Source organism: Lacerta agilis, chromosome 16, assembly GCF_009819535.1.
Source record: "Lacerta agilis isolate rLacAgi1 chromosome 16, rLacAgi1.pri, whole genome shotgun sequence".
Lineage (NCBI taxonomy): Eukaryota > Metazoa > Chordata > Lepidosauria > Squamata > Lacertidae > Lacerta > Lacerta agilis.
This window is the reverse complement of record NC_046327.1, coordinates 34665386-34733955: the sequence shown is the minus strand read 5'-3', so window position 1 is coordinate 34733955 and position 68570 is coordinate 34665386. Positions and strand designations below refer to the sequence as shown.

The 68570-nt window shown below is 45.1% G+C and overlaps 6 protein-coding genes across 14 annotated transcripts in view; 2 read left to right on the top strand and 4 right to left on the bottom strand.

The window, feature by feature from the left end:
* The window catches only part of LOC117061295 (cold-inducible RNA-binding protein-like), a 13705-nt gene extending 6197 nt beyond the window's left edge, over positions 1-7508 (bottom strand). For 2 of the 3 annotated variants that reach the window (XM_033174033.1, XM_033174032.1), the window contains exons 1-6: positions 7364-7508; positions 4487-4601; positions 3980-4086; positions 3218-3311; positions 3047-3125; positions 501-564 (exon numbers count right to left, since the gene is read on the bottom strand). In XM_033174033.1, coding sequence (XP_033029924.1) covers positions 501-564; positions 3047-3125; positions 3218-3311; positions 3980-4086; positions 4487-4589 — 447 coding nt within the window. In that variant the 5' untranslated portion in view covers positions 4590-4601; positions 7364-7508. Of the gene's footprint in view, positions 1-264; positions 286-500; positions 565-3046; positions 3126-3217; positions 3312-3979; positions 4087-4486; positions 4602-7363 lie in introns of those variants that run through there. The other variant, XM_033174034.1, reaches the window with a different exon arrangement.
* A 6651-nt stretch (positions 7509-14159) lies between these two features.
* On the bottom strand, positions 14160-17298 carry LOC117060466 (RNA-binding protein 3-like). 2 transcript variants are annotated; one of them, XM_033172697.1, is made up of 6 exons: positions 17150-17298; positions 16954-17060; positions 15526-15631; positions 15340-15415; positions 15195-15262; positions 14160-14801 (listed from the first exon to the last, which is right to left on the bottom strand). In XM_033172697.1, exons 1-5 carry the CDS (start codon positions 17250-17252, stop codon positions 15196-15198), a joined length of 459 nt encoding a protein of 152 aa, XP_033028588.1. In that variant the 5' UTR covers positions 17253-17298; the 3' UTR covers positions 14160-14801; position 15195. The 2 variants fall into 2 exon arrangements, with proteins under 2 accessions (XP_033028588.1, XP_033028589.1); XM_033172698.1 differs by having other exon boundaries at positions 15195-15259.
* Positions 17299-23765: 6467 nt separating this feature from the next.
* Positions 23766-44662, top strand: LOC117060913 (sperm acrosome membrane-associated protein 3-like). Of its 6 annotated transcripts, none has more exons than XM_033173519.1 (5): positions 23766-24028; positions 35697-35911; positions 38607-38765; positions 42560-42638; positions 44458-44662. In XM_033173519.1, the coding sequence occupies exons 2-5, from the start codon at positions 35773-35775 to the stop codon at positions 44522-44524; spliced, it is 444 nt and encodes a 147-aa protein (XP_033029410.1). In that variant the 5' UTR covers positions 23766-24028; positions 35697-35772; the 3' UTR covers positions 44525-44662. The 6 variants fall into 6 exon arrangements, with proteins under 6 accessions (XP_033029410.1, XP_033029411.1, XP_033029406.1 ...); XM_033173520.1 differs by lacking the exon at positions 23766-24028 and adding an exon at positions 31974-31997; XM_033173515.1 differs by lacking the exon at positions 23766-24028 and adding an exon at positions 33093-33341 and having other exon boundaries at positions 35738-35911.
* On the bottom strand, positions 24658-29323 carry LOC117061186 (homeobox protein prophet of Pit-1-like). Its single transcript, XM_033173872.1, has 3 exons — positions 29245-29323; positions 26247-26566; positions 24658-25035 (listed from the first exon to the last, which is right to left on the bottom strand). The coding sequence occupies exons 1-3, from the start codon at positions 29321-29323 to the stop codon at positions 24682-24684; spliced, it is 753 nt and encodes a 250-aa protein (XP_033029763.1). The 3' UTR covers positions 24658-24681.
* A 2206-nt stretch (positions 44663-46868) lies between the features above and the next one.
* Positions 46869-56187, top strand: LOC117060914 (lysozyme C, milk isozyme-like). The gene is made up of 4 exons (XM_033173521.1): positions 46869-47086; positions 48929-49087; positions 54178-54256; positions 56060-56187. Exons 1-4 carry the CDS (start codon positions 46948-46950, stop codon positions 56124-56126), a joined length of 444 nt encoding a protein of 147 aa, XP_033029412.1. The 5' UTR covers positions 46869-46947; the 3' UTR covers positions 56127-56187.
* A 3547-nt stretch (positions 56188-59734) lies between these two features.
* Positions 59735-68122, bottom strand: LOC117061271 (immunoglobulin alpha-2 heavy chain-like). Its single transcript, XM_033173995.1, has 3 exons — positions 68042-68122; positions 61979-62335; positions 59735-60127 (listed from the first exon to the last, which is right to left on the bottom strand). Exons 1-3 carry the CDS (start codon positions 68088-68090, stop codon positions 59799-59801), a joined length of 735 nt encoding a protein of 244 aa, XP_033029886.1. The 5' UTR covers positions 68091-68122; the 3' UTR covers positions 59735-59798.
* Positions 68123-68570: the final 448 nt, after the last annotated feature.

The following is a 68570-nucleotide window of genomic DNA, read 5'->3' as shown; positions in this document are numbered from 1 at the left end:
ACAAGAAGCAGGTACAAATCATAAAGTACACTGAAGAACATTGGTGCATGATGCTAACCTAGTCTCCCTCCTCCCAGCCCAGGGCAACTGTTCGCAGCCTTGGAGATGATACAGGGTGGAAATTATCTGCCAATAAAGAGTATTTGCACACACCTTTTTTGTTTATAAAAGCAAGACCCTATTAGGAATGTGAAGGTTTAATTCCCATAAACTTACGGTTCGGAGAAAGTTTCCGTGTGTAAAAGGCTGTAGTCATGGTTTTTATAGGCTGGCTCAACAGTGTCCCTTAAAAAAAAAGTGTGTGGATGGGTTTAACTGTCCCATTTTTATTTTTTGCTTTACTCCAGCAACAGGCCAATTCTCCATATGCAATTATGCTAGACTTGCCGATGAGGAAAGGAGTTCTGCTGACAAAGTTAGTCTGTGACGTGAGAGAACTAAGTCCTATGCTTTAGCAGCTATCCTGTTATCAGAAGCAGATGGTGCTTAGACATACTTACCTAGTTATCGTAGTTGTCTCTGTAGGAGCTCCCAGAGTAACGATCTCCATAGCCTCCTTGATTCCTTGAGGGGAAAAGCACAGAAGACTGATATGTCACTGCCGAGCTGCTGCTAGATGCTATACATTGAGTGAGATTCAATGTAGTATGAGCAGGCATCCATCTACTCATGCAGTGGGGGTTCTTCTCTGCCTCTTCCTGCCCACTGGAAAAAAAACTGCTCGAGACCTGGAGGACCACCCAGAACTTATTTTGGGGCTGATGTCCCAATGTAAAAGGTAAAGGTAAATGTACCCCTGACCACTAGGTCCGGTCGTGGACGACTCTGCAGTTGCGTGCTCATCTCGCTCTATAGGCCGAGGGAGCCGGTGTTTGTCCGCAGACAGTTTCTGGGTCATATGGCCAGCATGACTAAGCCGCTTCTGGTGAAACTAGAGCAGCGCATGGAAACGCTGTTTACCTTCCCACCAGAGCGGTACCTATTTATCTACTTGCACTTGACGTGCTTTCGAACTGCTAGGTTGGCAGGGGTAGGGACTGAGCAACGGGAGCTCACCCCGTCGCGGGGATTTGAACCGCCGACTTTCCGATCGGCAAGCCCTAGGCTCTGTGGTTTAACCCACAGCGCCACCCACATCCCTGATGCCCCATTGCACAAGTGGGCATATTACAATATCACTATTATGACAAAATTGAAAAACAAACCTTTACGTGCAATACAGAATTGCTCATTTATAAACCTCATTCTTATTTAAGTGCTGCACTGTATATCAGGCATGTCCAACAGGTAGATCGTGATCTACTGGCAGATCACTGGCTCCCCCCCAAAGCAAGCTCATGATTTTAGTCCTGACTCCCTCCTCCCTAAAAAAAAGCTCAACAACTTTGACCTGAACCCCCCAAAAGGTGATAGATCACTGCCAGTTTTTAACTCTGTGAGTAGATCGCAGTCTCTTGGGAGTTTGCCACCCCTGCTGTATTTAAATTGGTCATGAAGAGAAGGACTGATTTAGTAATAAGGTTATAAAAAGAACTAGGATCCATTTCTAGCTATACTAGTTTTCAAGATGTCTTTCCAATACCATACCCAGTAAGCACCTATAGGAATGCAAAATGGCAACTACTTCTTTGCTTCTTGCTGTTTTTGTAAAGCACCATGTACACCAGGAGTAGGTAACCTAAGGCCCACAGGCCAGAAGTGGCCCACGGAGGTGTTTAACTGGCCCACGAGCCACCCCCGAACCAAGCCACCTGCTTGCAGAGTCCCTGTGCGCTGTGCTAAACCGGTACAGCACGGCGCAAGGACTCGCTTCCGCAGCACTGGAAATCATGTCTGTGCAGACGCCGGAAATCGTGTGTGCACTCCCAAAATCTGGCCCACAGAGGGATCTCCGCTGAAGTGAACCGGCCCAGGCAAGGTAAACCTTGCCGACCCCTGATGTACACAGATGGCATAGGTGATGGGCATAGTTCTGCATCACAAAATGACCAAAATCACTGCACAAACCCAGGATGCGGTGGGAGCTATGGCCCTCTGAATATTGATGTACTACAACTCCCATCTTCCTTGAAAATTGGCTGTGCTGGCTGAGGCTGATGCGAGTCCAGCAGCATAAAAAAGGCACCACTTTGGCTAAGTTGCCTTAAGGGCAAAGAGAAACCAGTTGGAAAGCAGGATTCCACGGGCAATATATCGGTAAGTTGTCTGAAACTGGTATGTTGTTCAGATCGTGATACCAGTTTCAAACATTTTAAGCTGACAATGCATTGCACCAGCTGAAATTGCCTGCAGATGACAAATGCGCAAGCAGACGGGGCCTGAAAAAGTTCTGAGTGACCACCTTCTCAGGCTCCGTCTGCCTGCACCTTTGATTAAGTCCCCCCAGCTTGCACGAGCTGCAGCAGTATGTGGGCTCGCTCAGCTAGGGGGTTGGAGGATTTGCATCCCCCAGCTGAGCTGTTTAAGGAAATTGTGGTGCCCCTCTGGCTTGCACAAGCCAGAGGTATAGGGGCCTGGACTGGGCGATGTTATCTCAGCAATGTTGAAAACCAGGTATCATCCCAGACTAGATTCCAGCCACCATAATGAAATATAAGCCAATCACAATACATGAAGGAACAAGGGCTTACAGCAGCACTGTAATTTGATATTCATTTAAGGTTAACAATTTCAATTACAGTAAGTAAGTCTTACTGGCAGACTCATACCCACCAACTGTGTTGTTATTTAGAAGTCAAACACAGGCATGGCAGGAAGAGTTTTCCTTTCTACATGATAGCCTGTTGTAACTAAAACAGCATGCAATACCTGCAGCTTCCATGCCATAGCAGCACACAGCTGGCTAAGCCTATTTCCTAGTGCTAATATAATCAGGAGCACTTCAACAGCTCTCTTTTCTTACCTGTAAGGAAAAGTTTAATGGTTCAGAATGAAGTCTCAAACTGCTATTCTAATACAGAACACAAAGGATCATGATCTCAACGTATTTGTAGGTAGCACAATCTGCTGCAACCAAGTATCTCTTAGGCGTTCGTGTTGGTCTTACCTGCTGCCATAATAGTCTCTAGATCCACCATAGCCGCCGCTTCTGTTATCGTAACGGCCACCTCCATATCCTCCACCGCCTGCAGCAAAGACACAAATGTTTATCAAGCCTATTTGCTCCCACACCACTAAGCAGTTAGCACTGAAGGGCACACGCCACAGGAAAGCTCACCTCTGGAGAATCCACGTCCACGCCCTCTGCCTCCAGAAGAGCCACGGGAGGATTTTCCAGCCTGGTCCACTCTGATCTGACGCCCATCCACAGACTTGGGGAGAAGCAAGAGAACAAATCAGAGCCAGAGCTTTTAACCAAGATGATGCTACTCTTCCAATCTGCTACCAAGGAGGCAGGAGTACAATATAATCAAAGCCTGGATTAAAATTTTGCTTTGAATGATTTGCATCCTCTGCCACTGGGAAGCAGAACAAATCCGTTTTGCTGAATGCTATGTAATACCCACAGAATATTTAAATATTTTTATTAAAATGTTTTTTAAAGCTCAATTCAGAAACACCAGTTTTGTGTATCTCACTGGTGCACCCCAACCAAACAGGACTGAACTTTCCACACAACTGACATCACTTATGACATCAGTTGAGTGTAACTTGGGAGTGAAATGGCCTCATGGGCCAAATGTGGATTCTGGGCTGACAAGCCAGAGGTTCCCCACCCCAGTTTGGAAGAGCATCATAAAGTCGCTGTAACAAAAGGTGAATTAAGCAACCCTGGAGCTGCAATTCAGGACTAACAATTATTACTCTTCACTGTGCAGCACACCCACCAAGGTATGAGTAGGTAGTTACAACATTTTGCAATACAAGCATGACAGAAGATCACGTCCAATGGCCCTCCATATTCTAGGAAGTTGCAAAGAAAGTGGATGCATAGAGAATGAATAAGAAATTGTGAACAATCTCTGCGGGTGACACTTACCTCTCCATTCATGGCCCTCATGGCATCCTTGGCATCTTCAGGACGGCAATAGGTAATAAAACCAAAACCCCTAGACCGCTGAGTCTCCCTGTCTTTCACCACAACCACTGGAGAGAGAAAAAAAATGTAACAGATTATTTTCCTGGCTCTTTTTCTACATGCAGATGACAGCCAGTGTCCCTTGCCAGGTCTCTTCTTTAGCCCCACTTCAGACCCAAAGACTGCTTGGAAGGATATCATAGCCACACAGGGGCATCTGGGAAGTTCCAATAATTGGATGCTGAAGAATAAGAAAAACCCTGCTGTCTAGCTTATTGGGGAAACAAAGAATGGTGATTCTCTGCCTCATCCAAAGATTTATCATGCCGTAAATGCAAAATGTAACAAGTCTTTTAACTTATAGTATAGTTGCTAGCATTTGTGTGAGTGCATGCACTTGCAAACCCCAAGCCCTACCAATTGGTTTCCTGGTACGGAAACATTAACAGATTCAGAACCCTTCCTCACCTTCTGCAATGTCTCCATAGGGGGAGAACAACTGCTCCAGATTCTGCTCATTGGTGTCAAAACTGAGCCCTCCAATGAAGAGTTTTCCTTCATCTGATGCCATTGTTCAAGTGATCTGTAGGGAAGAAATGTTTAGATGTGGCAAACATAGGTGGGAAGAAGGACAAAAGATGACAGACTACACTAGCAATTTACAAGTAGCTGCTGACTGACAACTAACAGCCCATTTTCATTTTCCAGGAAAACAAACTATCATTATTCTTCATCTGTCAGCAAAACATCCAAGGCCTGCTGCTCTTTTGTAACCCAGTGTCTTTCCTTCTGCTGGACTGGGGCAAATTAATATTCATTACAGCTTAGGCATGCTGGCCACATGACCCGGAAGCTGTACGCTGGCTCCCTCGGCCAGTAACGCGGATGAGTGCAGCAACCCCAGAGTCAGGCACGACTGGACCTAATGGTCAGGGGTCCCTTTACCTTTACCTTACACCAATGAATAATCTGGTACAAAGCCAGGCTTCTTGTTAATCTAATGTATGGTCACCACTGATGTATATGTTGCCCATATTGACCAGGGTCACACCTTCCTGTTGTAGCTTATCTTCATTAGTTGCCTGACTTCCAGCAGCAGTCTCACTTCCAGGCCCGCAGCTTCTTAACTTTGTTTTACTATGTTTCCCACTGAGACCCATAATTATCTATTCCAACTGAGCATTGTAAACTTAACATGTTTATTTCCCCTGCATGCCCTGGAGGCAGAGACAAGGAGAACCTGAAAAATAATTTCTTCTGTTTTTATTTGCAGCTATTTATTTATCTGGAAGCAACAAACTGAAAAATCAATGTTGCCAATTTCCAGGCGACTATGCATGTTTACTCAGAAGTATTATTTCCAGTGGGTCTTACTCCCAAGCAATTGTGCACAGAACTGCATTCTTAACTGTAATCCTGTGCAAACTTATCTGGGAATAAGCATCACTGAAAACAATGCGACTGACTCGCAAATAAACATGCAGTAAGGGAGCATATACTGTGGCCAAAAAGTGGATATATATGTGTGGCCATTTGCAGGAGTAAAGAATTTTCTTTTTAAAAAAAAGTTTACTCAAAGGTAGGATTGCTAATGTTGCCTTCTTGTTCTTTTGGTGCTTCCTATCTTAATACCAGACAAGGTGTTATTGTGCCATTACTTATAAAGTTATGAGTTTTTATATCTTGAGCCTTCTACATAAAGGACAGTCTTAAGAGTGCATAAAAGCACAGTACATTTTACTGGACATAGAATAAGCCTAGCTCATACAGTCACTTCATTATTATAGAGGCAATTGGATACAGGTGACTGGGCTTAGCTATATTAGCTACAAATGAGCAGTTAACTTGTTTTCCCAGTGATATAACTGTGTTAATCACCAAACAGAGATGGAAGATGCTTACTTCCCCCACTCGAAGTGGCTATCTGAATTGCTCTCTCCAGAGCATCTGATAAACTATCAGACGAGATTTTGAGGTTTGGACATGTTAAGGCAAAATGCTGATAAGCAGCTCTTCTCAATTTTCATCAATGCCTGCTTCAGAATAAATTGAAGGTTAATTGAAGGAAGCATGCAGGCAGCCTTTCTCAGATATGAAGAGGAGGTGGCAGCGTTAAGCCACTTGCCTACTAGGGAGCCACCTTTCATACTATTTATTATTAAAGTGCATTAGGGTGAACGCAAACTTTGAACCACTTTTTTGTATTTTTAATATTTTGTTGGAAGCCACCCAGAGTGGCTGGGGAAACCCAGCCAGATGGGCGGGGTATAAATAAAAAAAAATATTATTATGGCAACCTCATTGTAACTAGTATTTTATGAGGGTTAATTGTTGTTATAGCTTGAATTTACCCCGCTTCTGACTTGACATGTTTTACACCCATGTGCAATGATGAACCCCAACAATAGTTCAGCACGTTTTCTATTTTACAGGAAAATGAGTGTTTATCTGCTTGGATTAAGTCCTTAGCCATACAGGTGGATCCTACTTTCAAGCAAAAAATATGTAAGATCTGGCGTTCTCGAACCATCTTATGAAACGTGGTATTGGCTGCACCCTGTGCAGCTACTACTAGAATGTTGTGGTCAATAATTTTGGTAACATGAGGCTGAGGACCTGAAGCAGCTTTCATCTATCAGGTGCGTATGGTAAGATCCTGCAATCTACTCAGTGCATCAATATCTGGAACAAGTAATCGAAGGAAGGAACTAGTTGGGTGAGTGTTGCAGTGGCTCCCGACGGCTTATCAAGGCAGACGTGCAGAGAGAATGGGCTTCCATTCTTTGCCCTAACCAGTCCACCCCTCCCCCCTGGTAAAATGGCCGCGAACACGTGGTCTGAGCAGAATGCGGGAAGGCGAGCACAGCGCGTCTCACGTTCTACGGATTGAGACCCCAGCAGGCATGCGCAAAGACTACCCTGCTGCTGTCCCGCGCTCCGCGAACAGCCTTCGCGCAGGCGCACTAAGCCAAGGGCTCCTCCTTTCCCGCCCCCGCGTTAAACCCGCTGCTACAGCGGACTTGACCACGTCTAATGCTCTCCATCCCCCTGGAACAATTTAATCCCTTCCTAGTGGTCTTCAGCAACGCACTTTACTCCTTACGAAGGAGACAGAGAGCGGCGTTTCAAACACAAGAGTGTGCGCAGAGGGGCCCTCTCGTTCTTTATGGGCAGCCGCCGCCATTTTGTGTAGCGTCTCTCCCTTCAGCCTCTCCCGCCCCACACGGCGAAGAGGAGCCTTTCTTCCCCGTTACCCTCCCTGCTCCCCTTCCATGCTCGGTGCAGCGCCCTTCCTACGGCTTTCCTGCAGCGGCCCGGGCGCTTCCCCGGCGTCAAAGCACTCACCGAAGCCGGTCTCTGAGCAGGATGCGAAGGGAGCCGTTAGCCACTGAGGCAAGAGGGTATCGCGATGGCGCCGAGAGAGAGAGAGAGAGACGCAAGCGAGGAGAATGAAAGCGAGGCTGCGGTTAGGCCACGCCCGACACGCGGCTCCAGAGTCGGGATTGGCTGGGCGCGCGGAGGGCGGGGCAAAATCACAATGTCGACCACGCCCCTACCCCTCCTTCCCGCTACCCCCAATTCATCTCAGCGGCCTCGTCGCCTCACGTGCGCGTGCGCGCCTGCCCCTCCCCCCCATCCCACACCACCTCCCCTCTTTCAAAAGATAACCGACAAAAGCCGCGGCCTACTCGAGCTCGCCTCGCTTTCTCCTGAGGAAATGCGCCTAGCAGGCCCGCCTTCGCCAGCGGGTCTTCATTCGGAAGGCGAGAAAAGGCTGCGGCCCAAATGATGCGGGAAGGAGGAATCCTTCCGGAGAGCCCCGCTCAAGGGCGCGAGACCTTCGCCGCCCCCCTTACCTCAAGAAACAGGAACACGCCGGGAAGCCGCCTTATGCCGAACTGCCTGCCCTGGCTGGCAGCGGCTTTCCAGGGTTTCGGGCTGGGAGTGTCGGATGAAGGGGGTGATGCTAATGGAGCCAAGGTTTTACTCGCCCTACGTGTATGATGGCAGGTGTCTGCCTCGTGAGGCTCCACAGGCCGGAGGTTGCCTGCCTCTGCTCTACACGGACTGGCAGCTGCTCTTTCTCGAGGGTTTCGGGCTGGGTTGCTTTCCCAAGCCCACGTGGAGATGCTGCTGGGGATGGAGCCTGGAGCCTTCTTGCAAGGCATTTGCCGCGACACTGAACCAGGCCCTTCCCATAATGCGAGAGCGCCAAGAAAACAAAGGGAAAATCCGAGCTCGTCTGGTTGCTATTGATGGTGGCCAAGGCTAAATTAATCCATCGCCCAGATTCCTCTCAAGTTTCCTACATTTTGACTTTACAAGAGAGGGTAGTTTGCTTAAGTTACGATTTTATACTAATCTTGATCACTCAGAAATAGAAAAAAGTCAGTTCTCCTGAAAGGCAGCCTCTACTAAGACTCATTGCTCACATATGAGCTCTTTTAAGGAGCAATGCCTTGTTTTGCTTTTTTGAAGTGTAAGCTTTGTGAAAACCACTGTGGTTTCAAAGGCTCTTAAATATAACTTGCAAGTTTATGTACAGAAATGGAAACAGCCCAGATCCCTATTTTATGAGTATCCCTTTGTTATGGATATGTACTAGGAAACTAGGCATGTTACAGCACTCATGTGCAAATGAAATCCAAGACACTAAACCTTCCATGGAAGCATATTACTACACAATATGGAGAAAAGGAGCCCACCTATCACAATAGGCAACATGAGTGACATCTTGCTAGTTGCCTTAAGTTTGCTATGGGTGGTTTATCATCTAGAGGATGAAGCAACATCCAACACTCCCAGTGTTAAGATATATAAGATGGGTGCCAAATGGCTTCTTAAAAAAAGGTTGCAGTTGCCAAAATCAAATGTTCAGTTGGCATTTTTGGACGAGATGTGAGCTAGGTTAAGAGCTCTGAGGACAGTCACTTTATCCAGGAACAATCCACATACATATTGGCCTAGTCCTCTTATCTTTTTCTTAATGGCAACTTCTGCTCAGGATGCACAGAAAAAGCATTATGGTTCCCTAAATTCATTTTGATTGTGCACATAAAATTTAACTGAGAATTCCACAGGAATGGCCTATTAGTATGCAAAGAGTCCATATCGAAGGATTCCCAGACACGCACCTCCAGATGGTGAAAACATCACGTACCACACTTGTGCCCAAAAATCTTCACTTGGTTGCAAGTGGTCAAGACAGGTGCAAAATGTGCCTGGTGCCTAGCTAATTTTCCACACAGAGTACTACCAGTGATTTATAGTTGTATTTTTTTCCATTCAACAATTACCTTCCCATGTCGCAATAGAACTCTAGAGATAAAGCAAATATGAAGGCAGAACTAGTGCAATGCAGCAAAACAATTTACATTCTGGTGCAAGGTAAAAAGTTCCTAATGGAAGGCAATTTTGAACATTAAACATTGCTTCTTCTTGCATTAAGAAATCTCACAGGACTTGCCCATTCCAGACCTTTTATTCCCTTTAAAATGAACACAACCTATGCAAGCCTGCTACACAGCACTTCCTGCAGGTTACTGGGACCAGTAATAATTGAACCTAGCTACCACCCAAAGCAAAAGTACAGTATATAGAAAAAAAGTATAATTCACTAGAAAAGCAGAGGCAACTGTCTTGTATTATCAGAAGCAAAAAACTTAACAGCTATCCCTTTCTTGTATACATTTTTATTTGAATTTCTAATGGACAAATAAGTCTGGGAATAGGATGTATAGTTCAGGGGGTTTGAGTTCTAGCCTTGGTAGCTATATGTAGTAAGTGCTTATTTACCCAAGTGCACTTTGGTTGACAAGTCCCTCAACAGTCCATATACCTGTGGATCTTAACTTAGGAGTGACTATGTATTCTAACCACTAAATAAATTCCCAAATAGAAAATCATGCACATAGCTAGTTAACCCAAGTCATGAGGGTTCCTGTCTTTTCCACTGAGGCATGTTCTGCATTTCTTATAAAACATTTTTGAGCTATGATAGAATACCTATCAAAATACTCATTAAGTCTACACTTGTAATCCTTTGCTCTACTTTCTGATGTGCAAGTAGTTGAAACAGTCAATGCACCCTACTGTTAACCAGCTGTTTACGCAGATCGTGATATAACGGTAAAAGCTCAACAACTTTGGCCTGAACGCCCCAAAAATGGGGTTGATCAATGTCACTTTTAAACTCTTGAGTAGATTGCGGTCTCTTGGGAGTTGGCCACCCCTGCCCTATAAGGTTGTAGATGTGTTAAGACAGTGATGTGCTGAAGAAAGCAAGCTGAACACAACACTAAGTCAGTTTTTTTTATTAGAAGCCAGTTTAACATATTTTGAATTCAAAGCACGTGCAGAATAGTTGTTTTAAGAAATATTTAAATTTTACATCACTTGTTAAGGTTTAAGACATTCTTCCAGTTATAGGTCTCATTAAAAGATTTTGGCTCAAGCGCTGCACAAGCCTACCCCAAAACACATAGATAGCATTCACATTTTACAAATCAGATCACAGGATTGAGCACCCACAGTTCTTTAAATTCAGTTCACTTTTGAGCACTTTCCACTTCTTAGCCAGTCAGCCTCCTGATAAGCACTTATATTCCAACAGTATTCAATGCACGGCCCATAGTAATATACTTGCTCCACTGTGCTGCCAGCTGGTAAGTTCATTCCAGTAATGACACTTAACCTAATACAGAATGCAAGAAAACAAATTAGCACACAGAACTCACCAATTTAATGTGCTAAGTCGGTTACCGTATATACGTGAGTATAAGCCAACGCAAATATAAGCCGAGGCACCTAATTTGACCACAAAAAACTGGGAAAACTTATTGACTTAAGCATAAGCCGAGGGTGGGAAATGCAGCAGCTACTGGTAAATTTCAATACCAATAAAAGGCTTGGAAAGAAAGGGTCTCTTACAGGGAGGGCTCAGGGGGTAAGGGGGCATATTGTGGGTACATTTCAGGGGGCAGGGGGAATATTTTGGGAAGGTTTCGGGGGGAGGGGGCAGATTCTAGGATGGATTAAGGGGTGCGTGAGGCATATTTAGGAAGGGCATCAGGGGCAAGGGGGCATATTCTGGGAAAGTTTCAGGGTGGGCAGAGCTGGGATGGGGGCAAAAGCAACAGGCTCTCTGGGACTGAGCCGGCTTGATGTTCATCCTCCTCCTGCTCCCGCTGCCACAGTCGCTACCTCTGTTCCTCTTCGTGGAGAAGGGACGGGGGGAGGAGGAGGAGATCCTCGCACAGAGCAGTAACTGCTCTGTGCAAGGCATCAGAGAGGAAAAAGCATCCAGCAGCACTTTCTCCGTTTTTCCCTCCCCTGTGCCTTGCGCAGAGCAGGCACAGGATCAGAGAGTCTCAGCGCAGCGGTTCTCCAATCCCCCGGTGCTGTGCGTGCTCTGCGCAAGGCATGGGGAGAGAAAAGCAGCCAGGAGCGCTTTCTCGCCGGTTTTCCCTCCCCGATGCCTTGCGCAGAGCAGGCACAGGACGAGGGATCAGAGAGCAGGCACAGATGGGGGATCGGCAGGGCAGGGGAGACAAGCAGCAAGAAAGGATCCCTTTCTTGCCGCTTGTCCCTCTGCAGCTGCCCGCTTCACCCGAGTATAAGTCGAGGGCGGCTTTTTCAGCCCAAAAAATGGGCTGAAAAAAGTCGGCTTATACTCAGGTATATACGGTAATACTCTTACAAGTGTTTGTGCCAAGGCCTTTTAAAATAGAAATCCAACCTAAACTCAAACCAATTGAGCTTACTGCTCCTGCTCCCTTCAGATATATCTAATTTAATACATTTTAAAAACTAAACAAACAAACCTGTCTGGATGGCTGAACAAGCCTCTGCAAGAGGCATCTTCCTCTTGTCCACTTAATATTCCAGTAGCTATTGGAACCCTGCAAGAAAAGAATTGGTCAGTCTTTATTTATGGGCGCCCTAGATATGAAACAGCCAATGAGCATTGAGGCTGAAGTTTCTTGTTTTGACGAAATAAACTAATTGCTTATTAAAGTTAGAAAATTTAAATGGTTACTTCTGTGGCATCCAAATCAGTAAGTTTGTCACAAGTTTATCATGTGCTGCAAGGAACAAATATCCATAGCTATTCACTACCATCACTTTTTGCACAAGCAGAACACTAAGCAGTATAGTTGTACTGTGTGTGACTAATGAAGTACCAATTCACTAGTAACATGCTTCTGACCCTCTCCAATGGAAGTTTGATCTCCTATTTACTTTTGCATAGCCAAAATCAATTTGTACCATAGCCGCAATTTAATGGCACAACAACACATAGCCATTCTTAAACTACTGAATATGAAAGCAAAGAAAAATATGTAATTTACTTTGATGTGGGAGAAACTGTTTACTTCGTAGCTCAGGTTCAGGATACAAAGAGTTGTCCCTGTTCCATTCAATCACTTCTTGCAAGATAGTGTGGCCAACACTTTTTCAGGATAGAATAGCCACCATCGTCTCTTCTAACCTGTCAAAAACAAGGCAGTGTCACTTAACACAAGTTCATTCAAATTCTCATTGTATTCAATTATACATGTCTCTAACAGTATATTCCAAGCCTAGGTGATGCTGTTCACCTAGCCCTTGGGAGATTCCCCAAGTTATTAAGTTCAGATTTTTCTCCCACTTTTAGATTCTTGTCCAAAAGAATTGGAAAAGTTGTCCAAAAGAATTGGAAAATAGAAGCCTCCCACACCCAAACAATGTTGCAATCGGAAGTCTTCCCAATTAACAGTCCAAGGTCAGCACAAGGCACAATTACAAGATATTGGACAAATCGGCAAATGCAGCTAGATGAACCCAAGTACTGGTTGGCCAACTACCTTCCCTCTAAGTTTTTGAAAGCAAATCTCAAGTCGCAACAGCCAGATAGTCCCTCCCACCCCAGATAAAAAAAGGAGCAGATTCAGTCAAAGTTCTCGTGGGGTCTGAGGAGACCCCAAACTTGCCCAGTATGTTTGTCAAAGAAATAAGAATCAGTGGTTTGCTGTGGCCACAAGAATGGAGCTCTGTGGGAGGGAAGATGCAGACATGAGCAAAAAAGTTACCTCGAAATACAGGACTATTTCCACAAATGAACTAGCCAAGAGCAGCTTTCGTCTCACATGGATCGCACTGAAGGAGGCACAACACACTTCGGGGTCTCCAAGGACACTGGCTTCCACACGCTAGCAGAGAATTCTCACAGTGTAAGAACAGGACAGAGCTAACTACAGGTAGGCCCATCTAGGCCCAATATCAGTTCAGCCTTAACCCTGAACAAAGCCTCAAGGCCCCCCAGTTTCAAAAACGTCCTTCTCCACCAGCTCATCTGACAGCTGAAATTTTCCAATTGTAGTAGGACACATTATCCTACTTTAGCATTTGTATAAGGAGGCAGGTCCTTCCCAAGTCTTCCTCTCTATCAACAGCAATACTGTGTACTACTATTGTAGCAAGGAGAACCAACCCATTCTAGGTTTTCACACTGAACTGGTTTAAGCATAGGGCACAGGATTTTTCATCACACATGTTTTGGCTTGGTACCCCGTATTTTGGTCCCTCTGTAGTAGTGACTTCCAAACCAAAAATGATTTGCCTTCACTAATAAAGGCTCAGCTAAATAATTCAGTTTGAAGACTAAGAAAGAAAGCCCAAGATTTGCAGGTAATACTGTACTGAACTCCACTGGGGTCCTTGTTTGAAACACAAGACCACAGGTATTTCACCGCCACCAGCCACTACCCACTCATTCCCCAGGATAGCACTGGCAAAGCTATAAACATTCTAGGGAACCATGTGTTGGTTGATGCAATTAGGGCAATATCTATCATTTAGATACAAAATTATTCAGATACAACATGACTAACAAGATGCTACAGTTATAGCTTAAAGTCATGCTAAAATAATCCTATAGCCAGTTTAAGGAGCAGGCAGATGTTTCCACTTCCCCATGTTGAAGATTTCCTGTTTCCACCATTTCACACCAACCACTTAAGTATTAGTGTATATCAAATTTATTACTTGGGTACCAACCCCGGGATTTACCTAGGTGAGGCCCAACATGCTTTTGCTTCCTCGTCACTAAGCTATCAAAGTTGTGCGGTGCAATGTGATGTCAAACGTCAAGAGCAGAGAATTGTTTCAGATGGGATTTTAATGGGCTTCGTAAAGCCAAAAACTCAGTACAGGAACTTCCTTATCCACTTCAAATACAATGTCAATTGAATTATGCACGTTTCTTCCAGTAAAAAAAGGACAATATAAACAAACATTTTCAAGAACCTCTCAAAAGCGTTCAGTTTTGATTTCTGGATTTACTTTTTACAGTAAAATAGCTTTTTACTAAACCAGCATGAATCATTTAATTCTTTTACTAATACCAAGGTGGTTTGCATTTGTTGCCCTCCCTTACTATGCTAAGAGTTGAACTCAAGTGCATTGCACTAATTCAAAAAAAAAAAAAGAGGTTTGCTCAGCTTCCAGCTGTTTAAAGTTGTAGGGCCCCATGTGTCACGTTAAAAGAAACCTTGGATAAAGCGAGACAAATAAAACCGATTTCAAAAATGCTTAAAAACCACTCTTGAAAAAACCAACTCTTGAGCAAAGTCTAAACAGGCCATCTTGTAGAGGAAGCTTTCAGGCTGCATGTGACAAAAGCTATTTGGGGGAAGATACAAGTAGGTAACTAAACAAGATTCAGCGAAGCTCCAAAAATCTTTATAAATACGGCCATTGGAAGGACGATCTTGATTCAGGAAGGATTTTTACTCGGTGTGAGCTGAGGACAAGAAGCAGGTACAATCATAAAGGCACAAGCATATGGACATGTTGCAGCAATTCACCACTCCTAGACTTTTTTAGATTAGTGATGCTAGGAATCTCAGGCCCTCCCCCAGTTAGCACTCTGACAACTTTGCAATTTGAATTTAAGAGTTCTTTATGGTCCAACATGCACTTAAAACTTATTTACCAGTAATGTGAACTGAGGGCTGCAATGTTTTAGATTTGAGCAAATGGCAGATAAACAAAAAAGAAAAGAAAAATCTTTGATACTGACAACTCAGTAAGGAGCTGTAGTTACTGCTGTTATTCAGTGTAAAGTCGGAACACTGATAGTTCACAAGCGTTTTGGCAAGACAGCATTTTCACTCCCTTCCCAAAATCCACTTACCTCAGTTGTCATAGTTGTCTCTGTAAGAGCCTCCTGAAGAGTAGCGATCGTTATAACCTCCCTGACTTCTGAAAACAAAGCATTTGTGTTTTATATCTGCTCACCTAAAACTGAACATTATAGGAGAGCACATCACCACAATTACCTGCCGTAGTCCCGGGAACCGCTGTAGCCTCCACTTCTGTTGTCGTATCGCCCACCATAGCTTCTGTCTCCACCACCTCCAAGGAGGGAAAAAAAGCCATTTCAGTGACAGCTAAGCCACCAGCAATCCCACCCACTTCATTACCCCAATGCATGCAAGCGTTTGTTTTAATCTCCTTATACTCACCTCTGGAATACCCACGGCCTCGCCCCCTGCCTCCAAAGTAGCCACCTCTAGATCCACGGGAAGACTTCCCTGCATGATCAACTCTTATCTGGCGCCCATCTACAGACTGATAATGAACAAGTACTTTAATTATGACCATTACTTAACTAATTAGTTGATCAATCAAAGCAACTATTTACATGAATTTTCATATGCACATAACCAAGTGTTAATGAAACATGGCTTTTCACCAATTACTATTGCTCTTATTAAGATACTGTAGAGTTCAGTGGATTTACTTCTAAATTGTGTTCTGAAGTTCCCTACCTGTGTAGGTTTGGGTATCTGCCCCTTGCATTAAAGTGGTATCTCGGGTTAAGAACTTAATCCGTTCTGGAGGTCCGTTCTTAACCTGGAACTATTCTTAACCTGAGGTACCACTTTAGCTAATGGGGCCTCCCATTGCGCCGCCGCCACGCGATTTCTGTTCTCATCCTGAAGCAAAGTTCTTAACCCGAGGTACTATTTCTGGGTTAGCGGAGTCTGTAACCTGAAGCGTCTGTAATCCGAGGTACCACTGTACACAAGATCTACAAGCAAAAGCAACTATTCTGGAACTTGCACTTTGCACAGCAAATTGAACCACTTAAAAATTATTTCCCAAAGATAGCATTCTGAAAAACCTCTGGTAGCCTTAAGAAATGGAATCACAGAAAGCAGTCCCGCTGCTGAGACTCCTGTTGGGTGCAAACCCTGTAAAGGTGGGTGGTAAATAATCAGAGAGTAGCTTGTCTGAGTGGCTGGGGAAGCTCAGCCAGATGGGCGGAGTATAAATAATAAGTTGTTTGAAAGTAAAAAGGGTAGTGGAAATGTGAACTAGCAATGCCACTCAATAAGCTTTCAATACATCTGAAAGAATTCAGGAACCAGCTCCCCAAGAAGAGGCAGATCCCAGGCAGTATGGCCAATTGTCAAATGTTGATACTGTAGAAGCAGCATCTGGAGGGTCACAGGTTCCTTGTCTGTGCCTATTACCAATATAGCAGTCTCACCAGTTTATGACATAAAAAGCTGCTCACTTTGACACTAAATCAGAAGCATAATCACCACATGTGCATTTAGGTAACATGTGCATACACTGCAACAGCTCCCCACTATTAGGTTGACACGTGCAAGCAAGAAAAGGCCATTTTCTAAAATAGTTTGATTAATTAAAGGCATTTCATAAAAACTAAAATCAAAGCAGTATGTTTCCTGGGAAACTTTTTTGTTCGTCTCATGTGTATCTGAAGAAGTGTGCATGCACATGAAAGCTCATACCAAAAACAAACTTAGTTGGTCTGTAAGGTACTACTGGAAGGATTTTTTATTATTATGTTTTTTCATGTAATTAAAGCAGCCAGGACGCAGTAGAACAGACAACAGATCACACCACAACGAAGTACTCACCTCTCCATTCATGGCTCTCATGGCATCTGATGCATGTTCAGGATTGGCAAAAGTGATAAAGCCAAAGCCTCTTGACCTCTGGGTCTCTTTATCCTTTATCACAACAACTAAAAACAGAAAATAAAAGAGGCTGAAGTTATCCAATTTTATGTTGATCCCAGGGGAAAACTCCATCCCTAACATCACACTTGCTTACCTTCAGAAATGGGTCCAAAAGAGCTGAAATGCTGCTCCAGGCCTTGCTCATCGGTGTCAAAATTGAGCCCCCCAACAAATAGCTTTCCTTCTTCAGAAGACATAATGGTGGTAGGGAGGAGTCTAAAAGAGAGGAATGCGCGCAACTGTGGATCAGAGGTCCAAAACTGGAACAATTCCATTACGATAATTTGTGGAACCACCAAAGCTTATTGTAGAGCAAGTTAGCAAAATCCAGGGGCAAACAACCTGTCCCTATCTGTGAGGAATAATTTAAACTCCCAACCCTCCAGAAACACTGTATCAGTCCCAATATTTTCAGTACTCTTGCTATGTTCACTCAGTCATCAAGTGTGGCTTAATTCCCCCCCTTAGAAGTCACCCTGCATGTGGTGCCACAACACTAAGAAAACCTGTTGCAGGTTTTATAACTCATGCTGTCCCCATCTCATCCACCCACCCCAATCCTCGCCTAGTTAAACTCCATGTGGTTGCGCATTACTTCCAATCGGAAAAGGAAAGCTTCTCAGGGCCGTGCAAATACGTCCCCGCCCTTCGCGTCACAGAAGCAGTTGCTAAATCTGACCCACTTCAAGCACCTACAAGCTTCGAGTTCAGGGTTGCTGTTGGGACTTTTTTTTTTAAAAAAAAAAAGACGAAAAAGAGGAGCAAGCCTTAAGCCACGCCTCCGCCTCAGTTTCTATTTCAACTGCCCGTTCCCGAAGGGAAACTCAGCGGAAGGCGATAAGTGGGGGTGGCGCGAGGGAGAAGGAAACGGAGCTTCTCCCTCCCCGCCTCGAGGCCGCCCTCCATTTCCCCGCCTCGAGCGCCATCTTGTTCACCCCCAGCTTAAAGAGGGGCAATCCGGACGAACAAAGATGGCGGCAGGCGACGAAGGCCGCTGCATGGCCTCGCGAGTTAGCCCCCCGCGCCCGCCGGGACCCCCTCCGCCATTTCCTTGCTCTGCTTCTTCTCATGTCCGCCCCGCCCCCCCCCCCTCGTTCCAAAACCAACGCGCGCGCCACGCCAGACCGCAGTTTTCCCCTCTCCCGCGGCGCGAGGGGAACCGGGCTCCTGCGTCGCATGCGCACATCATCAGCATTCGGAACGCTGCTCCAAACGCGCGTGCGCTTTGGTGCCGCGGCCCCCACTGCCACCCCCTCACGTCGTCGCTACCGAGGAACGACCACGGTTACCTCGTTACTGCCGTACTTGTTTGAACGGAAGCGTCGGAAAACCCCACCCCCGCACCGTACATTTCACCAACAACAAAGGAAGCCCGCAAGACCGCCACTCCGCCTTACCGAAGAGAAGCTTCCTGATCTCAAGCAGCTGAAAATGCGGCCGAGCCACCGCCCGCGCTTCGCTTATATACCGTCCCGCCCACCGCGACCAATCACGTGACGGACGCCGCGTCTTCCTAGGGGTAAGTGCGCAAACTACGCATGCGCTTAATACGCACGAGCGTTGCGTCTGTGGCGCGGGAGAGGTCGTCGCTGCGACATCCGGGGATTCGTTCAACTTTTTCCCTCCAAAAAGAGATGTGGTACAGCATCCGGGGCCTTTGTTCACTCGCGCGAGGCTCCCGCCTCCTCCTCCATTCTACATAATAGAGACCTGCACTTCCGGTTCTGACTGGATTGTAGGGCGGGGGAGCTATGGGTTAATTGAGGCGGGCGCCTGTTTTCACGGCTGCGCTTTGCGAAATGGTCATTCTTGTTTCCTCCATTTCTGAAGGAAGACTTTTTTACGGGCATGGAGGAAGAAGGGCAAGAAGGAAGACGAAGAGCGCCGACCGTTAGGGGCGGGACGTTTGACTCGCGCGGTTTTTTTTTTAAGCAAGGCGGGATTTGTGACGCCTTGAAAGAAAAACAGAGAAAATAATGTGGGACCCTAAAGAGGTTTCTTATGGCCGAGGCCTCCGTGGACAATATTATCGGGAAATTTTTAATGTTTGACGTTTTACGATGTTTTTATGTTCTGGAAGCCGCCCAGAGTGGCTGGGGAAACCCAGCCAGATGAGCGGGAAATAAATCATTAATAAAATCATTATTATTATTATACCCAAGTTTGCGGGTGCTGCCAAGCAGAGCTGAGGGGACGCGAAGGGCGAGGCCTCGGTGCGCGCAGGCGGTTCCACCTTCGCAACCCCTTTGCTCCTGCTCCGAGGAGGCTTGAGACGCTTCCCCCGCAGGCTTCTGAATACCTCCGTTTGCTAGGCCAGCAGCGCCCTTCTCCTGCATATGTGGACGTAGGCCAAACGGTCCGGTCTGTACTCAAAATGAAAAGCCACGGATAAAGACCGCGATACCAGAAATTGCAATATTCGGTAGCACCGAAACATCCGCCGTCAACAGCTTGCTCTCTATTCCGTGGACATATTAGCTGTTCATTATAAAGATAATTTCTTAACTATTGCTTTCGGGAGCAAATTCCTACATATTTCTAGGTTTTGCCCACGACCTTAAATTAAATGGACCACCTACAAATGGGACCCAGATAGCTCATTACTACTGAGATTCATTACCTCGTGCATCTTAACCTCAAGAAAGTATTACCAACCTTTTCATTCCTAACGCAGGAAACCTGATACTATGAGATTTATGACATTGCCTTTTAAAAGAGGCTGTTGCCATGGTAGTCTTGCAGGCTTCCTGCCACTGCTCCATTGTCAGTTTGCTTGGAGGACTTCACATTAGACTGCAATTTGCTCCCTTGTGCTCAGACTGCAGTCCAAACCTTAATGTCTGTTTACCCCGAAACAAGTTCCACTGAATTCAGTGTTGCTGTTCCTGAAAAAACTTGCACAAGGAAGAAATACCACTGTACATAGGACTTGCTCCTGAGTAAATTTGCATGGGAAGACTGTTGCAACAGGCACACTAGCTTTCTGGAATTTGTAATAAAATAACTGCCCTGCAACATGTCACAAAAAGAAAATAAGGATGCTTTTGTGTGCTGCAAATGTACCGTATTCTGCTTGAGCCTCTTGGCCCACACTGTTACACATTACTAGAGGGTCTTCTCAAGCTGTAGCATGTTTTATTTATGTGGCAGTAGCCTGTCTTTCCTCGATTTGAAAAATGTTTCCCTTTTAGAAAAAACAATTGCCTTATTATAGCATCTGATTATCAACAGTGGAAAATAAATCTCAATCAACTAAAGTATATGAAGTGGCAGTTTGTACAGTACGCTCATGGATTCACTTGGTTTCCAGAGAGCTCTGGGGAGTTTTCTAGTTGGCATGGCTGTCTCATATTTTGAAGTCCTAGTAAAGCTGTGGAATACAGAGATGGTCTGGCAATTGGCAGGATTTTTACAACACTACGAACAAGACCAGTAGTGAATCCAATGGCAAAGAAGGCAGTTTTTGCACATGCAGAGAAGTGAGGGGCAGATGGGGCTTATCAACTTGGGAAGGTAGTTCATCTGAGGGAAAGAAAACTGATTCTAACCCTCCACTGCTTTGCAGCCTATCTTCAGGGAAAGAAGGCTAAAGAATAAACCCTACACAAATCTGGAGTGGAGACTCTTAAGACATTTGGAAGGTGCCTTGTATGCCTCCTTTCCGCAACTGGTGCAGCCACACTGGTACCAAACATATTTCTCTGCTTTCCTTTGGACTACATCAGTGAGGTCAAGAGGTGGTTCTTGTCGTCTGGGTAGGCAAGGACCTCCATACACACTGCCCAGGCTTGTGCCCTGGGGAGGTCACTTTGGTGCTGCTGCAAATGCAACAGTTTGACTTCTACCCCACAGGCGCACTCCATTGTCTCTCGAGACAAATGCCAACAACATGGTAAATTTAAGATTGGATTATTACAATGGGCTTTATGTGAGGATGCCTTTGAATATAGTGCAGAAGCTTCAATTAGTGCAGAACATGGCTGCCTAACTTCTCATAGGTTTGAAGCAAGCATACCAGTACTGTTCCAATTACACTGGCTGCATATATATTTGCTTGCAAACCCAATGCAAAGTGCTGTTTTTTTACTTTTAAATCTCTTTATGGCTTTTTATGCCTCTCACAGTATAAACCTAGACTGTTATACCTGAGGCCCATCTTCTGGTCTCCTCTGAGGGAAACTTGAAGTGTGATGACAAAGGAGAGGGCCTTTTCAGCTTTGGCTTCCCAACAGTGGAATGCTTTCTCCAGAGGTCTGCCTGGCACTCACTGACATATTTTCAGCACCAGGTAAAAATGTACCTACCTACCCCCCCTCCCGACTTTTGATGGTCAGTGTTATGTTTTATTATTATTGTGATGCAAAAGTTTTCTCTTGCAGCTGTTTCAAATTACTGTAAAAATTTTAAAAGTTTTATAATAATAAAAATAAATGACTTATTTATCTTTTATGGAATAACATGCTCTTGTTTATGCTTTTAAATATGTCTCTTGGAGGCCTTCTTAGATAACAAGTGACTAATAAGTCAAAATAGTAGTAAATAATAATAATAATAATAATAATAATAATAATAATAATAAATAAATAAATAAATAAATAATTTCATGTGTTCCATGTGCAGTTGTTTATATGCATATGCATTTGAGACCAGGTGAGCACATTCCAGCAGTCACTTTGTAAAAGTTACTGGTAGTCCTTATTGTTCTTGTATCATTCTCTTGAATGGTACCATCCTTGTTATGTCTTTGGGGAACGCCTTTGCAAGATTGTATTAATTTGCACACACATGCACTAGAATTCTTCACAGTTCAGCTCCTCTAGATTAATTAAAGCTCCTAATAGGTGGGTAGATGCATCTGGACATGCATCTATTTAAGGCACAAGCATGCAAATTATACAGACATAAAATCCCTTGGTGCCACTTTCCTTCAATCTTTTCCCTCCCCAAACAATGCTGATAACATAGATGTCACTGTGGGGAAAAACATCTGTTTGAGTTGCAACTGTTCTGTAACAAAAACCAGAAGATCCATTTTAGCATTTTATTAAACATTAAAGTGTTTTGTTAAAAAAAAAATGTAAACTGTTAAGTTTACTAATATATCCTGCTTCACTCTTTTAGAAGCCAGTGCTAGACTAGACAGGCTATTTCAGAGCAAATGAATGAAATCTGGAGTAGTAGGCCAAAAAGAGCTTTCAGCGGTACTTAATGTGTGGTGGCGGAGGAGGGACAAAATTCTGAGGCAATGATTTGTGGTGTGCCACTTGAGGCACGTCACACATACACAAGAGCACCCCAATTTTCATCTCTGAAATGTGGGAGGGTGTGAAGTTGCATTGAAATACATCTACCACCATCCATCTCAGATCCTTCAAGGTCTAAAAGATAAATACATAAACACTTTGCAAGGGTGTAATCAGCGTGGATTTGATTTAAATCGTGATTTAAATCACTAGTCAGTAAGACTTGATGTAAATCTTTTTTTTTTACAGAAAGACTCGTTCTTGCTGTTATAATCTTAATATTTACAACCAGATGAAGGTTTCATTTTTGGAATAATAAATTTTCAGAATAGTTTTTATGAAATTATTGTGAAGTTTAATAAGTTAATTTTATATTTGGACAACTTTTCTGCTGTACTTTATTGGAAGGAGAAAAACAACTTTTCTGCTGTACTTTATTGGAAGGAGAAAAACAATCATTTCCTTAACAATTTAAACAATTTATTTAACTAAAACAGTAACATTATAGCATATGTATCCATGTTTGTTACTGATGTGGTTAAACGATTAAAAAAAAAACTTTGTGTTTTAGCACACATGAAAAACTGAAAACAAATCCTTATTTCCTGATGAATAGCCTTTGGACTATAACGTAACTTAAATAGAAAACTATCTTTAGAAAGATTTCCCCTCCAAAATCATTTTATTTTAAAAATCTGATTTTAAAAAAGCTGATTTAAATAAAAAAGTCTGGTTTTTATTTTTATTTTTAAAAATCATTGATTTTTATTCACCCTAGGTGTAATGAAAGAGAGGCGGAAGCAGAAAAATAGCAGGCCTTTTAACTTAAACTGTTTTAAAAGGCATAGCAGGTATATGAAAATATACAGGCATTTTGTGTGATAGCTGAGGTGGACTATCTAAGCTTCATCTGGCAGCTGCTGTGTAAGATCTTCTGGTGTGTGATCTGAAATTTTCAGATGGGATTAATTGTGGCAGTGGTGTATTATTACAATTTTATGTATCTTTTTAAAATGTTTCTTTTCTGGTTTGAATAGCATCCCTGAAATTACACAATAACAGACAATGGTGCAAATATTTGATGAATTTGTGAGGAATCTCTTGGTGTATAGTGGGCTATATCTGTCCTCCAAGAGCATAAAGCCATGGTTTCCAGACTGCATTTTTGGAAACAGGGATTTGCAAGATCTCCAACACTCACCAATTTCCTAATGTCATTCATTTTGTTATTTAAGATCTTATTAATTATTGATGTGTACAAATAACCTTTGTCTGTCTCTTTGTCTGTTGCAGTTACATTTGTTTAGGTATTCACATTTGTCTTCATAGTCCTGCTGTTTGTTTGAACTGATTCTGGAGTCTGTTCCTGGTGTTATATTAATACAAGTTCATATCTATCCATTTATTTCAGAACAAATTAAAATAGAACAGTTCAATTTTTCATTCTGCTCAAATATGCATGTCTCTCTCTCTCTAATGGAAACCTCCAGTGTTCTTCAGCAGTTTATCAGGGCTTTCTCAAAGGCAGTTTGCTCACCATTACTGATCTTCCCCTGCAGTTAGGTAGCCACATGTCCTTTGAAAAGGACAGTCCTTTAATTGAAGCTGTTTGAGGGTTGTCCAATTCAAATCCAGTTTAAAAATCGGGAGCCACAAGGAGAGCTGGAGAGGCCTTGAAGCTGTCCATCAACATTTAGTAGCACCTGCTGCCTGGCATCTTCTCCACTATGGTGAGTTGTTTTATAATTTTATTTAAATTATACTAATCATTTCTAGATTTGTGTCTATACATATAAATTACCATATGCAAATTTTATGCAAACTGGTGCCCTCTTTTTGGTGCTGCAAATTCTCTTTTTTGTCAATATATAACGGGTCACCCTACTTTCAAATTGCAGATCCTGAGAAGTTTGGGGTTCTAGGTTGCTCTCTAAGTTGAGTTCATGTGAAGGTTTGGCCCAACTGGCCTGGGCAGCACCCAACATGGACCAAGTACTCTCTCTCCATTCGAGAAGACTTTGAGAAGCACAGGGGTTTTGTAGCAAAGGGGCAGGGGTTCTTCAGCAGATACGTTGACGTGGCTTAAACAGGGTGTTACACTGAGCTTGTTCTTCAGATACCCTGCATATCACTGTTTGGCAGTGGTGTGTGTGTGTGTGTATATGTATATGTACCTTATGTAGGGGGTGTCATCTTCCCCAGATGCTCTTCCCCCAGAGCAGTTGTTGTTTATCACCGGAACAGTCAAGCCCATGCAGCGCAGTTGCTTAATGGAAGCCACTACCAGCAGAATAAACAAGACAATGGTGTACATCTTTGGGTATCTTTATGATAATTTCCCCTGCCCTGTGTTCCTTGTCAATCTGCTGCAGAGAAAGAGCTCTTAGTTCCAGTGGGTGCTGGGGTCAAGACTCAGAGAGAGCACAGGAGGTGGCGGAGCAGCTGTGGGGGAGCCAATGGAGCGCAGAGGGCTGTACCAGTCTTCGTGAGCATGGGAGGGTTGAGGGTGGTGGGCGGCAGGACAGGAAAACTGAGCAGAAGTAGCAGGGGGAGGTGGGGGTGGCAGAGTGTAGGTGGAGGGAAAGCGAGGCAGGTGATGATGTGACCCAAGAGTGGGGGGATATTGGTACTGTCGAGGTGGGGGTGTAGGCAGGGGACAGAGGATACCAGGGGTGCCTGGTTTGGGAAGCGCTCGTTCCTGCTTTCGCTGCTTGGCTCGCCGGTTCTGGAACCAAACCTGTCAGCACAAGGAGAGAGAAAATGCATATTGTGAATCATATTCCCTGGACATGGCATCTCGACAATGATGTTTAGAATAGAATTATTCCTGAAAATTCATAACTTGTCAGTGCCAGCCTTTTAGGGGAACCAATAACGTTCTGGGACATCGGCAGAAGGTAAACATCTGCCAGAAGCAGGAAATTATGAGATAAGCTTGTGCAGTGTGTTTGGGACGGACTAATTATACTTACAGAACAATAGGCAAAAGGGGAATGATGCACATTTATACATAGGTATGTGTAGGTAGACAGATTGGAAATGTGGGCACAAGCAGAGATTCTTAGCAGCTTTCTGGACTTTACACACTCAGCTGGTTCTCTGGTTAATATTTTTGTTGTTGTTAAAATAAAAAAGTAGTAGATATTGGGAGGGGGATGCCTCAGTTTCTCATATTGAATCTATGTTACAACAACATGTAACCAGTAACATTGGTCCTGTGCCTTCTGTTTCAACTTCTAAATGCCTGCTGAAAACTTTCCCATTCCTTCAGGCAATTAAGAATGCACAATAGTTCCCTGGTTTCTGATCTTAACTATTTTCTATGGGTTTTGTTGTACAGTATGTATTTTTATGTACAATTGTGAAACATTCTGATTTTTTTAATATGAATTAGTGGTCTATAAATATTTTTATAAAGAAATACATGTAACACTACTGTTTAAGTTTACATAAACGCAGAGCTTCAATTCCATACACCCATTAATGCAGTTAGTAAAATACAGTGGTGCCTCGGGTTACAAACGCTTTGGGTTACAGACTTCACTAACCTGGAAGTAGTACCTCGGGTTAATAACTTTACCTCAGGATGAGAACAGAAATCATGCAGCGGGAGGCCCCATTAGCTAAAGTGCTACCTCAGGTTAAGAACAGTTTCAGGTTAAGAACGGACTTCTGGAATGAATTACCAGGTAAGTTCTTAACCAGAGGTACCACTGTACTGCCTCACTATTAGGAAAACAGTTAACTTAGAATGAAAAACACCAAAGGTTTTTAGTTCTAAATGTGACTTTAAAAAGCACACTTTCTTTGTCCCATGGTAGTAGAAAGGCACAGCACGTAAGTGCCTTGGAGACCCAGTTTCGTAAAGGCCTTTTGCAGGCTGCTTTTAACACATCCAATATAGCAGTGTCCCTATGTTCTTTGGGCCATTAAGTACTGAGCAGGTACCTGGATGCGAGCCTCATTGAGTTTGATAGCCCTGGCCAGCTCCTCTCGGCAGTAAATATCAGGGTAATGGTTTTTTGCAAATGTTGCCTCCAGGTGATCTAGCTGGTCCTGGCTGAAGGTAGTCCGGTGACGTCTCCTGGTAGGGGTGGCAGCTGTGTGAAGGGAGGAAGGTGCAGCCGGAGAGACCCTAGCCTGTTCTGGTACATTGGAGAACTTCTTGTAGAGGGGATCTTCCACATCTGGAAGGCAAGAAGAGGATCCACTGGCATCTCTCTGTCTTGACCTACAAGTCACCTTTATCCAAAACTTTGCCAGCACCCCTCAGGACTGAGCACATTCCAACCCCTCACCCTCACCTTCCCCTCTGCCTACTACATCTCAGAGCACTCCTCTGAGTGACATTGCTACAACAAGAACTCTGCAGCTGTGAGGTCTGTTTGCTCAAAGCTGCTTTTCCTTTTGGGAAGGCTCTTGGGAGTTCCATTTATGCATGTTTGCCTGCCCCGTGTAGTTTGGACCATACATACTTCTACCCAGCTGGTTAGAGTGTGGTGCTGATAACATCAAGGTCACGGGTTTGATCCCCATATGGGCCACCTGCATATTCCTGCATTGCAGGGCATTGGACTAGATGACCCTCAGGATCCCTTCCAACTCTACAATTCTATGATTCTATGAAAGGAGCTGCAAATGGGACGAGCCCTCCTCCTCCTGCATATTGTGTGGGCTCCCCACACTTCTCACCCTGTAGAATGATTTTTTAAATTGTTATTTTTGGCTCAGGACAGCAGAATACTGTAGCTTGAGCCAACCCTGGTATGTGATCCTGGTGGGTGCCAGCAAGCAGACCTTATATTTCTTAGAACCACTTGGATATTGCTTCAGCTAGCTGCAAAAAGCTGCATCGCAACTGTCTCTTCTTCAGAAAGGGTCTCCTGCTTTGTAAGTTCTGTGAGCGTTTCAAATACCGTAATTTTTCAGAAGCCGCACCTGGCAGCATCAGGTGTTGTGAACCTTTACCTCTTGTACTGATAATGAAGTGCCGGAATGGTAACAATATTTCTCCACACCCTTTCCCCAATTCCTTCCTGCAATCCCTAGGATTAACCGTGGGGAATATGATTCTCCAGCCCCCACTCCCTGGGAGAACCTGAGATCGTGAGAGTGAGGGGAGCACAATAGGCTCACCTGAAAAGCTAATTAATTTGGGACCCCAGAATAGAGGAACTTGAGCCCCCAGGGATCTGAGCCCAAACAGCTTTCTCATTAATGTCTTTGCATCCGAGTGTTTGGGGAGAGGCTGCCCCCAAGGGATTACAAGCCCCCCTCGAGCCTATTTCAGTCTCCTGCTACTCAGCAATCTCCTCCAGCTCCTTAGAGGCTGTCATGTGGAAAATGAGTTTGCTCCTTCCTTGGGACAAGTTTCCTGCTTTTGTGGAGACTGTGGCAAATCTTCCTCTCCTAAAAGACCTCCTGGCTAAAATCACACTGAACAAGATCTGGAACTAGGACCGATGGTTCCTTGACTATGCATGGAAGGGTTGTCCCTTCCAGGAAACCAAGGGACCGAAACTGCACATGCACCATACATTTAAAGCACATGACTTTCCTCAAAGCATCTTGAGAACTGTAGCTTACCTCTCACAGAACTATGATTCCCAGCACCCTTAACAAACTACAGTTCCCAGGATTCCTTTTAAAGGAGTCATGTGCTTTGAAATGTATGGTGTGCATGCAACCACAGTTACATTGCTTTCCACTTCCATCACAAATCTGGGATTGATTTGGGGTTGCAAAAAGGCCAGGAGGCACCATCTGCTGGTGGTTTCATGGAATTTGGTCTCTGATCAGAATTAAGTTTGTGATTAGTGTTGTGATGAGCACAGAAGATGGTTCTGAAAGCCACAGACAGTATTCAAATAAGCTCTCCTTATATTCTCCCCTACCAAACCCCAACTTCAAAGTGTCTCCAGACTGTCCGTATTCTGTGGAAGGGGTTCAAGTGCATACTGGGAAATTTAGGATTACAATTAAAAGTGATTAAAGTGCTCCATTCTAGCACAACAACCACTTTAATAAAGCCAATGCAGTGTTGGACTAGGACCCAGAATACCAGGGTTCATATCCCTACTCAGTCACAAACTCACTGGCTGATCTTAAGCCAGTCACTGTCTCTCAGCCTAACCTACTTTGCAGGGTTGTTGTGAGGAGAAAACTGGGAGTAGGAGAACTCTGAAAACCACATTGAACTCCTTGGAGAAATAGGGGGCATATAAATATAAGAAAGAAAGAAAGAAAGAGATGGACTTTCTGTGATTAGGAAAGAGACAGGGAGATGCTCTGAGAAGTATGGAATGTACAAACGATGAATGGGAAGATATATAAAAACTTTGCAAGCAGATCAGGATGAATGCTCATTGCCATGTAACCTGCCTACAAATAATGAATTCTCAATAGAGACCGGATATAATCTTAACACATAAGCTTTGTCCTAGCAAATAAGGATAGATGCTCAATAAATAGGTCATCAGGAGTAGAACTAAAGACACACCGCCCTGGAATATTCCCCTCTCACTGTCCGCCTTTCCTCCAAAGCTCAACAATGGTGTAAGAAGAAGAAATACCACAAAAAATATCACTTCCCATTTAATACAGAAACAACATACAGAAACAAAGATCACCCCGGACCTGCTTGACCCTGGTTTTTTTGTTTTAATAAAAATCTCTAAAAATGAAGCTTTGCAAATGTTTCCTGAAGGATTTTGTAGACTTCTTCCCACACAGTTTTCAAGTCCTGCTCAGAGTTGGAAGCACATCACTGATGTGCTGGCTCCCAAGACCCCCTCTGCACAACCCCTGGTGTGGTAGTGGCACATTCTCACATGTAGCTTTTCCTCCGCCCAAATGTTCCATAGCATTTGGACCCTCTTTGGTCTAGAATAGATGGCCTCCCTGTGCCCCTCCTCATGTCTGTAGACCAAAGCTTCCCCAAACTCACCAGCTGTGGAGCTGACAGTCTCAGGGTATATGTCAGTGAACCCTGCGCTCTTCCTTTTCCCTGTTCGTCCACCCTCCATCTCCTTTGATCCTTGCTGTGCCCCCCCCCCGCACCAAACTTTTAAGCCAGTTCTGACGTCACCTCCCCCCACCCCGTTGTCTGTCTTACGTGTGGAGGGTGCGGCTTTGCCATGTCGCCTCCCACCCCTTGGCCTGGAGCACCCCCTCCCAGGATGGAGATGGCCAGGAGCACGAGGGAGTGGGGGGGCGGGGTAGGGAAGGGAAGGGATGTTCACATCAAGGGAATGGGGCCGGGCAAGGCATGTGGAGTTTGAGAATACTGGAAATCTGGGTATATGTGCAGTCTGGAATGTGAATTTGTGCAGCGGAGTTACTTTAAAAGTTATTTATGCAGGTTATAGATGTGCCTAGATGCTCTGTGAAAATGCTGCTGAATGGATGCATATGTCTGCATGTGGAGGGTTGTTGCATTGCTTTGTTACAGTTCCCTGTGGTGCACATGTGAGTATGTGTGTGTTTATGTTTACGAGAGTTTTGTAGCTCTCTTGAAGTGGTGTGCACACCTTGACTTCCCAAGGTATGCCAATTGCTCTGTGAGTGTGTTGAATTGATGCCTTCCTTGACAGCACTCCGGAGGCCCTCTGTGGGTGGCAGCCCGCCCTGAACCCATCTCCTGGGATAAGGTTCCAGCAATCATGACTTTCTATTGTCAAGGCAAATCCCTTGGAACAGCAGGAACCAACCGGTCCACAGAGAGGCCCTTGAAAAGCTCTCTGCTTGCCACATCCCCCTTGGAATTGACTGCTGCACTTCCAGCCACTCCAAAAGCATCTCCACACTCAGATCCACCGCTGTCCTCCCTGCTGTCCTAACAGGGGTGAGGTGGGGGGTCATATCAGGCCACTGCTTATCATTTTGGGTTTTCCCTGCTGAAGCTTTTGTGACACAATTGTGGAGCTTAAAAGCAATTCCAGAAGGACAAAGGTGCCAACTGGTCTGGCAGGTAAAGGGAACCTGCAGCTAGTCCAGCATTCCAGCTCACCATTGCTTGCAGGGTAGTGGTAAAGGGCCCAAGGTGTGAATAGTGTGATTGGGCACTGCTTGAGGCCACGTCCCACCCCAACACTGAGGAGCCAATCTCTCCCTTTTAAAAACAGACACAATGTAATGAAAGATAACAGCAATGGCACCAGTGGCTGCTTGGTGCCACGGAAGTGCCACGCCTGCCATTAAGTGTGGGTGGTGCCTGGACAGGAAGTCCAGCAGGTCATCAAAGAGTTCTAACTTCACCGTCTCTAACCTAGGAATCCTGCGGTGATCCAAGAATCCTGCACCTGCTTGGTTGCTATTGCAAAGGAAGAGAGGGACATTTTGCTGCTTTTCTCTGGGAATCGCCCAATGAAACTGATGGCTGAGAGGTTCTTCAGGATTGAGAATAATGAAATAAAACCTCCACACAATGTGCAGTTCACTTAAGGGCTAGAATAGATAACATGTACAGAGGCTATACTGGTCATTAGATATGACAGAACAGAATCTTTCCACGTTCAGAAACCCTACTGCTGATTACAGGGGAGTAACAGCAGGGAGTGGCCATTGCACATGCGCCTTAGAAAAATAGAATTAGAGTTGGAAGGGACCCTGAGGGTCATCTATTCCAACCCCAGAAACCTCTGGGTGGCCTTTTCGGAAACATGATGGTGGGCTAGAAGATGGTCTCATCCAGCAATGCGATGCTTTGTGCACTTGTGTATTGTTTCTTTATACAGCCTGTGTGGCTCCCCACAACGCCCCAAAGCTTCTGGGAAGTTAGTAGAAGGATGAGCCCTGAAATTGTGCATCGACTGTTGCTGCTGTGCTGATTGCCCTTCGATTGCAGTTTAATGTGATTAGGCCCTTGTGATTGCTAAGCCTTCCTCTGGGTCCCAGTGGGCAGCCTTCCTCATTATTACTAATTGGCAATCGTACGTGGAAGGGAGAGGCTGTGCCCTCAGGACATGGCACAAGGTATGGGGGGTGGCAGATGGCAGCAAAGAATAATCTCTAGCCCTCCCATAGCGCTGTATGTCAATAAGCTTTTACAAATCATAGTTAAGTCTTGACCACAGTGTTGATTCTTTGAATCCAAAGAATGAGTCGAATTGATGGGCTCCAGCCCAATTTTGCAGCTAGGAGGAGTACTGATTGCAAATTTTCTTCTCCTTCACTAGTCAAACTAGTAAGGGTGCAGCTGGGGTGACATTTCAGTTTTCAGTAGGGGGAGATTTTAGTCTGGGTAGTCCTACAGAGGCATTCATTAGAGGTACAATGAACTAGAGGTACAGCAGAAGCTGCAGTAGCATTGTGGTGGCAGTTAACCTGCAGAAGGATGAAGACAATTTTGCCCCATCCTCAAGTGTGTTCGCTGTTCCCTAAATAAGGCTACACTGGTGGGAGGATTCCCAAAATGGAAATCCTAAACTCCCATTCTGGGATATATTCATGATTAAAAGCATTGTATCTTAAGAGCACTTGTTGTATTTTTATATTTCATAAATAAATGTTATTCATGCAGGTCACACACAAGGTGAGGCAAAGGAGAAGATGGTTATCTCTGGCATTTGAATCTGACTTCAAGCCAACGTTAGTGATGGAACAACATCCTCCACCACATCAGATGGCCTCAAACCAGCACAGGGGATACAGCAGCTCTCCACCACTCAGCACCTTGCAACTGCCTCTCTCTGCCTAGTGGTAGGCTGGCCTTGCACATAAGAAGAACCCTGCTAGATCAGACCAAGGGACCATGCGGTCCAGCATCCTGTTCTCAGCAGTGGCCAACCAGATACATCTGGGAAGCCTGCAAGCAGGAACTGAATGCAACGGTAATCTCTCAGCAAAGACAGAACCTAGGCATCATGAACTCAGCATGAAGAAGCAGTGAGTTGGCTAGAAATGTAGGTGTTCCTAAAGACCACTCACACAGAGGTCTTCCTTGTAGCTCCCTAAATGATGTCCATGTTTGTTGCCTCTGTAAGGTAGGAAAGCATCAAATTGCTATTTTCTCCACATGCTTCCCTTGAGCATACAAAAAATGGGTCAAGAATGCAGAATGCTGCATTCTTGACCCAGTTTGATGCCTTTTCCTAACCAAACTTTATTGTTGCTATTATCTCCTTATGAATTTTATCTCATTTATAGTTCTACCACAGGGATGGGACTCCATTCATGCTTTGTGTGCCTTTAAGTGTTTGATGGTCCAGAAGGGACTTAGCAAGCCAGCAGCCCCTGCTATTTCAAAGTGACTTTTGAGTTGTGTGGTTGGGAGTGCAGAAAGTGTGTATTCTCCCCCTTAGATTTACATGCAGACTGAAGACATGAAGGGTGATTAGGATTGTGCCTCGTGGTTGCGTTCTTGACCTCTGCACTTCCACTGGCCTGACTTAGTACATTCGCCAGAAGATGATTACAGGCTCTACATGTGTACATCTGCCCATGCACACAGCCCATTCCCCCCCTTCTACTGCATGTTTGGAGGTTGGGAGTGAGGCCAGCAGATGAACAGAGGTTAGGGGCAGAGCTAGTGGGTCACAGTCCAATTCCTCTCCATGCGTTTGCTCTACATCAGGTTTCCACCTTTAGCCTTCCAGAAATTGCTGAACTATAACTCCCATCATCACTGGCCCTTGGCCATGCTTTCTAGTGCTGGTAGTAATTGTACTTCAGGACCTATAGATTGCAGCACCAGTCCTATCATGCAACAAGGTGAAGCAGATGGAGGCATTTAGAAGAATGCAGATGAAAGCAGAAAAGAGTGTCTGAATAATGCAGCAAGATCCCAGAGTAGCTTGGAGGCACCATTTGGTGCTCTGCTTTAGGCAGCAAAAACCATCTTAGGCCAGAATTGAGAGACTGGGCCTGACTCTTCAAGGGCAGTGGTGACAGGCTGTGACATCACAGGGCGACCTCAGAGCTGAGGTTCTAGAAGTCAGATGAACTGCCAACACTGGGTGGGGTGCATTGCCTGCTGCAACTTGCTAGGCTGTTTAAGAACTTTGTGGTGGCCCTGGAGAGGTTCAGGCAGGCATTTGGGCAAAGGTAGGCTCCTCATTCTGCTAGTTAGCACTGTATGGCTTCTGGAGCTATAGACTCAGCATCTTGAAGACGAAAATCTGAGGCCTAATTCTTGCCTACGTTAGAAGTCCCACTACGCTAATTTGAAATGGATTTGAACTCTACCCTCATCAGGCAAACCATGCTAGGTTAGTAGGGTCAGTCACTCCCAATATTTGTGTTACACCAGGAAGTCTCATTCAACTCACCATCCTTTGAGATGACGATAAATGCTACACACACACACACAGAGAGAGAGAGAGAGAGAGAGAGAGAGAGAGAGAGAGAGAGAGAGAGTCTCTACATCTGGAGCAATGGAATGATCCAAATACACCTGAAGTAGAGACCATTAAGTGCCAGAATCACAAGACGTCCAACCTGCCCATCTCCTTCTGATCCTTTTGGGTTTGAGAGGGACACATGCTTCCAGTTTTCATTTGGAAAAATTGTGTGCCTCAGGTGTCAGAAATAGGGACACTGGGTTATGCAGACACTGCTCTAAGGCAATATTCAAGAGGGCATGCTGCACAGTTCACACACTCATGTATGTTTCCTGCTTTTCTTCCCCTGGGAGAATTGGCATGAGGATAATAAGTTAGGTGAGGATGTTGCCAAGAGGAAAACTTTTAATTCCTCTGTTAACCAGACCCTTTACCTGGACCATTTGCCAGGAGGCCTCAAGGCACCTAAATCCACCAAGCCTGGATTCTGAATGGAACTCTCCAAAGATGAGAGTGAATCACCAGCCTCTCAGAACCAGAAGAGACTGCTCATATCTTTTTGAATTGAAATTAGAGCAACCAGTCCCCCAAGGCAGTTTGTTCTCTAAAGGATCCCCGGGGGAAAGGCAGGGGCTGTGCTCTTAATTTGAGAGGCAGGGCTTCTGCCATCATGAAACCCTGTGGGTAATAAAACACTTGGTCAACCAGGTGTTACGTTGTGTGCATATGGATGCAATCTCTGCACATGTACAGGTGGTGCATGAATAACCATACATGTGTTTATACCCAAGATGTAAATGCAAATAAATCCAGATGGTGGCAGTTTGTTTATTTGTGCCTGGCCATTTTCAAATTGCTGTATTGTGGTACCTGCACTAAGCCATCCCAACCTTTCCCATGCATTTACTTTTGCCAAGCAACAGCCTTCAGTGACTGCCAGTGCTGGGTTACAGGACAAGCAGTGAGGACAAAAGGGGCAATAGAGTCAAGGAGAAATCTGCAAGTCAGGAGGAAAGACTAACCACAGATGCAGGAACACACGAGAGCTCAGGAATCCCTTGATGCTCAAGCAAGAAGTCTGATCCCAGCTAGTGGTCCCAACCAGGGGGAAATGGGGGCATGTACTAAGCACAGATTCAAGGGACTCAAGGTTGCAAAGTCCAAGCTCAGGATCCAGTAAGCAGATTCATCTCATGCAGAGGTCAAGCACCAGTAGGGCAGAAGTAAGCAGAGCAGAGGATGGGTCCAGATAAGTGAAATTAGGCAAAGTAGAGGCCAAGGTAGGTAGCACCCTGGACAGCTCCAATTGGAAACTAGGCTAGAAGCCAGATGACACAGACTTTGGTGTTGCTCCAACAGCCAGCAAGCCCAAACAGCCTTAAGTGGGGCTACAGGTTCTGCTAGCTAGCCTCAGCCCTCATGAGGGGCCCGTCTTGCTTTATAAGCTCCTAACTCCAGTAGCACAAGGGTGGCTGGGGTCCCACTATGGTCCCACTATTGCAGGGCTGTGAAAACGGGTGCTGCAGATGCTGCTGGAATATAACTTCCATCTTCCCTAACCATTAGCCAAACTGGCTGGAACTGATGGGAAATGGAGTCCAACAGCAACTGGAGGCCCACAGGTTTCCAAGTCCTGCACTTCAACCTCTAAGCTCGAGTCCTTGGGCAGTAATGTAGCTTTTTCAGGTGCCTGGTGCTGGAATTTTTAAGCAGGTGGGAACATTGGAGGCAAGTTCTAAGGGCAAAATTACCTTCCAGTCTATTATGCTCCCATGTATCCATGGTCTCTTCTCCTAAGAGGAGACCACGCTCTACCTCATGAACTATGATGCAAGGCTCAGCTGGGACAGGAAGTCATCTATCTTCCTTCCTGTCCAGAAGGATCCAATGGGTGGGTGAGGTCACTCTAGTTTTAGAAGGTTCTTCACTGAGAAGTCTGGCCACCTGCAATTCAGTGGCTCCCATGGGGCAGCTGCATGTCAGTTCCAGCTGCTCCTGGTAGAGATGCCCACACAGCACATCTTGTCTTCTTCCTACATCAAGACAACTCTCTGCAATAGTAATGTATCCTCCTCCTCCCTGGATGATCTCCAAGTCACTCTTCCCTACATTTTTGTAGATCTGGTCAGCCTGAAAAAGTCCTCTCTTCCTCCTGCTTAGCAACAGGGACAGCAGGACCAGGACGCTGGGAAGAGATGAAGGCTCTTTTGCTGCTGCCCCTTATGGCCTGCCTTGTGGTGAAAGTCCGTAGCAAGATCTACAGTCGCTGTGAGCTGGCACAGACACTGAAACGCTGGGGAATGGATGGGCATGAGGGCTACAGCTTAGCTAACTGTGAGTAGCCAATGAGTGTTTGTCAGTCTGCTTACTGTGTATTGTGGGAAGGTGTGAAGACATGGTGCATCACCAAAAGTGGCAGGATCAGCTTGTATGTGGGCAAGAAGTTTGCAGAAAGCCATCGGACGTGTGGGCAGAAATTAAAGTGGCCCCAAGCTACCAGTTTCCCACCTCGCTCTGGCTGCCATATGCTCAGATTTTCCTGGACATTACTGGGATTTCAAAGGCGGAAATTATGCCTGGAGCAAATTTTAGGGTTTCCCTTTAAAAAGCTCAACAATTTTGGTGGTGTCCTGGTTTTTATTTTTTGAAATATGGCAACCCTAGCCTCCAGACTCAGTATTTTGCAGACGGGTTTCAAGTGCACGCTGGAATTACAGGTTTCTGCATTAAAAGTAGATTAAAGCACTCTGTTGCTCTAGTACAGGCATGGCCAAACTTGGACCTCCAGATGTTTTGGGATTGCAACTCCCCATCATCCCTAGCTAACAAGACCACTGGTCAGGGATGATGGGAATTGTAGTCCCAAAACATCTGGAGGGCCAAGTTTGGCCATGCCTGTACTAGAGCAACAAATCCACTTTGAAGAAAACAACCATGGATGTTATGCTTTGGAATGCTTCTCAGACTTTCTACCGTAAGGGCCCACTTGAAATGACTGAAAATTACTGAGGCCCACCAGCCACAAAATGGTGACATGGGGGGGGGGGTGGAGCCAGACACAAAATAGTAGAAGATGGAGGCAGAGTTTGCATAATCAACTGGCCATTGAATATTCTATCTTTGGAAATTGCTGAATTGTTTGCCACAGATTTTTTATTGTGGCAAGAAGTTCCACAGCTGTGTTGTTTTCGCTAACCTGAATACAGACATTTGCTCTGTGCATCTTATGAACCAGCCTCATTTTCTGCAGAATTTGCTGATCCTTGGCTTCTGTAGAGGAGCCCTTTTCTTTTATATCCCCCCCCCCATGCCTCAGATTGTATTTTTACCCATCTCCTGTAATTTCTTCTCCCTTTCTCCTTTCATATCCAACTTGTACTTTATCTCTCACACCTTTCACCCCTCCTCTCCTCTTTTTACACTCACTTCCTCCTCCTCTAACAGCGTCCTCCTTCCTTTCTACTCCTAGTTTATTTATATGTTAACAAAATAATAAATATTAACCTTTTATCTCCCTTTCTAATTTTCTTTAACACCTCCTTGCATCTTTCCCCCGCCCCCCAAGGAGCAAGGGGAATTTCCTTCTCTCTTCACCAGCATAATTTACTGTCTCCTGGGCAGTTTTACAGAATATACAACAATAGTCCAACCAAAAGGCTATGGCACAAGTAAATGGGCACAGCTTTGGGAATTTCACAGCATTACATAGATGGTGGTGATTATTTCTGTTGCACTACCATGCAATTGCTAGTAGTATAATGATGCTATGTTATTATTGTCCATTGAAGAAATGATTCAAATTAGAAGGGATTCCTTCAGTGTCTCCCATGCCCCATTAGATGTTTCACTACAGTGAAATGTACTAAGCTACTGCGAAATGCAGAACGAAGTTTACTTTGAGCTGTGAGAATGCCAGTGCACTCTGGTAGCACACACTGCAGAATTTGGTTGCAGGTTGTGGGGTGGGTGGCAGGTAGCAGAAATTCAAAGTGCCTTGCATCTTCTGGTAACACCTAGAAGCCAATGGGGAGCTGGGAAGAGCTTTTGTTGGGTACAGGGTAGGAATCTAATGCCCTTTCTTGTTTCCTGTCCCTATAGTAAAGGCTACTATTTTCTATCCATCCACTTAACCGTACTATCTCTCCCAATCGTCCACAAACAAATTGGGAGATAACTATTTTTTAAATTATTGATTATATTTTTCTCTGTGCTCATGCGGGCTGGAAACCTAGTATCAGATTGAAGATCAGTATCAAAAAAATGTCAAATCCTTTGCCATAAGTGAGATTCCAAGCTTGCATGTTGACACTGTGAGTGTGCAGAACGCATCCCGCTAATCCCAAGATTCTTTTCAAAACGTATCTCTTCCGCTAGCATGTTTGCCTGCAGAACAGCTAGGGATGAGTGATTCTGTCAATTTCAAAAAAAATTAAAAAAAAATTCCTTCCAGTAGCACCTTAGAGACCAACTAAGTTTGTTATTGGTATGAGCTTTCGTGTGCATGCACACTTCTTCAGAACAATTTCAGTTTCACTCAGCTTTCCACTCCTAAATTCTGCACCAAAATCTTCATAAAGATTCATCCCTATTTTAGCTTGAATTTCTCCTGATATACATATTTTTGTATGCAGCTTTGACTAATATGCACATTTTAAAAGCAATTCTCCTCAACACAAGTATTTTATACTGTATATCATTTTCACCAATGTATACATTTTTATGTACCCTTCCCCTTAATATATGCATTTTTTAAAGACAGTGGTTGGTTGGGAAATTGCATCTCAAAATTTTTAAGGTGTGACTTTTGAAGAATAATTGTCCTATAATTTTATCCAGTGCTATTTTCCTAGAAAAAGAGGTCCCTGGTTCACTTATAATAACAATGGCGTGCACCTGAGAGGAGCCAGAACTCAGTTCAGTGAGGGAAAGCCCACTCACATTTTCCTTGAGACAAATTTCATCTCTGATAAAATCTGCTTTCCTAACAACTTCTTTCTGGGGGGAAAAGTAGTTAACCTGTCCATCTTAGGGATCTGCTTGGCGTACTTTGCAAGTGGCTTCAACACAGAAACTGTGATGCATAACTCAGATGGCAGCTCCGAATACGGCATCTTCCAGATCAACAGTCGCTCCTGGTGTGCTGACCGACACACTCAATCAAAAAACCTGTGCAGCTTATCTTGCTTTGGTAAGTGTCATTGCAAGAAGGCAGGGGTGGAGTGCCTGGGTTATGGTGCATCCTCCATGCTGGGCACAGCAAGCCCGTAGTCCGGACTGGCAAATCTATTTAACAGAATTTGTATGCCTCTTAATTGTAAGTGAAACTCTCAAATTATTTAAAACCAATGATCCTGCTCAGGGATGCCTTTGCAGAGAACACTCCTAACCAGCTCTGCTGCAGTCTTCCAATCCCCAGCAGACATTGTCTCTCGGTTTTCTGAGAAGTTGCTAGATAGCCACATCTGCAACAGCAGCCATCGAAAATCAGGGTAGTGTAGTGGCTGTCACTCAATTAAGAGGTGGGTAGCCGTGTTGGTCTGCCATAGTCAAAACAAAATAGAAAATTCTTTCCAGTAGCACCTTAGAGACCAACTGAGTTTGTTCTTGGTATGAGCTTTCGTGTGCATGTATCTGAAGAAGTGTGCATGCACACGAAAGCTCATACCAAGAACAAACTCAGTTGGTCTCTAAGGTGCTACTGGAAAGAATTTTCTATTTTGTTTTGACTCAATTAAGAGACTGCATGGATTTTTAGGGTGGGATCATAGTCCAGTGCTGGAGAGACATAGACATTACATGTTGAAGGTCCTGTGTAAAGATCCCTGGCATATTAAGTAAGGATCAGGCTGTAACAGCAGGGTCTAATTTCTGGGAAAAGGGGCAAATCCACATTCACTGCGCATGGCTTCCCCCAAAAGATCCTGCGAATAATAATAATAATAATAATAATAATAATAATAATACCTCACCCTTCTGACTGGGTTGCCCCAGCCACTATGGGCGGCTTCCAGCATATATAGAAACACAGTAAAACATTAATCCTTATAAAGCTTCCCTTTACAGGGCTGCCTTCAGATGTTTCCTACATGTTATTTAATTACTCATCTCCTTAACATCTGACCAAAGGGCATTCCACAGGGTGGGCGCCACTACTGAGAAGGCCCTCTGCCTGGTTCCCTGTAGCTTCACTTTTCGCAGTGTGGGAACCACCGGAAGGCCCTCGGAATTGCATTTCCCCTTCACAGAACTACAGTTCTTAGCAACGATAACAAACTACAGTTCCCAGAATTCTTTGGGGGAAGCCATGTACTTTAGATGGGTGTTGAATATGCTTTAAATGTATCGTGTGGAACTGCCTGCTTGGGGGTTGTTCAAAACCACCGTAAGAGATGCTGCGCTATAATGTATATTGCAGATCACTAGGCCCAAGGGGATGCAACGTGGTTAAGGAGCAGAGTCAAGGAGAGTATTAGAGTCAAGAAGGAAGAAAAGGGAAGTATTGTCCAATTGAAAAGAACAAAAGGAGTACAAACCTTGGCAAGATAAGTGCAAGCAGATACCAAGGGAGACCCAAACAGAATTGGATGAGCCCGTTGCTGGAAACATAAACCTAAGGAAGCAGTTGAACTTTTGGACAACAAGGAAATCAGAGGCGTGCTAAAGGAGGATAAAGAGATTTCAGGGAAGCAGAATGTATTTTTTGCATCTGTCTTCACAGCAGAAGATGTAGGACAGATCCCTGTCCCTCGCAGAGTTGGAAGGGACCCCCAGGGGTCAACTAGTCCAACCCCCCTACAATGCAGGAATCTAAGCTAGATCATACATGACAGATGGTCCTCCAACCTCTGCTTTAAAACCTCCAAGGAAGGAGAGTCTACCAGCTCTTGTGAGAATCTGTTCTGCTGTTGAACAATGCATGGAATGTAAGGCTGTCAATGATTACTAGCTGTGATGACCATGTTCTACATCCATTGTTGTAGACAGTGTGTTTCTAAACACCTGTTGGTGATAATCACAAGTGGGGAGAATGCTGTTGCAGTCAAATCCAGCTTGGAGGCTTCCCAAATGCATCTGGTCAGCCACCGTAAGAACAGGATGCTGGACAAGATGGGCCTATGGCCTGATTCAGCAATGCTCTTCTCATGCTTCTGTGGTGGGAAAGAGTCTCTGTTAAAGTTCCTGGGAAACCTCTGCCGGTCAGAATAGACAATATTGTACTTGGCAGAAAATAAAATAAAATAAGATAAAATTATAGTCTGACCCAGGCTGGATCTATACACATAAAAAAAACACTGCAGAAAAAACCATGTTATGAACACTCTTTAATGGAAAACCCCATTGGCGACGAATCTACAGCTCTACAGCACCATCCGGTGTCACATGTTTATAAAGCAGTTATAACAATATAATTGATGAGTGTAGTCGAGTCCCATGTATTAACTGAGTAAATGAAATCTGCTTTAAATAATTGTTGTAATGATTACTGAGCTAATGTATTTAAAGTGCTTTGTACACTTTGGAAACCGGCCACAGAAACACTGTTATATTATTAATAGGGGCCTGTAACTAGAGATCTGGGTTTTGCTTTCAGATCCATATGAGAACTTTCCCCTTCCTCCTCTCTTTAACAGCTCTTCCCCTCTTTGCTTTCCCTGTTTGCCTTCCTCTCCAAGACTCCTTCCTCTGGCCATCTCTTCCTCTGGACCACAGGCTGTTTACAACTCTCTTGTTTTAGCCACCCAACCACCAAACACTCATTTCCCTTTCTCCGCTTGCCCTTTCACTAGGCCAGGGTCACCGACCTTTGGGGACACAGGGGCACGTTTGGAAATCAAAAGAAATTGTCACTGGCATCAAAGTACACCCCCGCAAGCCCCAAACACTCCTCAATCTTCTCAAAAAGAAAGCAAAATGCTTGTTGGGTATTTGCCTCTTGAAGCAACTGCATCACTCTGCCTAATGATAGGACCAACTTGCACACAACCTGTTTCAATCTGGCCTTTTGCACTCTGCTGAAACTGCTGCATGCAGATAGCTCAGTATAAATAATTATTTAACAATATTTATCTCAGTGTGTATTAATGAGACCATTAGAGGGTCCAACGGTCAAGAAGGAAGTTTTTGCATGTGCCGTAGAGGGAACTGAGGGGAAGCTGAGGCTCGTCAACTTGGGAAAGTAGCTCATCTAGGAGAAGGAAAACTCTGGTCCTAAATCTCTGCTGCCTTGCGGGATATCTTCAGGAGAAGAATAGGCTAGGGAGTAAACCCTGCATAAATCCGGAATGGAGTCCCTAAGGCAGTTGGATGGTGCCTTGTGTGCCTCCTTCCGGCAACTCCTGCAGCCAAGCTAGTGCCAAACATATTGCTCTGCTTTCCTTTGGACCACATCAGCAAGGCCAAGAGGGGGGTCTTGTCATCTGGGCAGCTCAGGACTTCCATGCACACTGCCTGTCTTGCACCCTGGGGAGGTCACTTTGGTACTGCTAACATAGCGATTTGACTTCACCCCCAGAGGCACACTCCATTATCTCTCAAGATACACAGATGTCAACAGCAGGGCCGTCTTAGAGGGATCGGCCGCCGTGGCGTGGCGATCCCTCGGCGCCCCCGGCATGCCGCCTCTCCGCCCGCCTGCCTCCCTCCCGCGCTGGTTGTCCCTCGGGGGGGGGGGTGGGCGAGCGGGGGATGAGGGGCATGGCGCTGGAGCGGCGCGGGGCTTTGTGCGCCCTTCGCAGCGCTCCAGCTGGGGCTCCGGAGGGCGGCCGGCTTGCAGCCCGCCCGCCGGCGCACAAGCGCCCGCTCACCCGCCCGTGGGGGCAGGGGCGGGTTGGGGAGGGGGCTCCCGGTATGGTGGCGGGCTCGCGGGGGCACCCCTGGGGGGCCTGGCGCGGTGCGCCACCCAGCCCCTATGGCGAGATAGCCCTGGTCAACGGTATATTATTGTACAGTACATAATATTGCCGTTTCCTCTTCACACCCTAGATCTACTTACTGAAGAAATTATTGATGACATAATCTGTCTCAAGCGAGCTACAGCTGAACCAGAAGGCTTGGCAGACTGGTAAGGGGATGAGTTTGTCTTTCAGTAGCCTTGTCTATCTGCTCCACCCATCTCTCCATTCTGTATTATCTCCTCTTTCTGGTAGCTGTCCATCTAGCCTTAAAATCCCATTGGCAGTAAGCACCTGTGCCAATTCCATTTTCCAGTTCTTTTTGGAGGGTGGGCAAGGAAGGAATGGTTGCTTGAGATTTCTGGTTTGAAACCTTGAATTATTAATAGTAGTAATAAATAATAATAATAATATTTTTTGCCATCCTGATCAGTGTTTGAGTGGGATAAATATTTCAAATAACAGAATTGCAGATGTAGTCACACACACAGTTGTATTCCCCAATAGCCTGGATCCTGAAATCTGGCATTGGGACTAAACCACAGGTTTGGGTACTCATGAACACGTAGAAAGTCATCTAGACATATGAAACTAACTCATTGCAAGTCAATACCGTCTAGTACTGTCTAATCTGTTTGGCAGTAGTTCTCCAGGTTCTCAGGCAGAAATGAGTCTTTCCCATCACCTGCCCCCTGATCCTTTTAAACTGAAGATGCTGAAAAGTTATTGTCCATTCCCTGCACTCCCTTTGCCCAAAGCCAGGAGGACTATCACTCCAGCACAGATCACCTCTGCAGTTTGGACCAGACTGACCCACAAAGAGAGGGCACTGCAGTAAATTATCTACAGAGCAAAGAGATTCAGATTTTTTTAGGCACACGAGACAAGGCAAGGATACCCCAAAAAGTTTATTTAAGTGCAGATTGAGGCCTAGTTCTTTCTGAGGTGGTAAACCTGAGACTGTGCTGCACCACTCAGACTGCACTCAAAGACTTGGATGCTTCTTCATACAAAACACAAAACAAAACAAAACAAAACAAAAAACAAGACAAAACAAAACACACCCTACATAGACATGCTATCTGACATTGAGTTTTGTTATGTTCAGGGATGTTTTTGTATGAAGGAGCATGCGATCCTGTGAATACCCATTGGCAATCTAAATTGGTATGCCCCAGATCCAGGTTTGAGACACCAAAGACAAGTGGGCCAAAGAGAGACCCCAAAAGTAGTGGAGATGTCCAGATGTCACACAGGCAAGTGAAACAAGTCATAGACACACGGGAAGAATAACCACACTGTCGAGAGCACAGAATCTGATTTTTCCTCTCAGCAGTTTCAGGGAGATACTATAAATAAGCATTCTCTGTGTCCTTTGTCTGTGTCAGTTGTGGGAAACCTGTGCTCCCCTGCTCAGGATATTGTTGGACTCCTAACTTCCATTAGCCTTAACCAACATGGCCAATGGGGTGGGATGATTGGAGTTGTAGTGCAGCAACATCTGGAGGGCCACAGGTTCCCCAACCCTGGCCTATTGTCTGTGGGGGGGGGGTCCTAACTAATGGTGTGCTCAGATTGCTGTTCTCAACAAGGGTATGCATTCAGGACACAGCATTGTACAACTAGGACCTCCAAAATTTGCTGGCCCTGCCGTTAAGAAGAAGAACCCTGCTGGGTCCAGCATTTGGTTTCCACCCATGTTCCCATCCTAGCAGGGACCACGGACACTGACGACTACCCTGGGCCCCCATACAAGATGGCTGGTTTTGTGAGCCACTATTCAAATTCCCCACAGTCCTCCAGCAACATGAGGCAGATGTGGAGAAATGCACAGCCTGATACTGTCATGTCACACTTTTGCATTTCATTACAATGGAAGTACATAAGAAGCTGCCGTATACAGAGTAAGGCCATGGATCCATCTGGCTCATGACTGGCTTCGCATGCTGTCTGCATTTCTTTCTCTCCCTGCTCCCCCTTTCTCCTTAGGTATGGCTGGAGAGATCATTGCCGCGGCAGAGATCTGAGTTACTGGGTCGCTGCCTGCAATTTGTGAATTAATAGCGCCGTCCATGGAATTCATGTCCTGCAAGTCACCCTGCCTACCTACGTCTTATCTTCAGATGTAATTCCACAATGTAATCTGATTGAAGCCATAACGCTATTTTGATAAATAAACTCCATTCCCAGACAAGGCCTTGCCATGTACTTTGTCAGGTCTCTGGTGTGGATAGCAGGGGGGCGCATCATGGCAGGGCAAGGTTGTGGGGAGAACGGCAAAAGGAGCTGCTTGCCCAGAAAGAACGAACCAGAGCTGGCTGAATATGCTGAGCTCTGGAGTGGGATGTGTCACGCTTGTTCACGTGCATGCGCAAACATTTCTTGAGGTTTTTTTTCATGCCTTGTTGCCATAAACGTATATGACTGGCAGCTAGCTCTGTGATCTAATAGCCAAAACACCTTCAGATTCTTTTTAACAGCATGCTTAATTTTAAAGACAAAGCAGCTAGATCTGGATTGGGGCCCACAATATTTTCCTGTGGCGCACCCCAATCCCCCCCTCCTGTCCTGCCTGCTGTTTGCACCTGAAAGTGCTGTTTGTGGTAAACAGTGCCTTTGGGTTGGCCTCTTGTGTCCTCAGATGAAATGATCTCATAGACAGTTTTCAGGAAGTTCTGGAATGCCTTGAAAGTTCTAAATGGAAGAGGAAGAGGGGTCAGAACCTGATGGCAGCAGCTTCCATGCAAAAGTCACAGTGGCTTCCCTGGCCTCTCCCACTCTGCTTTTCCTCTTGTCAAGAAGGACATCCTTGCTTCCCTGGCCAGCTTGGTAGGATCTCATCCTCTTCTTGCAAACCATGAGCTGAACAGGGTGATGCGGATACCTAGGTGGGACTTGGGAACAGTAACTAGCTTTTGCTTTCTGGAAGCTGCCCTGCAGCCCCATCTGCTGGGAAGTTTGAGGGGAAACATGTCATTTAGAGAGGGCAACCACATCTGTGATATTTGTCTTCATTTTACAATGCATAAGAAAAGAGAGCAATTCCAACAAACACTCTTAAAATTCACTGCTTTGGGCTTTTAAATCTTGTTGGGAATATTGTTGCCACTTATATCTATTCCTCTCCCAGGATTTAAGGGGTGTGTGTCTTCCAGAAAGTATCCCCTTAAGCTACACAAGCAGCTGCACAGAACAGGAATTCCCCCACTCTACCACCAGCATTTTGGGTGCTCATAATGTAAATGGGAGCAATGGGCCCCTTGCTGGTCTTGGGATCTCAGCAGATGCCCACCCTTGCTACCCTCTGGAGCTAGCCATGCCTGTCCTCTAGTGGAATATGAAGCAGTCACTTGAGCAAGGTCTGGACACAGAAAGTGGGAACTGGATGGGGCATAAGGATTCCAGACTGGTTCAGAATCACATACCTTTGGGGCATTCCATCCCAGAGTTTGTATTTGTTTTCATTTATTATGTATGTAGCTATTTAAAGTATCTTCTGTCTTTCCCCCTAAAGTAAATGTTCAAACCAAAAATAAAAATAGAGATCAGTAGAGTTACCTGCTAGGCTTAGCCATTTTGTTAGCTTCTTTTCCCCGTGGAAGATCTAAGGAAGAAAAGTTCACTTAGTATTCCGCAGACAGCTTCCAGGTTATGTGGCCAGCATGACTAAGCCGCTTCTGGCGAACCAGAGCAGCACACAGAAACGCCTTTTACCTTCCCGCCGGAGCGGTACCTATTTATCTACTTGCACCTGACATGCTTTTGAACTGCTGGTGGGCAGGAGCTGGGACTGAACAACAGGAGCTCACCCCGTTGCGGGGATTCAAACCACCAACCTTCTGATTGGCAAGCCCTAGGCTCTGTGGTTTAAACATGACATGCAGCTCTCTCCCTACTACTTCAAAGGAAGAGACTGAGAGCTAGACTCATTTGAAGGGTCAGGGAAAGATATATGAAAAGCCTTGCACTTCAGCCCAACCATCTGCTTTTGTTTAAAGCAGGGCTGGGAAATGTGTGCCCTTGCAGATGTTGTTGGACTCCAGCTCCCATCAGCCTCAGCCAGCATGTCCAATGCTAAGGGATTATTGGAGTTGGAGTCCAAGAACACTTTCCCCATCCCTGCTGATTTAGAGCTTCAAATGGGCATTTATACATACATTATATAAGTTCATCTCTTATAAATATCCCAAGGAATGGGTTGCGGGTGATTGGTACTAGCAAAAAAGTGTTCATTCCAGCTGGCATTTTCCTGGTACAAACTGAACAATGCTGAAAAACCTACCCAGAGATTGCCCAGAACAGGAAAAAAATGTATTGTTTTGAGAGGGCAGGGGTGTTTCCACCCCTTGTCACTCTTAAAACGTTATGTCTCTTGTCCCCTGTTTTGAGCCAACCTTCCTGTTTTTCTGCTTCTCCCTAAAGGAGTTAACTTCAAAGGTTTTGTCAACTCCCGCCCATCACATTTAAGCAGCTAAGACGATGATCCACTTATTACAGACCCTCCTCCTCACCTGCTTTGCAGTCACTGTGCAAGCCAAGATCTTTGGTCGCTGCGAGTTGTTCCACAAACTGAAAGTTAGCGGACTGGATGGATATGAGGGGTACAGCCTGGCCAACTGTGAGTGCAGTTTCTCAACGCAGGGCACACTTCAAATGTTGTGGGGAGGAAGGAGTGAGATAACAACCATGGTCTTTCCAGACACCATTCCCGTGTCTCTATGTCCACAAGAGGGTGGCAATTGATTTGCTTTGGCCTAAAACCTGTCCCAGCTTCCTTCTTATGAATGCTTCCCCAAAGTACGCCATTATCTGAAGACCAAATGAATGAATGAATGAATGAATGAATGCCTCTCTGAATAAATGCCTCTCTACTTCCCATTCTTGCTCTGAGCCAGCATTGCCTTATGGCAGCCTTTCTCAACTTTGGGTCCCCAGATGTTTTTGGCCTACAACTCCCATCATCCCTAGGTAGCAGGACTAGTGGTCAGGGATGATGGGAGTTGTAGTCCAACAACATCTGGGGACCCAAGGTTGAGAAAGGCTGCCATAAGGCAACATGAGATAATCCTCTCTAGAAGCAGATTTCTATTACACAAATGGAAGGTACACAGATCTGACAGAGGGCTCATCCACACTTCCCTTTTTCTCTGCTCTTTCTAGGCACAGTTCCAAGCTTTCCCAGTCTGTGTCTGAGCACGTGTGTTTTTTTTTTTTTTTTTTGCACTGCCACATTCAAAGTGTTGGTGCTGACCTTTAAAGCCTTAAACGGCCTTGGCCCAGTATCCCTGAAGGAGCATCTCCATCCCCATTGTTCTGCCCGGACACTGAGGTCCAGCGCCAAGGGCTTTCTGGCGATTCCCTCACTGTGAGAACCAGGCAGAGGGCCTTCTCGGTAGTGGCACCTGCCTTGTGAAACACCCTCCCATCAGATGTCAAGGAAATAAACAACTACCTGACTTTTAGAAGACATCTGAAGGCAGCCCTGTTTAGGGAAGTTTTTAATGTTTGAAGTTGTATTCTGTTTTTAGTGTTCTGTTGGAAGCCTCTCAGAGTGGCTGGGGAAACCCAGGCAGATGGGTGGGGTACAAATAGAATGATGATGATGATGATGATGATGATGATGATGATAATAATAGTTTTTATTATTACCCAGGAAAATCCTCTATTTAACACTGAATTCAAATTACTGGTAGGTAGCCGTGTTGGTCTGCCATAGTCAAAATAATAATAATAATAATAATAATAATAATAATAATAATAATAATAATAAATTCCTTCCAGTAGCACCTTAGAGACCAACTAAGTTTGTTCTTGGTATGAGCTTTCGTGTGCATGCACACTTCTTCAGATACACTGAAACAGAAATCACCAGACCCTTATATATAGTGAGAGAGTGGGGAGGGGTATTACTCAGAAGGGTGCTGGGAATGGGTGATTGGCTATATAAGGGTATGGTGACTTCTGTTTCAGTGTATCTGAAGAAGTGTGCATGCACACGAAAGCTTTGTTACTAAAGATGGAAAAATCTGTCAGTTTTCCAAGTGTCTCATTTTTCCAAGCTTAAATTCAGTTCAGATACACTTCTGTTTCAGTGTATCTGAAGTGTGCATGCACACGAAAGCTCATACCAAGAACAAATTTAGTTGGTCTCTAAGGTGCTACTGGAAGGATTTATTTTTTATTTTTTATTTTGTTTAAGCTGTTTTGCTTTGCCTTACCACTTTCCCCAAGAAACTCTCTCCAAATTTAGTGCTAAATCAGAGCAAACCTCAATCCAATCAAAATCCGATTAAAGTTTGTGCCGATTTGGTGGTTTTTTGAAACGTGATTTATATTTTAGTAATCTGTAGCAGCTTTGCCCCTGCAGCTCCTCCTTTTCCAGCTGCTCCCATCCCCAGCTTTTTTGGAACAATAAATTGGCTGCTAATACAGAGTGTACCTTCCATTCTTCTCCCTGAAGGGATCTGCATGTCGTTTTTTGAGACTGGCTTTGACACAGAGGCTATTGACAGGCGCAAGGATGGCACCAAAGACTACGGCATCTTCCATATCAACAATGGCTGGTGGTGTAAAGATGAAGGTACCCTCTCGGAGAACCTTTGCTCCATGTCTTGCGCAGGTGAGTTCCTTCCTGCTTCCCCCTGCCGCAAGTGGCACTGTGCCAGAGGGGACAGGCAAAATGGTGGGGTGCTGCAGAAAATGGAACAGCTTGGCAAATGCTATGTTAGAGGTGCGGAACCTGGTGCTGTCCAGATGTTGTTCAAGCCTACCACCAGCCCCAACCCAACATGGCCAACGGTGAGGGAAGATTGAAGCAAAAACTTGGAGGGGTCACAGCCTCCCAGTCCTTGGGATACATACTACTGGATTTCCTGGCATTTTTGTTTTATATTTCCAAATTAAAACAGAGCTTGATTTAATAGCATAATACCTCTTAGGTTAATAAGCACATTTTAGTCTTGTCAGTAACAACCCATTGCTGAATTCATATTTTTATGTTAAAATGTTGATCCCTCCAAACACAACAATGCAGTTCAAAAATATAAATTAATATTGTTATATTTAAAATGCTAATACATCCAAACATAATCATCCAGCTCAAAAATGTAGGCAGAAGATGATCTTTTTTTTTTTTTAAGGATATCTTACTCTTGTTCAGAATGTCAGTAAGCTGTTTCATAAGAGTTCATAGGCTGCAAAAGACTGGCAGCTGGTTCAAGAATAATGCAGGAGCAAATACTGAGCTTTTCCTATTCCACCTCCAAAAAACCCCTGACTGTTTGGTTTGCATTCAAGTGTTTTTACCATTACATTGGAACTAGTCAAACTGTCCTGTCCCTAATTTTTACATGCAGACTGTAAGGTTTGCCATTTCGGCAATTACATCCATCAGCAATTTCCTTGCCCAGGTAAGGAAGGTATGTTACAACAGCACCACCTGCTGGCTGTTAATACCTTAGCAGCTGATCAGGTGCCTAATATTTTGTAATGTGCTTTCAAAGCGCTCATTACAAGTGCTTCATAATCTAGTTGCAATACCTAACAGCAACCCTTAAAGCACTAAAATGCTGGCAGATTTTCACAAGGATGATAATGGTGGTGCTGCTGATGATGATTGCATAATGCTGTGGAAATGCGGAGAACTGAATTTAAGCTTGGAAAAATGAGACACTTGGGAAAACTGACAGATTTGTCCATCTTTAGTAACAAAGCATTTTAGCCATTGTGATGGAACTGGGCAAAGTGTCCTGTCCCTGATTTTTACATCCACACAGTCAGCTTTGCTGTTTCAGCAATTTTATCTAAAAGCAGCCCCCCCATTCAGATAGAGTACAGGTTGCCAAACTTATTTGGCCTACTGCCCCCTTTACAGAAAATAAATAAATAAATAAATGCTCAGCACCCCCCTGGAGATTGACCTTCTTTAAGTGAAGGGGCGCAGTCTACTTGCCATTAGCCAAATAGGCAGGCCAGCTGCGATCCACTTCCTGGCCCTGGGTGAAGCTGGAATGGGTTCACCCAAGCCTGGGAAAATCCCTTGCCTCTAGCATAACCACTGGATCCAGGGGAGGTGTTCTTGCCGTGCATGCCAGTGCAAGTAGATAAATAGATACCGCTGCAGCAGGAAAGTAAACGGCATTTCTGTGTGCTGCTCTGGTTTGCCAGAAGCGGCTTAGTCATGCTGGCCACATAACCTGGAAGCTGTCTGCGGAATACTAAGTGAACTTTTCTTCCTTAGATCTTAGATGTTCCTTTGTGCCAGAAGCAGTTTAGTCATGCTGGCCACATGACCCAGAAAGCTGTCTGTGGACAAACGCCGGCTCCCTTGGCCTGAAAGCGAGATGAACACCGCAACCCCATAGTCAGGTTTGACTGGATTTAGCCATCCAGGGGTCCTTTACCTTTACCTTTACTTTAACCCACAATGGTGCCTGACCTGGCAGTAAACGTCATTACACAACAGATGAAACATGTACAAACAGTTTTTCAAAAATTTATTCTCTTTCTTTCTTTATGCTTCCCCCGCCTACTTATTTTTATTCAACACTCCCCAATTGCACGCAAGGCTACTACTGACCCCTGGATAGTTCCAGCACTCACCAGGGGCCAGTATCACCCACTTTGGGAAACACTGAGATAGAGGAAGTGTGCTGGAACAGAACCACTTGCTGGCTACTGACATCTTAAGGTAAAGGTAAAGGTACCCTTGACCGTTAAGTCCAGCCGCGGACAACTCTGGGGTTGCGGCGCTCATCTCGCTTTACTGGCCGAGGGAGCCGGCGTACAGCTTCCAGGTCATGTGGCCAGCATGACTGAGCCGCTTCTGGCAAACCAGAGCAGTGCACGGAAACGCCGTTTACCTTCCCGCTGGACCGGTACCTATTTATCTACTTGCACTCTGACGTGCTTTCGAACTGCTAGATGGGCAGGGGCAGGAGCAGGGACCGAGCAATGAGAGCTTGCCCCGTCGCGGGGATTTGAACCACCGACCTTCCAATCAGCAAGTCCTAGGCTCTGTGGTTTAATCCACAGCACCACCCACGTCCTAACTGACATTTTAGCAGCTGATAAAATGCCCAATATATTTTTATAGCATTTTCAGGTGCTCAAAGCAGTTTGCAGGCGTTATCTGTAATCCTTTACAACCCCACCCCATAGAATATCACCCCTCACAGATGGTTGAGACTAAGTCTGAGAGGGAGGGGCCTCCACAAGGCCATCTAGTCAGTTCATGACAGAGACAGATTCCAGTTGGAGACTTCCTAATTTGTTGCTTATTACTCTGTGGCTACATCAACTATTTGGTCTTCAAAAGAGTCTAGCTTAATTGTTCTTTACTGCTGCTAATTTATATAAGCACTTTTGGGGCATTCCTAAATGTGTAGTGGTTTATAAATACTTCTAATAAATAAATGGCTAAAACCATTATCATTTATTATCTGTATTAGTTGTTCTCCCCATCCTTCCAGAAAAGCAGCTACGCTTAAAACTATGATAAAACAATCTAAAATACACAAGTAATATATAGAAAACTGATCTGTCTCAAGCCCTCCCCATGAAAAAGCAGAAAATTAAAATCCAAAGGCCTGGGTGAATAAGAGTGGTTTTGCCTGGCACCTGAAACCAGGTGGACCTTCTTGGTGAGAATGTTCTGTAAATGGGGAGCCACTGCTGGCTTCTCATGTTGCCACCCTCCGCACCTCCCTTGCATGTGGCACACGCAGAAGGGCCTCCGATGAAGAATGCAGGGTATGGAATGACTCATGTGGGCAGAGGTGGTCCTTGAGGGATTGGGGTCCTGAGCATAAGACTTTTCTAAAACTTGTGCACAGGTTGGTTGAATTTGTACGTCTGTATTGGAAATGACATCCCTTTTTTGTGCGTTCAGTGATATACATTATATTGCAGAGCCTGCAAAAATAGCTATATATGTCAACACAGGGTGGCCATTTCTCCTACTTTTCAGAGGACAGTCCTCTAACTTGAAGATAAAGAACCCTAAAATGTCACAGAGCACAGGAGCCTTGAAGATGCCCACCAGCTGGTAGCAACTTGGTAGCAGGTTGACCAGGCACTGCCTGATCAATAGTCTTCCCCACTATACCACTATTTCTATTTAAATTGTAGTACAGTAATTGTTTCTAAATGTGCATCTATATATGCACATTAGCATATACGAATGTTATCAGCATCAGTGTCTCTTTGCTGGTGATGCATCTCCTTTGTTATATTGGCAGCGGTGAATAATAATAATAATAATAATAATAATAATAATAATAATAATAATAATAGTTGTTATTATTATTATTTATACCCCGCCCATCTGGCTGGGTCTCCCCGGCCACTCTGGGTGGCTTCCAACAAATATCAAAATACAATACAAAGTCACAGATTAAAAACTTCCCTAAACAGGGCTGCCTTCAGGTATTTTCTAAAGACAGGTAGTTGTTTATCTCTCTGACCCCTGAAGGCGGGCGTCACTACCGAGAAGGCCCTCTGCCTGGTTCCCTGTAGCTTTGCTTCTCGCAGTGAGGGAATCGCCAGAAGGCCCTCGGTTCTGGATCTCAGTGTCCGGGCTGAACGATGGGGGTGGAGCCGCTCCTTCAGGTATACAGGACCGAGGCCGTTTAGGGCTTTAAAGGTCAACACCAACACTTTGAATTGTGCTTGGAAACGTACTGGGAGCCAATGCAGATCTCTCAGGACCGGTGTTATGTGGTCCCGGCGGCCATTCCCAGTCACCAGTCTAGCTGCCGCATTCTGGATTAATTGCAGTTTCTGGGTCACCTTCAAGGGTAGCCCCCCGTAGAGCGCATTGCAGTAGTCCAAGCGGGTGATAAGTAGGGCCTCAGCCTGCGCACCAGATAAGGGGCCATGGTGCCTTTCACCCTAGATACTCTCGGGTAGAATAATGCCATTCATTTATTAAAAGTTGTGGCCGGCGACAATGCCAGTCCAAGACACTTTGCCACCTGAAAAGGAGTCCAAATGATTCCAAAGGTCTCCCCCCCAGTTGTGGACTTTGGGCTCTCAAATTTCAGTGGCACCCTGCTGTAACTCTAAAATCCAGCACCCCCCACCTCTCGCGCTCTGTTCTACATCACTGTTGCGGCACCCCCTGCAACGCCAGCACCCAGAGTGACGGAGCCAGTTGCACTACCCTAAAACTGCCTCTGCTCCCTCACCCTCAAATAACTAACACTTTAAGAATCTTGCCATACATTTCAGGCACCATTTCCTACCTCCATTTATTTCAGTTCCTGGGCACTACCTAAAGCAGGCCGGTTTAACCTGCTTCATGGCATGGGCCACCCCACCCATAGGAGCCAACTCTGAGGGATCAAGGGGACTTTGGCCCCCCAATAAAATATTTGAGGGGCCTCCCCAAAAAAGTTTATGGGTATTGCCATTCAAATGGTGTGCATGTGTTGCATCATGTGATTGATTATGCAGGGTGGAGTTTACCAGGGCCCCCCAATATTTTATTCAAGTTGGCACCCCTGACCCCCACCCTTGTTGATGAGAGAGTAAGTGGGCTGCTTCCATTCCTGCTACATGGGGGTTGCTAAAGGATGTCGTTAGAAGTGGCAATCCTAGGGAGATTTTATTCTGCAATCAGCCTTAAACTTGTCTTTTAGTTTATTCTAACCCTGTGATAATAATCAGTGACTTTCCCTTCCATTCATACATTTTCATTCTCTTTTCTAGATTTATTGAATACTGATATCAACGATGATATCTTATGTGTCAAGAGGATTGTGAAAGATCCCCAAGGCATGGGGACCTGGTATGAGATCATCTTCTGCTCCCCCCCCCCCAGCTGAATGCCCTCTAGGAGCTAACTCTACAAACACCTCCCTCGCCTGGTTGTTCCAGTGTTACCAAAATCGATCTGCTCTCTCTGTACCTGTATTTCTCTTTCCTGCCGAAATAGTCTTGACGGACACCCCTCACTGCTTTTTACAACAGCCTTACATGCTGGTCTCAAGCAGGTGACATTTCTCCTATCAGTTTATGACAGGAACATCTTCTTCCCCGGCTTAATTTATGTGTGCCAGGCTGCTGTTAAAGGCACAGAAGCCAGGCCTGCTTTGATTTATTTTTAACTAAAAAATCCAAGTCAGACATGGGGGTCCTGTGTGCCTCTAGAAGCTGCTGGGACACTAACTCCCATAATCCTGACCTTTGGTCTTTCTGGCTGGGGTTGATGGGATCTGGAGTCCAACAGCATTGGTTCCCCTGCTTGATCTAATAAATTGTCATATTTCAGTGCTGGATCAATCATTTGGCTTCCAACAAGCTGGATCTCTAATGGAGCAGAGAAGCTCACTTTCTGTTTTCCTGCTTGCTGCCTAAGTCAGCGGCATCCAAGGAAACCAGTTAGTAGAGTTGCCAAGTCTTATCACCCCCGTGAGCGCCTTTCACAACCTGGAAACAGGCAGGAATCCATAGCTGAAGATTTCTCTATCACTGAATGACCGTTCCAGAAAAACCCACAGCTGCTGATTTCTAACTTACTACACAGAAGCTAAAGGCACAGGATCCCTGGCAGAAAAAAAGGTGGTAACCGTATCATAGAGATGCAGGTAGTTAACCAAAGATGGGACTCCTTAACACATGCAGGAATTATTGTGTACTTGAGTGAATCATAGAATCATAGAATCATCGAGTTGGAAGAGACCACAAGGGCCATCCAGTCCAACCCCCTGCCAAGCAGGAAACACCATCAAAGCATTCCTGACAGATGGCTGTCAAGCCTCCGCTTAAAGACCTCCAAAGAAGGAGACTCCACCACACTCCTTGGCAGCAAATTCCACTGTCGAACAACTCCTACTGTCAGTGGTTTGTTTGCATTTATTTGTGCAATAGTTTCAACACATAGAGAACAAAACATAAGATAAATAGCGCGGATCGCTCTCCTGAGGAATTACAAGCTAAAATGCCACTGGTGTGAGGATGTCACTTGGATGTTAAGGAGAACAGGGCAAACCCCAGACAATTTTTGAATAGCTGTGTAGGTGAAATTTGGCAGGTATTGTTATGCAGTGACAAAAGAAGCTTCACTTGCCAAAGTTATCACCTGTTCATAACTGTTAAATGCTCAGGAGGCTTCCTCTAATTTGCACCTGATAATTCCAGTGTATCCTGGGAACACCCCTTGTGCAGTGAGCAGTAGGTGGAAGCCAGGAGCCTTCAGTGTAAACGGCACACTATGAATTAATGGTGCAGTCCAAGATCCATTGTGAAAATCACCAAATGGCCTTGCTGAGGGGTGTGGGTGTTGGTGTGTGTGGGTGTGTACCTGCCACCAGTTCCTATGAATGTTTACTCAGAAAGTAATGTTTCCCCAGTCAGTCCAACGGTACTTACCCCTTAGGAAGTGGACTTTGCTGGAATTGCATCTAGAATTCTCTTGAATTTAGTGGCTTGAACCATGCTTAATTCCATGATGGATTGTGGTTTAAATCCCTTCGTTCTGCAACTGCATTGTCGTTTGAGAAAATGCTATGATCCTGATGCATGAAAAATTGTCCTTAGGAATAGCCGTTGTGGTAACAGACTTCCTCTTTCTCCAATTTGCCTTCTGCAGGAAGGAGTGGAAAAAGCACTGTGAAAATCAAGACCTGCATGAGTGGGTGAAGGGGTGTAAGCCCTGAAAACCTGTCTACCTTCTGTTTGCCATCTCTTATGTCATCAATACAGAGTTGTTTGGGTTTTGTTTTTCTTGTAAAATGCTTCTTAATCTGTTATTTCCCTGGATGGTAAAAAAAAAAAATCCAAATATGAAAAAGAGGCAATTCATGCTGTGTACACACCATACACTTAAAGCCACCCCCCCAAAAATCCAGGGAACTGTAATTATAAGGGTGCTGGGAGTCATAGCTCTCAGAGAACTAAACTACAGTTCCCAGGTTTCTTGGTGGGAAGTTATGTGCCTTAAATGTATGAAGTTCATGCATCTTTAGTTACTTTGCATCCATGGCGTCTACATTGGTCCCCTACCCATCTCTGATGCAGATTAGGGCAATTGGAATCTCCCCATTTGTGGAATGCTCCCCCCAGGACAGTTTGTTTGGCTGGTGCCTTCATTGGACTGCAAGAAGATCAAACCTATTCATTCTGAAGGAAATCAGCCCTGAGTGTTCACTGGAAGGACAGAACCTGAAGCTGAGGCTCCAATACTTTGTCCACCTCATGAGAAGAGAAGACTCCCTGGAAAAGACCCTGATGTTGGGAAAGATGGAGGGCACAAGGAGAAGGGGACAACAGAGGATGAGATGGTTGGACAGTGTTCTCAAAGCTACTAACATGAGTTTGGCCAAACTGCGGGAGGCAGTGGAAGAGAGGAATGCCTGGCGTGCTCTGGTCCATGCGGTCACGAAGAGTCGGACACGACTAAACAACAACAAGGCGCCAGGCAAAAAAGGTTCCTCTTTAACCAGGCCTTCAGCTGATTGGCATCCAGTGCCCTTTTAAAATGTGTTGGGGAGGGTGGGGATTATTGAGTTGTTCTTGTTTTTATTTGTATTACGTATTTTGTGTTTTTATATTATGGTTTTTTGTTGTGAGCTAACCCTAATACTAATAATAGGGGAGGCACAAACTATACACAATCAGGAGACATATGGGTGCAGGATTCTTCCTAGTGTTGCCAACTGAGGGTGGCGGTGGTGAGGGTAGCCCTCAAGACAGCTTGGCTTACACATGTTCTCGAAACAGTTCCCTGCAGGTTTGACCCAAGGTATTTTTCTCCCTCAGGTGGACAAGATGGCACATGCAGACTCTCTCTCTCTCTCTCTCTCTCTCTCTCTCTCTCTCTGTCTCTGTCTCTGTCTCTGTCTCTGTCTCTTACAATTTGACCAGACTGGCAGTTAAATCTTGTTTCAACCCTGATGAAGGGACAAGCATTCCCCACTGCCCCTGTGGAGGTGCACACCAGTCTGTGCACAACACACACAGCTCTCTGTGCTTTTGTCACCCTGCCACCACTCTTGTCTCCTCAGTATCCGCCACCCGAGGCAGCCGCCTCACTCTGCCTAGTGGTAGAGCCGGCCCCAGATGGTTTATATGCATGAATTACCAGATGAAGATTTTTACCACATCTTCAGGGGGTCACTTCAAAAGCAAATTCCAGTGCTTCCCATATGCTTCCTTTATTCTTCTTCCTTGTGAGTAACTGGTAGCAGTAACCCTGTCCTTGCAGGGCCAGATCCATCTAGAAACACTACAGGTGACTGATGAAGATAATATAGGCAGGGAGGGAGTTTGTGGCCTAGGTAGGGGTTGGAATCCAGAGCCCCATTTCGTGCAATCCTTGTCACCCCTCTCCTGCTCCAGCAGGCAGCATTTCTTGCCTGAGACACCAGCCCTCTGCCTAATGATGGGCTGCCCCTGTTAAGCCAACAGCATCATGTGCCCTCAGACTATTTCTTGAGTCCAAATTCTGAATTATGAAATGTTCCTGAGTTTTGAATGTGTGTGATATTTCTTTCCACTCTCCACTTTCTTTCCACTTTCCACTCTCAACCTCCTGCATTGTCTAACCCACATTTCGCTTCTTTTTCCCTGTGCCACTTGTTGGGGGAGGCAAAAAGGACACCAAGGACTCAGGCCAAAATAACGATTTGATAGATATAAATATAAATTATTCAAGTCTCTTGTAGGTTTTATTCCTTGAGGTTTGTAATACAAATGAGATGAAAACGCCAGGACAAGGCCTTGTTTCGGTATTCTGCCTCAGTAGTGTCTTAAGAGTTTTCAGGTCAAAGTGTACCAATTATTTTGAGTTAGTTTTCATCTCATTTGTATTTCAAACCTCAAGGAATAAAACCTACAAGAGACTTGAATAATTTATATTTATATCTATCAAATCGTTATTTTGGCCTGAGTCCTTGGTGTCCTTTTTGCCTCTTTTCCTGCATTATTCTACCAAGAACTCCAATTTCCTCTACTTGTTGGGGGAGAGCACAGCTTCGCTTCAAAGTCTGCCAAAATCCTATCCCAACAGAGGCAGGTCCAGGAAACAGTGTCAACCTTTTCATCTATTCCAACATTTTGGTCACATATGCCACACCATACATTTAAAGCACTATTGCACCCTTTGGACAGTCATGGAAAACCCTGGGAACTGTAGTTTGTTGTGGGTGCTGGGAGCTGTAGCTCGGTGCAGTCAGCACCCTTAGCAAACTACAGTTCCCAGGATTCTTTGTGGGGAAGCCATGACTGTTAAAGTGGTCTAAGACTGCAACACACGACATCAACATATGCAAAAGCCGCTGTCATTATGCTTTGGGTGAGAGACCAGCAGTGCCGTGTGAACTGATGTGCAACCAATAAATATTCCCTATGGATACAGCTTGGAGGGAGGAGAAGAGGAAATTTTTCCCAGTTGGCTGCTGGGGCTGTCAATGCCAGGGTGGAATAGGGAAGATGGGGAAGAAGCCGTGATAATGATGAGTTGAGAGCAAAATTTGGGAAGCAAGGTTTGTGTGTGCCAGTCCCAGGCTATTTTGTGCCCAAGGCAAGCCACCCCCCCCCCCCAGTTGCTAACAGTTTTAATAATGTATGAATTACTTTAAAACAATAAGATTCTTCAAAATATAAAATAAAAGTAAAATATTATTAGAAATTTGTAAGAGATAACAAAAAATGAATCTGCATAAAACTGTGCCCCTCTGAGACTTGCGCCCTGGGCAAGCTGCCTACCTGGCCTAATGACAGCACCAGCCCTGCAGCTGTTGGGGAGGTTGGATAAAGGATGGGGTCTCCCGCACATCTCTCGGCCTCCGCCTGTCTCACAGGACAGGCTTTCAGCTAGTTTTTAAACAACAGCCGAATAGTTGCCTCTACACCGTAAAAAAAAATGTGCCCAATCGACTGGACATTTCTCACCGAAGAAGCTTCAGATATTGACTTGAGTCATGTCTTGGTTTGAGGACCTTTTTGTTATGTTGGGGTCCAACTCTGGAATCTGTGAAATAATAAAGGAGAGTGCTTCTGAGCACCTCTGCATGAGCACAACCACACCAGCTTCCAGGCTCAAGACAACGTGATTTCCAGGCAGGCAGGCAGGCCAAAGCCCCAGCATTGTCCCACCTGGGAACTGGCCTCTGAAATGAGCAGAGGTTGGTGAGGTTCTGTACACAGCAGTGGAAATGGTTGTGTGGGTGGGTGGATTGTGCCCGTTCAAGGTTCAACCAATAATGGAGGTTAGATATACACAATAAGGTGGCTTTATTGGGGACCAAAAAAGGAGGAACAGAGCTGCCCCTCTGGCTGTGGGGGATGAAGAAGGAGATGGTAGGGGTGCTGCTGATCTCAGCAGGGCTTTACTTTCCCTGGCACTGCTCCAGGCTCCGCTCCGCTCTGGTTCCGGAGGCGATGTGGTACGTGGAGCACTTGACGGAGATGTCAGAGGTCAGGCGGTTGCGAGGGATGCTCAGGATGCTGCTGGCGCTGTAGGAGCCATCCTCGTTTAAGACCACCGGCCCAGGAGTCACCCCCTCTGATATGCTGACTCCAGCCTTACTCCACTTGATCTCTAGGAACCCTGGGTAGAATTTCTCAGCGATGCACAAGGCGTGGACGGTGGGCGAGTCAGCTGTCTGGTAAGCATCAGACAGAAGGGTGACCGAGGCCGGTTCCTTTGCTGATTTGCCTGGGAAAGAGAAACCATGAGTGGGTCACAGAATCCAGGTGACCTGATTATTTTTGGGTGGTGGTGCTGAATGGGGGTTTCCAAGCAAAGTTAATTGAAAATCCCCAGCAGTGCTTAACAGGGGCCACACACAAAAAAGCCACCCTGGATAACAATGCGTCATTTGGGCCCCAGAGACATGGGTTGGAGTTGATGATTTTCTTGTGGAGATTGTGCAAGCATTTCTGTGGTTGAGCTCCTCTTCCACTCTGAGGGCTTATCCACATGCCTTTCCTCCATACTTTTCAGGTGTGGTACCAGCGCACTTTTTTTTGTGTGTCCGGAACTTTCCACACTGAAACCTGCTCTTTAAAGCAGAATTGGAGCAAATGGCAATTGCCGTTGGCTGTGCTTCAGCTTTAAAGAGCAGGTTTTCATGGGGATTGCTCCAGGGCATAAGAAAGCCAAACAAACAAATGCTCAGGTGTAGAGCTTTAAAGCACAGACTTGTGCTTGGAAAGAGTGGAGTGAAAGGTAAATATGCCTAAGCCCTTATTCTATTTTCTGGCACCTTCCCCCCACCCAGCACCCAAAATATGTTTTTCAGGTGAACACGCAAGGCATCATTGCAGACTGTTGTGTACATGGATTCTGCTGATGTAGAGAAAGGGCGTTAGAGGACAAAAAGAATAGGGCAGAGTTGGGGTACTTGCAGCTCTCCAAACGTCGTTGAACTCGCCTCTCCTGTTATCCCAGCCAGTGTAACCATTGACCAAGGATGATGGGAGTTGGGAGTCTGCCTATATGCAGCAAAGTGCTAAGTAAGTTTCCTGTCGATGCGAAGATTTCAGCTTGTGCAACAGGACTCCCCCTCATGCCCCTGCTTAAATCTGCTCTGGGTTTCCCCACAACTCTCCAGAGCAGATATGGGGCAGGCAGGCGAGCGAGGAGAAGCAGGGGGAAAGTTCTGCTGCACAAGTGGAAATCCTTGCAATATTGGAATGCATAAGTTGGACCCCACTTTTCTGATATCACTTTTCTGAGTGTTCATATTAACATAGCTGTCAAGTTTCGGATTTGAAAATAAGGGATCAGCAGTCTCACCCATCCCGGGGACAGTCACATGTCAGTGGTGGGCGGAGCCAGAAGCAAAAGTGGCCGGAGCAGCAATGTAAACTCCAAGCGGGCTCGGGCTTGGAGCGGAGCAAAGAGGAGGGCAGCCAGCAAAGAGGAGGGCAGCCATGTGCTCCGTGCGATGGAGCCCCATCGTCTTCTTGTCTGATCCCATCAAAACAGGACAGGAAGCAGCAGCTGCTCAAAGGCAGCCAGGCTCCGCCTGCCAGCTAACCCTATTGGCCGGCTGAGGGGCTCGGCGGCAACAGATAGGGGCTGATGCAGGGGGAGGAATACACCCCCCTGTAAGCATGGGAAACGACTCCCTGCTTTGAGGGCTGAGGCTTTTCTCTCCAAGTAGGCAAGGTCTTCCCACCCAGTCCCTGGCCAGCAGGGGAGGAGCTGCTTCCGTTAAAAACGGGAAATTTAAGGGAAATAAAAAATAAGGGAGAGCAGCGGGAAACTGCTTGAAATAAGGGAGAATCCCGGGGAAAACGGGATACTTGACAGCACTGATATTAAGCAGTTCACCTTACTATAACCCTATAAGGTTGCTAGTGCTATTATTCCTACACTGCAAGCATGAATCTGAGGCGTAGCAGCTTGCCTAAGGTTACTTGGTGAATTCATGCCCGAAGCGAGACCTGAACTGGGAATTTCCTAGATCACACTTCATAACTTTCACTGCATGCTTCCCTTAGTACGTTGGGCTCCCTGTGCCCAAGCGCTCCACTCTTAAGCCATGGCATTCTCACTCACCTCCTGTGACACTGAGCTGTGTTCCGCTCCCTGAGACAGCGGTGTTGAAATAATTTGCCTCTGCCAGGCAGTAATAGGTGGCACTGTCCTCCGTGCGCACCTTCCGAATCTGCAACGTGTAGGTGTTGGCATCCCGGATTGGCACAAAACGTTCATCAAATTCAGGAGCACGATCTACCTGACCTTCAATGTGATGCTTCAGTATAAAGACCGGGCCATTTCCTGGCTTTTGCTGGAACCAGAAGGCATGGTACTCCTGGATGTTGCCCCTCTCCAGAGGGCACGGCAGGACAGCAGTGGTCCCCTCTGCAAAGGAGGCCTGCGGAGGCTGGGCGGGCAGAGGCTGCAACGCTCCACCTGCGAGGAGGGAAGTAGGTGGCTCTTGTGAAGCTAAAATTTCAGCCTTATAATGGGAGTGAACTGTCTGACACATGCTAATTACACATATGCATATGTGTGTCCTATAGAAAATGTAGGGGGGGATTCTTATCTCGAGAAAATGTTAACAGTAACAAAAAACAAAACCTTGGTTGTCAGTCACAGGATACTTCCCTCTTGAGAAGTGTGCTGCCCTACCTTTTTGTTGAGACCAAGAAGGAGAGCGCTGCTCCTGCAAGTGAAAGTGAGGCACAATGGGCTGTGGGTTCAAGCAGAGCCTTTTTGGTAGCTTCCCCAAAGCTGTGGAATGAACTCTGACAAGGTGTGTGCCAGCATATCTGTATTTTAGTTGCTAGAGAGCCATGTTGAGTCCACCTTTGAAAGATTGTCTTTCAGGCTAGTGATCCAGTGACATTCTGTCTTTTGCTGTATTACATTGGTTTTTATATAAAATAAAAAATAAAATTCCTTCCAGTAGCACCTTAGAGACCAAGTAAGTTTGTTCTTGGTATGAGCTTTCGTGTGGATGCACACTTCTTCAGATACACACGAAATCGTGCATGCTCACGAAAGCTTGTACCAAGAACAAACTTAGTTGGTCTCTAAGGTGCTACTGGAAGGAATTTTTTTATTTTTTATTTTGTTTTGACTGTGGCAGACCAACACAGCTACCTACCTGTAACTGGTTTTTATATATGAGGTGTTTTGTTTTTTAAAAAGTATTAATGTGAGGTTTTCTGCTATTAAAAGATATTTTATGGTTTTGTAAACTGACTTCAGTATATAATAGGTGGATAACAATATCAAAAAAGCAATCGAGACATTCTTTTATTGTAAGCCTGCAGGAGGGCTTTGCTGTTTTTAACCTAATAATTTCTAGCACCTACCCCATAAGTAGTTTAGTAAGGGGTTAATTAATAATCATCATAATCCAACATTGACTCTGAAACACATCTCAAAAGAGCTGAGAGTTGGGTCAATTGCCACTAGCCAAAATTTTTGAGACCGGAAGGAGGGAAAGGGGGGGGGGAGAAAGGAAAATATACTTAAATAAAATTTGTTTAAATATTGGAAATATTAATTAAGGTTTTAGAAGAATTCAGAAGTACTAAGAGGCCAAGGTGGTGTTAAAATTAAAAGTAATTAAGTTGGAGGAATAAATATGTTTAAAAATGATAAGGAGGAAGGTTATAGTGTGTAAAGTGGAATAGATGATGAATTGGAAAACTGGGGATTAGGTTTGATTTGGAATTCAACAGAGGGGGGGATCTGAGGAAGTCAATTGATTCTGAAATTGAGGAAAGTAAGAAGTTCTGGCCCAGGAAAAGGGCCAGGTCTAAGCAATGATTTACACAAGTTAATTGGTAAAATTTGAAAAGATTTTGTATGTGCTCCAGTGAGAGGGGGGCTTGGTTATTTGCTCCCCCTGGTGGGAGAAGGGGGAAGATGGAAAAATTTAACCATGTAATGTTCTGTGATTTAAATTGTAAAAACCTTATTTAAAAATTTAATTTAAAAAAAGAGAGATTTGGGTCAATTGCACACTATGGCTGCATATAGGTTGGTTCACTGAAACAGGTTGAATTCAGAAATCTCAACTATATATATATTAAAATTTTTTATAATGGGGCTCTGTGAATATAATGGGGCAAATCAGATTTCATGCTGTATTGATTGAAGAAGAAGAAGAAGAGTTTGCATTTGATATCCCGCTTTTCACTACCCGAAGGAGTCTCAAAGCGGCTAACATTCTCCTTTCCCTTCCTCCCCTACAACAAACACTCTGTGAGGTGAGTGGGGCTGAGAGACTTCAGAGAAGTGTGACTAGCCCAAGGTCACCCAACAGCTGCATGTGGAGGAGCGGGGATGCGAACCCGGTTCACCAGATTATGAGTCCACCGCTCTTAACCACTACACCACACTGGCTCTCATTGTTCACTCAGTGCAAGCCAATTTCAGGGGCACAGGGCAGAGGTAGATTTAGGGGAGCACAACCTGTTTGTCAACACTGGGCACTGAGCCGAGAGGGTTCTGCGTGCAGAGGATGCAGCAAAAATGACTAAAAATGGAAGGTGAGAGGCGGTGAGGGGAACTGAATTTTGGTGTCGCACAGGGCACCACTGAAATGAGAAAGCCCGAAGTCCACCACGTCATAGTGGCACACAGAGGGCGGAGAGGGGTGGAACCCGCAAAAAGAGGTCCTTGTGAAGCAGGGTTACCAGACGTCCCCAGTTCCCGGGGACAGTCCCTGGATTTGCAAATCGGTCCCTGGGAAACGTGGCAGCGGCAGCCACAGCTGCCCGGAGTGACCCCGGTAGCACAGTTGGCTTTGGCTGGCTTCAGGAGCTGCTCACTGCCATTTTTCCTCCCTGGAAGTCCCCATATGATGTGCCTTGTGCGCAACACATCATATGGGGACTTCCGGGGAGGAAAAATGGCGGGCGCCACGGCAGCAGGCAGCAAGCAGCTCCTGATGCCAGCCAGAGCCAACTGCGCTACCAGGCTGGCTCCGGGCTGCTGACTGCCACTGCTGCCGCCACTGCCGAAGGGGAACTGGGGACGTCCAGCGGTACTGATCTCCTGCCCCCTCACTCCTTTGTTTTGACTGATCGGGGGAGACTCAGGAGTCGCAGGTGGCCGGCCGTTGCCCAGTTTTTTAAAAAAACTCTGCGCATTTATGTTTCACAGGGTGCGAAAGAAGGGCTTTGCACCTTTATACAATATGGATGTGTGCTTGGGCCCAGGGTTTTTTGCCTCACCATCCCCACTACTGGCTCCCTGTTGCTACTCAGCTTTAAAAAAAGTGTCCCCTGATTCATTGGAAAAAATATGGTAACCATATTGTGAAGGGTTCTACTACTGTGAGTAGAATCCTGCCCAGTGCACCCATCCTGCCATTTTCAACTCCCCTTGAAAACAGTTGCCTTTCCCCCATAAAATAGCCTTTAAAGCTTTTAGGCAGATCTTAACTAATGTGGTACTTATTTCCTTGGACTACTGCAATGCCCTCTATGTGGGGCTACCTTTGAAGGTGACCTGGAAACTGCAATTAATCCAGAATGCGGCAGCTAGACTGGTGACTGGAAATGGCTGCCGGAACCACATAACACCGGTCCTGAGAGATCTACATTGGCTCCCAGTACGTTTCCGAGCACAATTCAAAGTGTTGGTGCTGACCTTTAAAGCCCTAAACGGCCTCGGTCCTGTATACCTGAAGGAGCGTCTCCACCCCCATCAATCAGCCTAAGATCCAGCACCGAGGGCCTTCTGTCGGTTCCCTCACTGCGAGAAGCAAAGCTACAGGGAACCAGGCAGAGGGCCTTCTTGGTAGTGGCGCCCGCCCTGTGGAACGCCCTCCCATCAGAAGTCAAGGGAATAGACAACTACCTGACATTTAGAAAATACATGAAGGCAGCCCTGTTTAGGGAAGTTTTTAAACTGTGATATTTTAAATGTATTTTAATGTTTGGTGGAAGCCGCCCAGAGTGGCTGGGGAGACCCAGCCAGATGGGCGGGGTACAAATAAATTATTATTATTATTATTATTATTATTATTATTATTATTATTATTATTATTCCATCCCAGTGTTTCAAGCTGAATCATAGCTGTTGCTAATATTTTAGTTGGAAGCGTCTCTGCTTGGGAGTTTCACATATCCCCATTTCAACACTTTAGCAGGAGCATGGAGAGCGGAACCTGAAAGCTGCAGTACTAGCTTGTTTCTGGCTTTGCACATCATTCACCACTGAGACCTTCGCAGAGTCCACGGTTCCCCACCACATCCACTTTACGGTTTGCAAAATCAGCAGAGCAGATATACAAGACTTGGAAAGAATGATTCCATACAATCACAAGGACTAGTCCCTTTATGTGTCTTATATTTAGAATGTTAATTACCTAAATGCTGAAATGTGCCAAAGCAAACAGCATGTGGGTAGGGCTCTGATGTGACACCTGCTGAAGAATTTTATACAGCTTTAAAGTTTGCAGTTGATTTTACCAGGATTAATAGAGTTAAATGTTGATTGTTTATAATGATTAAGATAGGTGAGAAAGAAGATTTTACAATGTTACAAAGTTACTAAAGAAGATTAGAAATGAACGCAGAAGGGAGGATGTGAGGAAGTCCCAATACAATGTTAGGAATAAGATAAGGATAATTAAATAAGTGTTAGGTGTTAAGTTTTTTTCGTATTTTTGTAGTTTTATAGTTCTTTTGTTGCTGTTGTTGTTGTATTTTGTATATGTTTTATTGTTAAAATTTAATAAATTTTTATTTTTTAAAAAAAGAAAGTTTGCACACCCTTGTATTTAGTGTATTTCGTTACGGAGCCAGCATTTCAGAAAATATTTCAGTCTACTCAGTAGGGGTGGGTCAATTTGTCCATTTCAGTTCTGCTGAGCTTTTAAATTTTCTAGTCTTATGTTCAGTTTTCCACATTTCCACATCATTTTGTGATTTATTTTATTTTATTTGAAAACCCTCGTCTGCATTTTATTGTGAATTTCTCTTAATATACACATATTTTTATACAAATTTTGCCAACGCACACATTTTGCAGAGCAAATTCCTTTACATTATAGAATATAATATATTTGTGCATGTTATTGTCACTGATATAAGCATTTTTTATGCACACTCCGCCTCAGAGTGTTCATTTCTACACACATCACTTGGCTACAGAACTACACTGCGCAAATTGGAGAAGTGTGCATTCTGATGGGTGGCTATGCTTCCACATGCATATTGTTTAGAAAGTGGGGACTAGATAGGATTGCCATTAAATCTGAACTGAGTCGAATTTTCCCACCATCGCTATTCATAAGTGCCTAGCGGGTAGATGGAGAGATGATTGAATGAGTGCGTCTGGGTTTTCCCCTCCAGCCTTCTAGGTGTACACCAACTTTTTGCCGATCGGAAGGTCGGCGGTTTGAATCCCCTCAATGGGGTGAGCTCCCGTTGTTCAGTCCCAGCTTCTGCCCACCTAGCAGTTCGAAAGCACGTCAAAGTGCAAGTAGATAAATAGGTACCACTCTGGCAGGAAGGTAAACGGCTTTCTGTGCGCTGCTCTGGTTTGCCAGAAGGAGCTTAGTCGTGCTGGCCACATGACCCAGAAGCTGTCTGTGGACAAAAGCCAGCTCCCTCGGCCTGTAAAGCGAGATGAGCACGCAACCCCAGAGTTGTCTGCGACTGGACCTAACGGTAAGGGTACCTTTACATCTACTATCGGTAGTGGCACCTGCCCTGTGGAACGCCCTCCAGATGTGAAAGAGAAAAACAACTACCGGTACCAGATTTTTAGAAGACATCTGAAGGCAGCCCTGTATAGGGAAGCTTTTAATGTTTAATAGATTATTGTATTTTAATATTCTGTTGGAAGCCACCCAGAGTGGCTGGGGAAACCAGCCAGATGGGTGGGATATAAATAATAATAATAATAATAATAATAATAATAATAATAATAATAATAATAATAATAATAATTACCATTCTTAGATCATAGCCATGGCATTGACTGACCTCCAGTGAAAGACACAAGAGATGTGCAGATTTCTCCAGCCCATCATGCTCATTCTCTCTATTCTAGCACAAGGCCCAAATCCCTCATTTCCTTGTCATTCCCACTGGCCTATTGCAAGTTCTTGGACTCTCTAGCTTGGCAACCAGCTATGCGTGTACTCACCATGGATGGAGAGGACCAAAGAGAGACACAGCAGCATATGAGAGCCCATCCTTCTCTGCTTGGGGGTGGTTTGATGATGAAACTGCTTGTCTTTCTAGCGCAATTGCACCATGCACATTGTTTTATGGCTACCATGCTGATTTGCAAGCATTTGACTAGAGGCAGTACAGCTCTGTCATTGGCTGGAGGCAGACATCGGAAAGAGTCTGGCAAATTCATACTATTGCATTGAGGGGTCTGGTGGTGGCCACGCAGAAAAGAGCTGTGGATTTCATCCCAGTGTTTCATTGTGAATTTGTTTTCTGTTTTCTGTCCCTTCACAAGCAGAGCTAGACTCCGTGTGATTGGAAAATGTGGCTGTTATACTCACCTGTAAATTCGTAGGTTGGTTTTTTTGTTTTGTTTTTTGGATCATTGGAATTCTTCATGTCTAGCATAAATGAGAAAGGGGAAAACATCTAAAGCAGTGAAGAATATGTTGTTTCACTATTGTGTTGTTGTTGTTCAGTCGTTCAGTCGTGTCCGACTC

Bases quoted from the DNA above. Each gene is read 5' to 3' on its own strand.
- LOC117060913 (XM_033173515.1), top strand. From the start codon at position 33,236: ATGAACTGCCAACACTGGGTGGGGTGCATTGCCTGCTGCAACTTGCTA. The intron at 33,342-35,737 runs GTAGGCTCCTCA...CCTCCTGCTTAG, and splicing joins AGGCAGGCATTTGGGCAAAG to CAACAGGGACAGCAGGACCA. The intron at 35,912-38,606 runs GTGAGTAGCCAA...TGTCCATCTTAG, and splicing joins GGGCTACAGCTTAGCTAACT to GGATCTGCTTGGCGTACTTT.
- LOC117061186 (XM_033173872.1), bottom strand. From the start codon at position 29,323: ATGGAGGGTGGACGAACAGGGAAAAGGAAGAGCGCAGGGTTCACTGAC. The intron at 26,567-29,244 runs GTGAGTTTGGGG...CTCAGTCCTGAG, and splicing joins GACTGTCAGCTCCACAGCTG to GGGTGCTGGCAAAGTTTTGG. The intron at 25,036-26,246 runs GTACCTGCTCAG...TTGTGCTGACAG, and splicing joins TCAATGAGGCTCGCATCCAG to GTTTGGTTCCAGAACCGGCG.
- LOC117060466 (XM_033172697.1), bottom strand. From the start codon at position 17,252: ATGTCTTCTGAAGAAGGAAAGCTATTTGTTGGGGGGCTCAATTTTGAC. The intron at 15,416-15,525 runs GTGAGTATAAGG...CCCTCCTTGGAG, and splicing joins AGGCCGTGGGTATTCCAGAG to GTGGTGGAGACAGAAGCTAT. The intron at 15,263-15,339 runs GTAATTGTGGTG...CTTTGTTTTCAG, and splicing joins GGTTCCCGGGACTACGGCAG to AAGTCAGGGAGGTTATAACG.
- LOC117060914 (XM_033173521.1), top strand. From the start codon at position 46,948: ATGATCCACTTATTACAGACCCTCCTCCTCACCTGCTTTGCAGTCACT. The intron at 47,087-48,928 runs GTGAGTGCAGTT...TTCTCCCTGAAG, and splicing joins GGGGTACAGCCTGGCCAACT to GGATCTGCATGTCGTTTTTT. The intron at 49,088-54,177 runs GTGAGTTCCTTC...TCTCTTTTCTAG, and splicing joins TTGCTCCATGTCTTGCGCAG to ATTTATTGAATACTGATATC.
- LOC117061271 (XM_033173995.1), bottom strand. From the start codon at position 68,090: ATGGGCTCTCATATGCTGCTGTGTCTCTCTTTGGTCCTCTCCATCCAT. The intron at 62,336-68,041 runs GTGAGTACACGC...CCCTCCTCGCAG, and splicing joins TTTGGTCCTCTCCATCCATG to GTGGAGCGTTGCAGCCTCTG. The intron at 60,128-61,978 runs GTGAGTGAGAAT...TCTCTTTCCCAG, and splicing joins ACAGCTCAGTGTCACAGGAG to GCAAATCAGCAAAGGAACCG.